The sequence below is a fragment of the Stegodyphus dumicola genome, chromosome 12 (genome assembly GCF_044657685.1).
Source record: "Stegodyphus dumicola isolate Sdum_Otavi_A_Nest chromosome 12, ASM4465768v1".
Lineage (NCBI taxonomy): Eukaryota > Metazoa > Arthropoda > Arachnida > Araneae > Eresidae > Stegodyphus > Stegodyphus dumicola.
The window spans coordinates 30,140,426-30,212,514 of record NC_140779.1 but is presented as its reverse complement, the minus strand read 5'-3'; the positions used below and the strand labels follow the sequence as shown (position 1 = coordinate 30,212,514).

The 72,089-nt window shown below is 32.1% G+C and overlaps 2 protein-coding genes across 2 annotated transcripts in view; one reads left to right on the top strand and one right to left on the bottom strand.

The window, feature by feature from the left end:
- The window catches only part of LOC118189501 (transmembrane protein 205-like), a 21,809-nt gene extending 19,658 nt beyond the window's left edge, over positions 1 to 2,151 (top strand). The window contains exon 4 of the mRNA XM_035360120.2: positions 139 to 2,151. Coding sequence (XP_035216011.1) covers positions 139 to 432 — 294 coding nt within the window. The 3' untranslated portion in view covers positions 433 to 2,151. The remainder of the gene's footprint in view (positions 1 to 138) is intronic.
- Positions 2,152 to 16,692: 14,541 nt separating this feature from the next.
- Positions 16,693 to 43,916, bottom strand: LOC118189502 (3-hydroxyisobutyrate dehydrogenase, mitochondrial). Its single transcript, XM_035360122.2, has 7 exons — positions 43,757 to 43,916; positions 33,472 to 33,733; positions 29,891 to 30,012; positions 24,393 to 24,603; positions 22,754 to 22,910; positions 21,967 to 22,139; positions 16,693 to 16,868 (listed from the first exon to the last, which is right to left on the bottom strand). Exons 1-6 carry the CDS (start codon positions 43,854 to 43,856, stop codon positions 21,969 to 21,971), a joined length of 1,023 nt encoding a protein of 340 aa, XP_035216013.1. The 5' UTR covers positions 43,857 to 43,916; the 3' UTR covers positions 16,693 to 16,868; positions 21,967 to 21,968.
- Positions 43,917 to 72,089: the final 28,173 nt, after the last annotated feature.

Below are 72,089 nucleotides of genomic sequence, written 5' to 3'. Positions count from 1 at the left end.
TTATCTCGTAACATTCCATGAAGTTAATAATGTATTGCTCCACATATCCGACCTGAACATTACCATTTTACTTCAAATATATGCTAAAAATGTATGCATGTCAACATCAGTTCTAAGAATCAGTGTTTTTCATTACAGATGTGGACGCTGTTAGTCTGTTTCCTGAGTGAATTCGGAGCTAGATTATACATTGTTCCAAGTCTGATAGATGCTCTTGAAGAAAGGATGAACCTCGAAGAGAATGCAGGAGTAGGCATGGAAGTTGGCTACCACAATCCAGGACCTTTAGCTTACTGCCCTCATTACTCTCAGATTAATAAGAAGTTTAGAAAATACCACGCCATCTGCGCATGTGCTAATATCCTTTCCATGGGTTGCACCACATTGCATTTATATTTCCTTTCTACAAGGCTGAGATCAGCTTTAACATAGATTATTCCAGTACAGTTTGTTCATATCCTCATCTATTGACTACATCTGGATATTGTAGTGTTTATTTATGTGCAATACAAGTTTGGACATGATAAAATGCGTTTGAACCAACAAAGAAGAAACTGTACCAGAGACAGCAAGCGGCAGTTCAAAATAAGGTGAAGGTAAATGCTGCTTTGTGGACAAAAACGCAGAATTAGGCCAGTATCATTGCGAGTTCTAGCACAAACTGCTGCCTAAGCTTTATCCATTACATACTACTTCTGAAATACAGATCAGAACTCTGTTTGCGTCCAAGGAAAGAGAGATGTCTAAAGACTCGGATGAGAGATATGCAATCAAAGGGTTATTAGTAAACACTTTATACAAAGATTTATAAGTAAAAGAACTTCGTTTGCAGTTACCCAATACATATTCAAACAATATTGTGTTTACTAATAACCCTCTGAAGGAAGATGCCTTACAAAATCAATGAATGTGATAATGTAGCACAACATAATTTCTCACAACATAACTAGTAAGTATTATGTTATGTTATGAAAAAAGAATAATTTATAAAATCTACCTTATGAAAACTTTTCAGCTTTCAGCTACTGAAAAACTTAATTTTTACTAACACCAAATTAAATTCTTTGAATTCATAAAGTGTACAAAAGAAAAAAAAAATGTGAGACATAAATATGCTGAAAACAATGCAAACCTAATTATTATGTAATATTTCTTTTTGTATTCTTCCCATCCTAAGAACATTTCTCTACTTAGATTTTATTTACTAAAACTTAAGCAGAGAAACGTTTTATTAAAGCATTACAAGAAAATATATCGCATGATGCATATCAAAATAAAGTACATACTTTACATAACATATTAATGAAATCTATTTATGTATAAATTATTGTTATGGGGTTTTCTGATGCGCAGCAAAATGTATTTTATTGTACTTTAATTCTAACATAAAATTTAATAGCTGAAATTCTATCATAAACGTTTAGTCTTTCGTAAGAAAACGCAAGGCTAGTTTTATTAAAACTTAAAATTATTTCAGTAAAACAAATACCTTCATTATGTTAAAAAGAAGACAAGCAAAAAATGCATTTGACTATTTATTAAATAATCAATAAATTATACTTTTGAGGGCCAGCACATGTTTTATAAGCAAAAAGTACTTACTTCAATTTTTATAAAGTAAGTACTTGCTGTACTTAATACATTGCTCTAGGTCAAAATAAGAGCAAAATCCTTGATAATCTAAATTGGAAAACGTGTTTTAAAAATTCTACAATGCAAAATGTTAAAAATTAGATATTTAAGAAAAATGACACCCATATATATTAAAATCATGAAATAAACCATTGATTAAACATTTGTAAATTTATTATTCATAATGTATTATTATTTATTGTTCTTTCATTTTCATTCTTCTCTCATAATGTATTTATTAGAAAGGTCATTATAAATTTCACTCGATATTTAAAGTGAAACTTCATCCTTTTAGTATTATTCTCTGTGTATTGCATTTCAGTTTGTTCGTAAACTATTTTGTATTGTTTGTCTACAGTGTTCACATTTGACCTTTATTGCTCATTTTTAAGGATAATTTTAGAAAAAACTTCGGTGTGTATGATGAATGTTACTAAAATATTTCTTTCTACTGTAGTCCAGCTGTTTGATTTAAATATTTATTTTAATGTACTAAATAAAAAAGAACTTACATTTAAAGATTTGTTGCATTTTTCTGAGTTTTATTTTTGATCTGAGTCTTCATAACTAAAATGTATACGATTATTTCCCAACTAACAAAGATCCACAAGAATTCTACAGGGGTTCTGAATCAGATGGCTACTGAATAAACTAAAACATTTTACACTGCTTTTTAAAAAAATGTGATCATAATTTAGTTTAAATTTTACTTTAACAACCACTTCGCGCACTGCAGTTTATGATAGTAAAATAAATGGATTTATTTTAAAAAAATAAACTAATCTTAATTACCTGTTTTTATTTTAATAAAAATTTATTAGTTTTTTTTTTTTTTTTTTTTTTTTTTTTTTTTAATGCATTAGAGATATACAAAGTTTCGTATTTAGCATCTTACACATGATAAAAATTTCAGGAAATATTTTCAATTGGTTGGAATAAAAAGTAAATTCAGATAGGAAGCATGAAATCTTCCACCTTCTCTGCTGATATGCATTATAATCTTCACTCACTGAACAGAAAAAAATCGCAAAACATATAAGTTAAAAAATGGATACAAAAAAAGCAGGCCTGCAAAAGTATACTGTCTGTTGAAAAGAGCTTTGATAATCATAACAAGTGTAATCACCACACTAATGTACTCTGTAACCAATCCTTTAATATAAACTCTGCTGTTAACGTAAACTATGTTGGACTAACTCTAACAACGATGGTTCCCTCTAGTGGCTAGCCAGAGAAAAACTTTTCAGTAAACACCAAGCGATGAACCTGTTCGGTTGCATCAGACTCTTGCTCTGTAATAGTCTTAAAATTAAATGTGATGTTTGTGTATAACTTAAAGCTGTTAATAAATTATTTGGTTACACTATAAAGGTCTCTATTATGACCCCATCCAACATGAACCCCCCCCACACACACACACAACTCTGAGCTTGCAGTTACTGTAAATTTTATGAAGAAGTACATGAAACGAAAATTACAGTAAGACCCCGCTTAACGCGGGGGATCCGTTCCATCGAAGTAGAGCGTAATGCGAAACAGCGCTAAACGAGGCTATCTTAACATGTAACTAATGGAGTTAGGGGAAGATGGATAGAAAATTGGTTAGGTATTAAATTTAATAATGTTTTTTTTAATAAAAATAAAAACCAAACATTTATTTATTACAAAAATAAAAACAATATAAACGAATATACTTATAAAAACAAATAAAATTCTAAGCCAGTCAGATCATTCAGTCTATTCTGCGTTTCCAATTTTCTGCCCTTTTTTTTTTTTTTTTTCAAGAAGGCATTATGATAGATTGGCTTAATGGCATATTGCGTTCAATTTCGTCGTCAATCCATATAGACAGTCGTTTTTCCACTTCCTCTATAATGTTATTTCTAGAACGGGTAATTCTAGTTGCAGAACTTGACGTAGTTGCAGTTGCCCATGACAGTATTTTTTCTTTATTCTTAAGAATTGTCCTTATTGTTGAAGTTGCCAAATTCAATGCAGCACTAATTTGAGATTGACGCTCATCAGAATCTAATCTTCTAATCACTTGCATTTAAGTTTCCAGTGAAATGCTTTTTCTGGTTGCTTTCTTTTCTTGTTTTTTATTATCACCCATGATAAAAACTAAAGATCATAATATTTGTCACTGTATTAATCGTTATAGTATTATGTAAATTTATACTTACAATAATGTCAACAAATGTTTCAAATGATAAAAATGCTTCCGTACAGCACCTCACCGCACCAAACAAGAAACATAACTACAAAGTTTCGGATTATGTTATTTGGAAACCTACCGCTGCGCAAAATTTCGAGGAATCCCCGTAGTTCATGCTGCGAGGAATTTCGGGGAATCCCGAGGTTGAAATAAAAGAGCGCTAAACCGACACAGCGCTAAACGAAACAGCGTTAAGCGGGGTCTTACTGTATTTCAAAAATTTCGTGAAATCAAAAATATTGAAAAATGCTGATCTTAAGAAAATAAGATATTACTTCTAGAAAACTGTGCCTACAATGCTTCTAAGGAAAATCTAGCCTAAAGCTAAATCGTCAAAAATCACTTGGGGTAACATTATAATTCACTTCAAATTTCCAGTCACCTTAAACAGCGGTGGCCAACAAAGGCCCTTCGACTGCATGTAGCCCAGTGAAAGGTTAAAAGTGTTTATTATTTTTACAGCAATAATGAAAGGTAGACTCGTAGTTATGAAAAAAACGAGCTTACAGAATAATTTGCATCAGTTACTGAAATTCAAACAGTATATTTTAAGCGTAAATGTGCAGCACTAAACGCTATAAACTACTCGAATGTTCCAGAACTCATAATGATTGTTTTTAGCCCAAAGGGCATTACCACAGAAGGGCTATTAATTTCGTTTTGGCATTTTGCGTCGATTCACTTTCTGCGTTGGTTTACTTTTCAAACTTTTGCCACCAAACATTACAGCTCTGTACTATATTTAAAGAAATTAAATAATGAAAAATCTGCATGAATGTACGTATGTTTCTCACATTGTGAAAAAAACCGACGGTACCTAGACTCATCAAATTTTAAATAACGCAATCCTCCACTCGAAAATGCGCACCTTGGACGCCTGAATTTTGAATTTGTCTTATTTCATACTCATATATGTCTCTATTTCTTAGTTTGAAAAATTTAACGAATTTTTCATTAGCAAACCCAATTATTTCAAAGCGAGTGGTTGCAACACTATATGGGAAAAAAAAAAAAAAAAAATTATCTCCAGCGCGTCATATGCCTATCGGAAATTCTAAAGATATGATATAATATTCTAAAGATATGATTCTAAAGGTATGTTTTTAAATATTTTGTGATATTGCTGTTGAATTGAATTTTGTGTGGTTTATGCGCGAAGAACATGATATTTAATAAATAAAGGTAGTGCACAAACGTTAAAAAAAATGTCCCTTTGGGCATTAACATTAATAATGAAAAGACAAAAAAAAAAAAAAAAAATTAAAAAAAATCAGAAAACTTTCATATTTTACATAAGCACAAAGAGGCTTTCTTTTCATTTACACATGCATACACGTCTCAAGAGCATTTGGACTAACGCCCCTTTGGGCTAAAAATATTTAACATAAAACAGCATACCTTTAGAATTTCCAATAAACAGTCTCACGCGCTGGAGAAAAAAAATTTTATTCCGTACAGTGTGTTGCCACTACTGGCTTTGAAATAAGTTAAGTTTCTTTATCAAAAATTCATTAACCCTTTGCATTAATTTGCACCCCTTTCATTAACAGTGTGTCCGGTCTGGACACACCTAAATATTTCCTTCTGTGCGCACAGAAAAATTGAAGGAAAAATGATTTATAGGTTACTATAGGTTACTCTGAACCTTTATTATTTATAGTAGATGGCAATTCACCACAAACCAGTCCATATATTTTAACCATGTTTAGTTTTTTTAAGACCCTCATTTTTTAAAGAAATCTTCCAGATTTATTTAGGATATAAAAGGAATTATTTTAAAATAAATTTCTATGCTATTTTTTGGCTCCTTATTCTATATTAGTTTTAAATTTTTACCTTGAAATCTTGCCTAAAATCAAACGGCGAACCCTAGGTGTGCCCAGACACGGCTCGCCGATAATCTAGGACAACTGAGAGTCTGTATTCTTTGTTTCTCCACATCTGATCGGTCAGTACATTGACAACAATGCTCGTTTCAGCACTCTTTTCGAAGCTCTATTCAATCAGTGCGCCACTTTGGGCACACCCACAGAATTAAAACGATAAGCGCTATCTTCACAAAATTTTACTTGTGTACTCCTCTAGACCTAATAAGACTGCCTTTTTTTTTTTTTTTTTTTTTTTTTTTTTCAATTAAAACTCCAACTTTAAAAGGTAGCGTGCCGGAAAGGGTTAAAGTTAAAAAAAAAAAATTATGAACTAGATAATAAAACAAATTCGAAGTTCAAGATTCAGGCTTCCAGGTGCCCGTATTCGGTGGAAAACTACTTTATTCCAAATCTGCTCTAAATATCGTTGTTTTGTCACAGTACGAGAAACATACACTCATACAGATTCTTCATTATTTCTTTTAAATATATTACGAGCGATAATATTTGATGGTAACAATTTGAAAAATCATACAGCGGTTTATAGCGATTCGACGCAAAATGAAGTTTCGAGACTAATAACCTTTCTGGGCTAACGCCTCTTTGCGCTAAAACGTTTTGTAAAACCAACTTAATAAGGAAAGCGAACATAGTTATCATGAACTCAGAAAAGACTGAAAGAAAATCAGAAAAATATATGCTAACCTTAACGCTGCATGGGGAGTTCTAAAGGTATACTGCTTTTAAAGTTTTTGTAATGTTGCTGTTGATTTGTATAGGGCGTAAATGCGAAGAAAATTATGTTGAATAATAAAGCTAAAAAGGCAAAAATAAATGGATTCGTAGGTGTGAGTGTAACAACAAACTGGGATCTCAGCGTAAAAAAACTTAAAACCGTAACAAACACTTTGAGCGACCGTTTAAATCTGAAACCTTTCAGACTTCGCCCCTTCCCCACTTTTGTGGATAGGATTTTGACCTTCTCAAAACGAATCACATATTGAGAATTAAGAGTTCCAAATATTGAATAGTGTAACTTTTTTTAACTTTAGATATTAGCATGCAATAAAATATTTATGAATTTTTTTTAACGTGCAATGATAAGTATAGAATTTAGGTGTTAATGTTTCAGGTTAAAGTACAAACTGTAGCAGAATTCCATCTCAATTGCATCATAAATATCTTTCAATTCATGTCCCTTATTATAACTGTTGTAAGTTATTATTTTTCTGACAGACGATGCGGACAAGAACAAGAGAGAGACTATACGATGTTGGCAATCGTTCTCGTTCAAATTACTCCCATTCACTTGTCTTTTCCGTTATATGACTGTCTCTTCTCAAATTTATAAAGCCCTCCTGTTGTAAATGATGTATAATAATTTAATTTCAATTTAAAAAAAGCGTGAAAAAACTTTATTTAATACCCAAGATCATAATTGTAGTGTTTTTCATTTTCAGTTAAGCTTATTACATTTTTGAAGCTTTTATTTCCTTCAATATATCACTTCTACAGCTTAATTTTTGTAATATGAACAACTTTAATTTTAACCAATAAATAAATAATATAAACTGACACAAACAATTAAAGCGAGGAGAACGGCCAATAGTTGCTACCATCGTATAATTCCTTGGTATCCCTTTACTTTACTTTTGGATGAACACTCAGTGGTGCTGCCATCTATGGACATTATTTCAAATTACGACCGACAAATAGCATGCTATTCTCTTTCAACAAAGATACTGAGGTTTAAAAGAAATTACGAAGGAAATAATTATGTTAAGTATTCAAGCATATCAACAACACTTTGTTCTTTCCAAAAATTAAATTTTGAGTTATTGTGAATATTAGATTAAAACTCATCTAATTTAATTTCTTTAAACATACAATACGGGCGATAATATTTGGCGGCAACAATTTGAAAAGTGATACTGCGATTTATAGTGATTCGACGCAAAATGCCGTTTCGAGACCAACAGCCCATCTGAGCTTACGCCCCTTTGGGGTTTCTAGCACTTGGGTTTTGTAAAGCCATCTTAATAAGGAAACTGAACATTGATATGATGAACTCAGAAAAGATTGAAACTACTTTAATCTATCTCAAAATAAAATGTTTCAATGAATTTATAGTAAATATGCAACAAGTTCTGAATAGAACCTTTCTAAGTATAAAGATTCAAATTTACATCCGGAAATTTCGCTGCAAGCCGACTTGGAAAACATTGCTAAACATAATAACGGTGTTCACCGAAAACATCGTAAAGAGAAAACGTCGTTGCACAAAATATCATAGGGAAAAAACATCGCAGTTCTGACCATCGCGGTATAAAAACATCGTCGTCTCCGAAAATATAGAGAATGTTTCAAAACATCATTGTAGAAAATATCGTGGTAAAAAAATAAAGCACCAACATATCATTGCAGACATGTTTGTCAGGCTTTGAATGCAAATTAATTATCAAATTGTAAAAAAAAAAATTTTCACCTCTGCTCGGCTCAGATAGTTTGATCCCGCGAATAAACTGGCAGCATGACATTTTTGTGGTTTTTCTAATGTACAAAGCGCAAAAGAAAAGGAAAAAAAATCTGAAAGGTTTCAGATTTTAAATTACGTCCAAAGGGGCGTATTTTTTTTTAACGTTTTGTGTGTTACCTTTATTTATTAAATATCATGTTCTTTGCACATAAAATTCAGTTCAATAGCAATGTCACAAAATAATTTTAGCATCAGCATTATCTTAAAATTCCGATACACAAGTTCCGCGCGCAGGAGATAAAACGTTTTTTTTTTTTTTTTTTTTTTTTTTTTTTCCCCGTAGAGTGTTGCCATTGCTCGCTTTGAAATCCTTGACTTTCTTAATCAAAAATTCGTTAAAGTTTTACAAAATATGAAATCGATAATAAAACAAATTCCCAATTTTAAATTTGTGCTTCCACATGCCCATATTCGTAGGAGCATTACGTCATTCAAAATTCGATAGTTGTTTTATCGCAATGTACCCTTGCTTTATCACAATGCGAGACATACATTTATGCAGACTTTTCATTATTTAATTTCTTCAAATATAATGCAGGACTCTAACATTTGGTGGCAACAGTTTGAAAAGTGAAACGGACATTTTTAGTGATTCAACGCAAAATCGCAAAACGAAAAAAGTCCTTCAGGGACAAAGTCCCTTTGGACTAAAAAGAAGGGGGGACATTCTATATCTCCCGTTCTACTGGTCCGATTGACAAAATTCAAATTGCATTTTTTACGGTTCGAAAGCGCGACTTAGGATATGTATTAGATTTATATATAGCATTATTTAAACATAGGTATTTTGATAAAAAAGACTTTTTCTGAAATGACATGCCTTTTTTTTTTTTTTTTTTTTTTTTCATATTGAGATTTTCTACGACTCAAACTGTTCAAAACTGCCAAGTTTTGTAAAAATCGCACGAGTAGTTTTTAAAAAATTAGCTCTCAAAATTAAACTTATTTTATTCTTCCTTTCATTTCGAAATTTAGGTTCGATCAAAATAAAATTTGTCCATTTTTAATAATTTATTCTTTAAATAAGTATTTAAAAAATTTGTATAAATTTTTCGAATTTTACTTTTTATAAGCGATAATAATGCCAAATGTGGTTTACGCATTCTGTTAAAATTATTTGAAAGAATGGACGATTTTTTTTTTTTTTTTTTTTTTTTTTTTTTTCCTTGCTCGTCTGCAATGAATAAAAAGGAAAGGAAAATAGGTTGCTATATATTACGATGTTCGCCAAGTTAAATTTTTGAATTTCTCAGTAAATTTCGCACCAAATTTTACAAAATTTAATATTTAGGCATAATTTGAGTCGCAGAATCGAAACCTGAAAAAAAGTTGGCATGTCACTTCAGAAAAAGTCCGCTTTTGTGTCAAAATACCTATATTAGAACAATGCTATATAGAAATCTAATATATACCCTAAGTCGCCCTTACAAGACATGAAAACCGCAATTTGAATTTCGTCAATCGGAACAGTAGAACGGGAGATAAACTTTTCCTTTTTTTTGGTGCAGTGTACAATTTGTATAAGAGCCAGTTCCTGAGAAAGTCTTTCTTCCTAATACCTCTTGCATGCTTTGCCATAGTATAATAAATCCAATCGCCTAGGGAAATATTATGTAACTAACCCGACATATATCATCGTAACTAGGGAATCAACAGCCTAACAATCAGCTCCATGCTGTACATGAAAAAATTGAGGACACTTTAAGAAGATGAATGAACTGATCAAAACTAGATTTAATTTTTATTAAAAGAATTAACAAAGGTGAACGAAAATAATTTTATGATTTGATAATGAATTAAACAATTTTAATATAGGTAACGTCACGCAGTTACTCATTTTGCATTTTCTAATCTTTTTTAGTTTTATACCAGATGTTTAGAACTGCAATGTTTTGTACGACGGCATTTTCGCCTATAACCCTTAATAACTAAGTGAAAATTTGCAACATTAAATATTATTTTGTGCTCGGGAAAAAAATTTATCATTTAAACAAAATATGCAGTATTACGATACATAATATTATATGAAGATCTGCAATGAACATTTACAGCTCATTTCCATCTAAACACACTTTTTATGTTCTATAATTAAAACATAATATCAGTATTTCTTTCCTTTAAAAGGGCTATTTTTAATTTATAATTGAATTTACAAAGATACAAATTTTAAAGCAATCATATTTTAAGGTGTAAATGTTATTAAAACATTCACTGAAATCTAAGAGCATTTGGCAAAACAAATTGTAAATTAAACATTTTATTTTACTCTATAAACACAGCACTTAATTCCTCAATTAAATCACGCCCCTCCATTTAAATTCTTTACAGTTGTGTTCAGATTACACCCAAAAATACTTTTCTATGTACTTATTAATATAAACTGTAAGAAAGCCATTTTATTTTATACTACAGCATGCAGAGAAATTAATTACAAAAACGTGAAGTAGAGCTATCTTGTAGCATACTTTAGCACAGAAGCTACAGCCCACCAATTCTGAGACATAATATTTATGTTCTGTGTTTCACCTATTAAAAGTACTGATTTAAATTTTAAATAATTCTTTAAAAAATAACTTCTCTTTTAATGACTGAATGTGATGCTGCGCTATATTTTGTTTATTTCTTCATTATTCTGTAATCAGTTTCTATTTGGTGACATAAACAGTGATTTTTACAAATTAGATCTTTTCTGGATGCCCATTATCATAATCAGACGTTTCAAAGTAATGAAATTAAACCATTTCCTACAATCTGAGCTTTTTGATCATTCCTCAATTTTTAATCAGAGAATGCAGCAATCATTTTCATTCAACAAAGCATATTTACTCCACTACTAAGAAGTCTTAATATATATATATATAATCTGGAATAATCAATTCTCAGAAGTAAAGTATGCAAATTTCTCTTTGGACTATGTATAGTAAAACCTTATTTTGAACAACTACAGAAGCCTGTTATTTGCTGATGACTTATATAATAATCAACTGAAAAAGCTAATTTATTGAGAAGTCTGCTATTTGCTAATAAGCAAACTAATTTGTCCCTCAAGATATTACCATACAATATCTTTTATAAACCTTAAATTAAATCACTTGTTAAAGAATTTCCTCTTATTCGGCAAGTAATAAAGAAGCTAATGTATAGGGCTTTATTCTTTAAGCAAAATTTTGTTCTTTAAAGGAAACCACAACTTTTTTAACTGGTATGATTAGCTATTATCCATTTGAATCCCACTGCACGGATTTTATATCCAAAAATGTGACTGCACTGAATCATGATGAGCAACTGATGATAAAAGTTTCGAAACTGATGAAGTTTTAAATACTGAATTTTACCGATTTTTGGTCTTTGCGTCATTGCTTTTTGTTCCATGTAAACCATATATAGTTTGTTTCTAATTACCATTGTTTTCAATCAATATTATTTAATAATAAATATAATGTCTGCTTTTACATTTTTCTGCCTTTTTCACAAATTTTATCAGATGAAAATTGAGAAGGGAAAATTATATGAATAAATTAATTTCTGAAACATAAGGTTCAATAAGAACATAACAAATGAAAAGTATTGATGGAATAAATACTGGTAACTATTGCAATATCAATTTATTTAAAAAGAAACCTATATTCCAATAAGACTACCTAGTATATTTTTTCGTTTCTTACGGGTTCCAAGATTTGGAGTGATTAACGACAACACTTGATGAAGAATGAAAACGCAATTTATTAGCCAGTATTACTCAGGACAGCTCCAAAACCACAATTACAATTGTCGAAAAACTACAACAAACATGCTAAAACAATCAGCAACACAGTCTTTAGGCTATCACGCTATAACGACAAAGGCAGCGTCACAGGAAGGCACCAGAGTATGGCTCCCGACTCTTTAGCCGTTCTCGGAACTCAACGTATTCTCAAGACTCTTCATGCTACAAGTCACGATACCTCAACAATGCACACTGTCAATGCACCAACTCACAATACACTCAATGCTAGACTCTACTCCGCATACAGCAGGGTTTACATAGCTTTTAGCATGCCTTCGAGGACATTCTGGGCCAAACCAGTAAGAATTTATTCTAAAAAGTTCTGTAACCATCTATGGCATATCGCTGATTCTGTCACCAAATGGGCAATTTCACACCAAATCTGGCAACTCTAAGTCCACTTTGTGGGGAAGCTATCTTACTGTAGCTGGGCATTTCATAACACTGCCCCTTCCCAAGGACTGCACATCCTAGACACAACCTTGGTCAGGAGCCAAATTTGATACAAACAAAACATAATAAAACAAATAACATAACTAAAGAAACAAGTATTTGCACTATATACAAGTTATACACACAAATTAACCACATAATAATTTTAAATTATACAAATTAAAGTTCAGAATGAATTTCAATCTCAAGCTTTTCATTAAGTTATACCCGGGTTAAATACCTTTTCACTGCAGTTCTCAGACCTATTTCTGTTTTGCATATCACAGTCTGAAGATTCAGTCCTTTCAGACTTCTCATTTACAAGAAGATCTGAAACAGTTTGCTGACCACTCTGTAGCTTGTTCGCATCATGTATACAAAGGTACTTTCAGCATTTGGTACATTCTTATTTTGCTCTATTTCTAGAAAACCAGTTCCAACTTTTGCATCAGAGTTATGAATACAATCCAATTCTTTATGAACAGAAATACCCTGGTTTAAAATCAAGTTGGTGTCTGTACAACTTGTATTAGCAGACATACACTTAATTTGTGAAGTGGGTGAATTTTCTTGCAATACTGGAGCACTCTGTGTAAGCTGTAAACAGCTTATTCCATCTCTGCATCACATGCATTTTCAGATTTCAGATGGTTTCATACTTGCTAAGGGCAACTTCATAATTTCACTATCAGTTTTGATGAACTTAACAGTCACATTTTCACTTTCTTCCACTTCCATTATGAATCAAAAGCTTCTTTCGTTCTTTTTCTTTAATCCTGTTAGATGTTTCATCCATCCTTTCTTGATCTTTCTCAAACAGTTCATTAGCGACTTCCTTCATTTCTTTCTCTTTTAATTCTCCATATGCCACTACTGTCATTTTCACATCTTCCGTTCTGGCTTCAATTTTCTCTCTAAACTCCACAATGTTCCTTCGAATTTCCTTTTTCTTCATTTCCATCCACTGGAGTTACTCAAGCAGCTTTTCTTGGCTAGCTTTTACTTTTTCTTTAACTGAGTTTGACAGTGCTTTCCATCTCTTCTTGAAATACAGCAAATATAGTCATAAGCTGTCTTAATTGTTCTTCCATCACTCTTGTCACTGCCATTCACTCGCAAATCCGACTTCTGTCACCTGTTATTGTGTTTCTTACAGGTTTGTGGATTTGGAATGATTAACGACAACACTTGATGACGAATGAAAACATAATTTTTTAGCCAGTATCACTCAGGACAGCTCCCAAAACATGTTTAGTCTTCGAAAAACTACAACAAGCTAAAACAATCAGCAACACAGCCTTCAGGCTATAATGATGAAGACAGCTTCTTGGCAAAGCACCAGAGTAAAGCTACCGACTCGTTTCGGTTGTTTTTGGAACCTGATGCACTTGATGATACACTTGATAGTTTCAATGATGCACCAACTCATGATACACTTGATGACCAACTCGACACTAGATAGACTACAAGACACTCTCTACTTTACATACCAGCAGAGTTTATATAGCTTTTGGCCTGCCTTCGGAAACATTCTGGTCCAAACCAGTAAGAATTTGTGCTATTATTATATTCAATAGAAGGTTCTCCATCTGTCTATGACACATCACCAATTTTGTCGCCAAATGGGCAATTTTGTGCCAAATCTGGCAACCCTAAACCCACTTTGCACGGAAGCTGTCTTACCGCAGCTGGGCATTTTGTAACAATATTAACTTTACCAAATAGGATATCTTCATTTTAGCTGTGTCTCGAATCTTGCCCGCTCCTACTTCAGTCCACAGCTACTCATTATTATGACTCAAATCATTTAATGCTGCTAGATCTGCTGTCTATGTAGTCTGTTAGAACTTACAACTTACTCTTTGCCATTATCACCAGTGGTCATCATCTCCAACAATGCTCAGTCAGTTTTCCTATGTGCAATGATCTTCAGAACCATCATGATCATTAGAATCCCCATTTTCTTAAAAATCTGATCAAAGCCCATAAACTCAAAATCCATGAACAAATCAATCAGTAAGGTAAAAGCAATCACTACATAGCTGAATCTATTTTAAAAGCTAATTAATTAAAGTTCATCTTGAATTCCAACATTAGAGATATATTTATTGGATATATTATAAAATATATAATAATTTTATAATGTTTAAAAAATTAAAAGAATTATCACTGCACACAGAGGACAAAGCCAGGATAATGCAACTAATCCAAAAGTTGTCTAAACAAACCATGCCGAAAAAAAGCCTCTCCACACATCATACAGCATAATCTAGTCATTCCTTAAATTAATAGCATGTCTTCAGCAAAAGGATGTTAAAATATCAGAGGAAATATATAAAAGATGAAGTTAGACAAAGTCAATGTGAGTTGTTCACATAAACTGATGTTCTAATGTCTCTGAAATGTGGAATATATACAAATTGAAGAGTTATTACTTGATATATCCATTTCTCCTTATGAAATATATTTTATAAATTAGAACACTGACCACTTGCTGCACAGGAGAAAGGAAACAGCCAGTTTATTAATTATTACTAGTAAATCCCTTTATAATCTCTGTATTGATTTATAACCTAATATTGTGTTATTGTTTTTAGTTCAGTTAATAGTTCACTTAGTTTTGTTAGTTTTAATTAGTTTTGCTAGTACAGTAGAATTCCAGAAATCCGCAAAGCTTGGGACCAGAGGTTGTGGGGATTTTAGGATTTTGTAGATTTCAGGACAGAAAAGATAAAGCATAATATTCGGACTAAAGTGGAAAATGAATAAGGCCATATAAGATACATTTAATTAAATTATTATATACGTTATTGCAATAATTTATTATATACATTAAATTATTATTACATATATAAATTGATTATATTATTCATTGTATTATATACACACAGCATCAAGGTTTGCTGATTTCGCCTCATGCAAAGATTTCCGGTTTCGGATTCCGGTGTTAGAATCATTGTTGCTGTAAAATTTCAACAGCTTTTCTTTATTTTTCCGTATATCATACACAATCATGTCGCAATTCCATACCATTCTGCTATAAATCGACTAGTAGCACTTGCTTCCATCTTTTGCAGAATTTGCACTTTTTGCATTACCGTCAATGCAACATGTTTATGTTTTTCAACGTTGCAAGCAGTAAAATCCCGAGTGCGTTTCTTATCTGTCATTGTATTAAAAAGGGCTGAAATTTAAAATATTCTTAATTTATCCACAAAACATCAGAATAAAAAAAAGGCAGCACTAAACAATCTCGTGAAATGAAATAACAAAGCTCAGAAAATACAACAACGCGAATCATGAACTTGAACAAAGAGTTGAGTGAATCATCTGCTTTTTTACCTCGATGCAGATTAGAGGGGAAAACTATCTTATTTATCTTATTTTTTTAAAACTTTTTTATATCACTAATTTGGTATTTCCAATTTGACTCATTATTATTTGGTAATTATGACATCACTATTCGGTAAGTATTTGTCCCTTTGATATTTCGTACTCAATGTACTCAATGTCAATTCCGGAACCTATAAACTGAACGTTTATATTTTGAGAGGCAATGCACATTTCAGGAGTTGGCGGATTTCAGGTCGACGGATTTTTGGTATTTGACTGTAGTTTACCTGCACCCTGAGAGATAAACCCTGAGTGGCGTAACTGTATCTGCTCATGAGATTTTTTTTGTCATTTAGTATATATTATAATTTAAAATTTTTTGTTTTATTACTTTCTTTACTATTGAAATATCATCTTAATGAATGGAAGTTTATAAAAATGGACATTAAAATACATAATTATAAAAATTTAACTAGTAGAAGCTGTTTAAATACAGATCTTCATGAGCAGATCCGAAAAGCTCTGCCATTCATAGAGTTAAATACAAGTAACAGTTTTGCTGATTTAAACAACAGATATTTGACTGCAATGGAATAGTCAATTCCTACCTATTTAAATTTTCTTAAGAATGGGTCCTCAAAACAAAATGAAAAGTAACATTATGCTAATCTAAATGAAACATTTCATTACGGCCCTACTTATTCAAAAGTATAGTGGAAATTTACAAAACTGTAAGCTGGAGGACTACAAAATGTCAGTATAGTAGACACCATTTATGTTTAACAAAATAATAACATATAGCTTTAAACTGATAATTAAAAATACATACCTTAAATCTGAAACAATGCAGATAAAAGTATGTGTAATATGCTAAACTGAGACAAATTAAACATGCTAAGAGACAATAAAATAAACAAAATGTAAATTTTTATAGTAACTTATGATTACATTGTTTTATATAAATTGAATTTTAAGTATATACAAAATATATAAATTCAGATCACTATAAAGCTATGTACAATATTGATCTCCAACAAAGATAAAAGAAAATTTCGGCTGAATGTATCTTTAAAATCTCAGGTTCATCTAGAAGAAAAAAGATATATGTATATTATTATATTGGCATATATTAACAAAATCATGTAAAAATATGAAATATCTACAAAACAAGAAGAAAGTATGTTAATCTTTTAGTTGTAGATAATATGGAAACTACATTCAGTAATTCTGTTCAATTTCTACAGACTGTGTTGTCACCATGCTTCAGTTTTCTTTTAATGTATCAATATAGCTAGCTACAGAAAATTTTGTTTGCTTGTTGTAATTATTTTGACAAATTCAATCTGGAGAAGACCTCATTTGCCAATAATTTTACTTAATGTAATATTTAATTTGTAAAATAAAAATATTTTAACCCAATCCAGTTACAGAAATGTTTTCAAAATTTCCACTTTTATCATAATCTAAGACAGAGGATGAATATCCCATTGTGAAAAATGTATCAGTTTATATATTATTTGTAGATTAAGGATTAAAGAGCATTGATTTAAAAAATATATGCAGACATTTTCAACATTGCCTCCAACTTTCTATATTAATAAACAAAGTTATACGCATTTCTTAATTTTAAAAATAAAACATTTCTAAGAAACACACGAAGATCAGGGCTGTGGAGTTGGTAGGGAAAATGACCGCCTCCGACTCCTGGAATTTTAGACTTCGACTTACTCATATATATATATGTGTGTGTGTAAACATATACACATGGGTTACAGCTTATTTTTTTTAATATAAAAGAAGTAATAGATGCTACAGGAAAAAAAAAAAATTGATGGTATAGCAAATTATTTATATTAATTAACATTTATTACGAAATGGAAAAACTGGCATTAGTTATTTCTAAGAAACAGCATAGCTTCGGCAAGATCTTCTCTGTTGGAGGACCATAGATCGGATTTGATAAACTTCAGAGCCGAGAAGACCCTTTCCACACTCACTTGAATAGGAGGAAGAGCTGTTATTGACAGGGCTACTTTTTTTAACATTTCAGGATAGATTTTTATAAGTTAACAATCATATTCCTCTATTTCTTCAAAGGCCATGTAGAAATCTTATTTGTATTTTTTCATTTTCATATCTAAAGGCTCCTGGTTCTTTATTTTCATTCGCTTTGCCTCAGCCTTTCAATATTATCCAAAAATGTTTCTCAAAATCTAATTCATCACTGAAAGAGGATGATAGAGACTCGGTTGCAATGTCTGCAGTTTGACCATCCTGATTTGAATATTCCAGTTGTTCTGAAAATAATTTCATTCTTATTGTTCATAGATGGCTTTCTTTGCCTTCTTAATTTGTTCATTATTCAACGAAATTTGGTGTTTTGGATCTACATATATTGAACCCAGCAAGATCTCATTGTCTAGCAAATTAGTTTCTTTTTTCTTCACTGAAGAAATGATTCCTTAACCCTCCATTTCAGAAAGAACAAACATCATATTCTTCCATTTTTTGTGACTATATATGGTGTAGAAAGAAGATTTTCCAATTCTGAAAGATCAGTCCACAGTCTTTTAGTGAAATATTAGGGTTATCTACATCTAAAAAAGTTCTTAATTCTAACAACCTCTACATTATCAAATATGTACCTCCTCATCACGCTGCTTGATCAATAATTGCTCCTTGTCCTGCTTGCTTCCTAAAAATGGCATCAATTTTGGGAGTTCTTGCTGCTATTGCTGCTTACCTAAATTTACCAGTGAGATTTGTAACTAAATGAATCGGTTTAATCACTAATGGCAAATATCACATCCATCCTCCTCCCTTATATTTATTAATATGTCAATAAAATAAAAAATAACTATTTATTAATGTACATAATCCATAAATAAAAATAATAACTCAAGTTTGTCATTATTATTTTTTTTTTTTTTCAATTCACTTTAATTTCATTTCAAATTAGTCGGAGTCAACCTGTTTTTAGTGACTCCAGCTCCAACTACTTTTACCCCAAAATCTGCCCAACTCCAATTCCACCTCTCCATGACTCCAACTCTGATTCTGCAGCCCTGATGAAGATACAAATATGATCTACCACTACACAATTACAAAGACGGAAAAGTTTGACAACAATAACCAGTGTAATAATTGGGACTGCCTTTAAGAGCAAGATTTATATAGAAACAGAAACATTTATTGACAAAATTCAGTTCCAAACATTAATTTTGAAACATTTATGGGTGTTTTGTTTATCTTGCACACGTTTCCAAAAACTGTATCTCTCTCTCTAAAGAGATCTCTAAAAATCTCTAAAGAGAAGACTCCAAAATTTCACTGTGGTTAAAGATTAAAATATGGATAAGTATAATTTTAAGTCACCAACCTGGTCTTCTTGATTTTAAATAGCTTTCCTGTAAAAAATTAAATAAAATATCTTATTTGAAGTTGACTACATTAAAACAGAAAATGTACTGGCAGCCTTAATTTCAATTAGGAAATGGCAGAACATAATCATCATTCTAGTGACTGTATATTAATCACTGACTTAATACCATAGATTGAATAACAGATTATAATAATCACGTAAAAAAAAAGATTAGGTAAGAAAAATTATAAAATTAATTTTCAAAAAACATCCTAAAATTATTTCACATGTTTTTAGTGACAAATTTTGAGTGCTTGTTTTTTTTTTTTTTTCTTTCCCCCCCCCCCCATGTTTACATTACAAATGAGAAAAACAAGAAAAAAATTATAGCAGAAATTGTATTTCATTAGGAAACAATACTTTATTTATACAAAAAATTCTATTCAGCAATATTTAAAAATACAAATTTAAAAAATAAATCATAAAAAATGTGCGAATTACATTTGGATTAAGCCTAAATTTTGAATTCTGGAAAGAAGGAATCTGGAAGAAAGGAATCAAGTAAGTTAAAAAAAAAGAGAGAGAGAGAGAGAGAGAGAGCTATTCATAAATGTATATCATATTCAATTAACACTGAGGAAGTAAAATTTTGAGAGCTAATTTCTTAAAATCTCCTCATACGATTTTTACAAAATTGGGCTGTTTGACATAATTTGAGTCACAGAATTGAAATATGGTAAAAAATTTGCATGTCATTTCAAAAAAGTCCCAATTTTGTGTCAAAATACCTATATTAGAACAATGCTATATATAAATCTAATACATATACTAAGTCACGTTTTCAAGACATGAAAACGCAAGTTAAATTTCGTCCATTGGCCCAGTAAAATGGGAGATATAGAACTGTCCCCCCTTTTTTTGTGCAGTGTGCATGTTAATATGCCCCCATGATGAAAGTTTCACAAATAGCTAACATGCATTGCCCTAGAAAAAGTGGTTAGAGACTGACTATTGGTATGAAATTCAGGGTGCTAATTACTAATGTACAAGGATATTGCATCTTTTTCTCATCTTAACACAGGTCCAAAACCCTATGGTGCACCCTAGGCAATGTTCTCGATAATGAGACTGCTTAAAGATGATGGGTTTCATCATTATTGACAAATTGCTCCAGAGCAAGTGTCAGACCACTGGATTTAAAAAAATTACTATGCTAAAAAACTAAACTAAAAAGTATAATATATTAAAAAAAAAGGGTAACGAAAATTTATAATGCATATTTTACTTTTTAAAGACTGTCTTCATGACTATTTCATTCATTTCTTCCCTCTGCAGTGTATTTTTTTTTTTTTTTTCAGATTCATATAGTTTTTGCAAATGCTTTGTTTAAATTATGCTTATGCACACAGTGAGTTTAATGGCATCATCTCTACATATAATAAAAGAAAGAGTCTGTCTGTGTGTGTCTCTTCATTTGCACTGCGCGTAAGCTAATAGACTCACAGCTACGAAATTTGATACATAGGTGCATCTAGACAAGAGCCAGTGCACCTCGAAGCGATTTTTTCTAAATTCGAATTAGAATTTTTTTTATTTTATGTTTTGTGGTGAAATCACGTCATGTTGAGACATAATGGGCTATAGGAAAGCGAAATTTTACTCTACACACTCCATTTTCACATCGTCATGAAACAAAGGCACTTAGCTATTTTAGGAACTTAAAATAAATTCCGTGTTTCAATAAATCGATTAAATACGAATTTATTTAACAAAGTGAGCTTAACACTTTTCCAACGGGATTTTTTTCTAAAAAAGTTTATTTTTCTTTGGACACGTTAAACTTTCATCCTTGCGACTGTTTTTACAAAAAGTATTTTGGAAAAATGACAATATTTCGTATTTTAAAAAAAAAAAATTTTAAATGAAGCTTCCGAGTACACTTCTCACATCTTTAAAAATGTGATTTTGGCAACAATTTTCCTTTCTTATTGTTGTTGATAGATTTTTGATGAAATCGCATCATTTTGAATAGTTTCATTCTTTTAGAAATATGAGTTTGGCAACAACTTTTCATCATATATCTTATGTCACTGCTTTTAAGAGATTGGCATATTTCATTGTAATTTTTTTATATATATAATACATTTTCATTGATTTTTTTTGATAAAGTTGTTCTGCAGAGAAAAATTCTGAGTGGAATTTTTTGTTTTTTGAGTTTCTTTCATGTTATTTTTTGCTTATTTCACTCTTTGTAAGATATTGAAACGTTTTGCATGATTTTTTCCCTTCAACAGAAAGTTTGTTAATTTTATTATATGTAATACATTTTTAATTTTTTTTTTTTTTTTTTTTAAGTTCCTGCAGAGTAAAATTCTGCGCAGTTTTTAAATTTAACGTTTGGTGTTCCTTTCAGGCCTTCTTACAGTAAATTAAAAGCCAGATGAAGGCTGGCAGCGTAGCTGCTAGTGAAATAATAAAATAAGGGTTTTACATAAAAATAAGAAAGTCGCCAATGATACTGCAAAAGCACATGTTTATCTTTATTTCAGGAAAGAATATAAAAAATTCTCCATAATAATAATAAACAGAAATCAGGATCTTAAAAATGGGAGAAATTGCTTTGATTTGTAATATTCAAAAGCTGCAAAAGATCGAAAGGATAAGATGAAAATTTATAAAAGGAGATCCTTCATTTCTTCAAGTAAATTTTTCATGTTTTTAAATCTATATTCATAACTATTTTGAGATTACTGCTATAATAAGTTGTCATATTAAGTAATTCCATGTTACATTAATTTGTAACTAAGTTAAAATAGTACTTACCTTTACTTTTTTCCATTATATTTATGGCCTTCTTGCAGATACAAAAAGACAGAAGAAAAATCTTTTGTTGGGAAGCCACTGTTTATCATCATTCTATATATCTGATGAGCTGATGAACCAAGAGGGATAGGTGAATTAGTCTTTGTAGCAGCTATTTGAGCTAAACCCAAGTCCTTAACAAGGGGAGAAAAAAATATACGTATATATATGTATATATATAAAAAACAAAGTATTTCTATTTATGTAATGTAGTATTACATGATAATAAATAAGTAAAACTAATAAATCACCAAATAATGTTCATGTATTGTTAACTAATACATTAAATATATTATGTATTGAAAATATAAACTTTTTCCCTTTTTACTTTAAATCTTTTCAGCATGGAAATCTGCAGTTTGCTTGCTTTTGAAGAAGCTGTAAACCTTTCACAAGAAAATGGAATTTTGCCATTACAATGAATCACAAGAATAAAATCACGTTTTGTGAATTTATGTTCCTTATTCATTCCGACAATCTGCAATCATTTTGAACTTGCCTAACATATAAGTACCAAAAACATTATTTTGATTTCACAAAACACAATGATAGATTGGTTATAGAATACTTAAGGTCTTGATTACAAATCTGAGCTTCTAGAGTGAATTTAAAAAAAAAAAGTGATTAAAAAAATTTTTTATTCTAATGAAAACCTTGACAATCATTAAGCATACACACAAAAACTAAATTCAGTAAGATCAAGCAGCTTACACAAAATTTAAAGCTAGAATTTTATTGAAATATTTACTTTTGCCATTAATGCAGTGCCAAATCCACCTTGATATCCATTAGAAGCTGGAACATTATCCATAACACCAGGAACAGGATTGTATACTTCACTAGCCCAGCATCTTCCAGAACTCATATTTAATATTTTGCTCATCATTTCTGGTTCCAATCCAAGCCTTTAACGCAATGAAAATACACTGTTAAAGAATATAATGAGGATATAAAAGATGATATAAAAGGAATATAATGACAATAAGGCAAAACTTTTAAGGACTAAAATGAAAGAAAGCAAACAGTAAAACTAGACAATATAATGCTATTATATTCATCAGATACCAATATTTAGAATGCATGCTTAGAATGCCACATGAATTAAATAAGAGTCTAAATGCTTGCAGATAACGCCTCCTTAACCATTCTTCTTATTGTTTCTCACTACTCTACTAGCACTCAACAAAGTCTAAAAGAATGAAATGTTAAGAATGATTTGCCATTCAAAATTATAAATCTCAAACAATAAATGGAATGCATTGTAGTAGAGCTTAAACTGTACTGGAAATTAATGGAATACAGTTCTAGTACTTCTGAATTTATGACAGAAGTTGTATTTCCACCCTAAATAAGAAGAGCTCTGGCATTTCTTTTATGAAACTGAAGCCCAATTTAAGCAGAAAAATTTTTTTAATCATTCATAAATCCTGCTGATAGAACATGTGAAAAATAATCATTTCATTACAACAATGAAAGCTTTATAAAATTTCACCATTTTTAAAACTGCTTATAACGATGTCTTGCATGCAATCATGCTAGAAATTTCTTTTTAATTATTCCCTCTCAAAATTACTTAATTATCAAATACTTATTATATTTAATATAAAATAGGGGTTCCCAACCCTATGCCTGTGGGCACTATGGCACCACCGATCGTTTAACATATGTCCGCCGCTCTGCGATCACAATAAAAATATTTCAGTTTTCAATAACATTCTACATGAAAATTTTCTCAATTTTAATGACACAGAAATTGCATCCAACACAGATACCAGCACAAAGCAAAATGTGATGAATCACTTTTCGATCCAACTATAAATTCACCTTGAAAAAGTAAATGTTGCCCACTGTCCAACAGATATTCTAGAATGTTATCTTAGAGACAAAAAAGTTGGGGACCCCTCATATATACTGATGTGAATTCAAAAAATAATTTATAATAAATTATACAGTTAAAATCATAACTTTTCCAATATGGTTTTTATTTGAATTTGTCTAAAAATTATCTGTTTCTACAAGAAAATCTTAAGAAAGTTTTACATTTTTATAAATGTTCAAAGTAAAAGCTACTGTCAAAGCAAAAGCAAGTCCAGTGAGCTAACACTGTTCATTACATAAAAATATACTCAACAGACATAAGAGTACAAAAATCAAAATTTCTTTTTGTTGCTAACTTGAACGTAGAGAACACAGAAATAATTCTAAACAACTGATGTCTTTCGGTAACAAGAGTACTCTGCCACTTACATAAAATTTTAAATGCTTCACTATTATTAACATCTTTGCTTCATAAAACATTTATTTTGACAATATAAAAAGTTCACTTACAGCATTTTAATGAATTACAGATGAATAAAAATTATAGTAAAAAGAAATTTTACACATACCGAATGCCAAGATTCATAGCTTCGGCTGTTCCTATCATTGAAATAGCAAGTGCCATATTATTGCAAATTTTTGCTGCTTGTCCAGTACCAACATTGCCACAATGAACAACATTTTGACCCATACACAACAATAATTCTCTGATAGCCTCAAATTCTGTTTTTTTACCACCAACCAAGAAGGTTAATGTCCCATCTTTTGCGGCGTTGACACCTTTTTTTAAAGAAGAAAATAAAATTATTAATTTATAATTTGCAAAATAATATTTGACATTAAAAATAAACACACAAGAAAGAATGAAGTATGGATGACTATACTTAGACACACTCATCTATACTTCTATTTCACATCATATCGGTCTTACATATCAAATGTGGTAAAAATTGAAACGTATGCTTCCAAAACTTTTGTAAGATCTGAGGTATAATCAGTACCACTGTTCTGAAATTAATTTAAATTTCTTATGATATGAAAGTATGTTATCAGAACAACAAGTTTACAGCTTAAAAGATTTATGCATTATTACAATTTTAAAAACTTCTAATATTAATGCTGTGAACATATTTGCCAATATGTTAAACTGCAAAATATTTTATAAAGACAATAACATAAGAAATATTTAGCAGCCATAAGAAAGCCACAGAATACAAAAAGAGCAACAATAAATGACTAAAGTACAATAAATATATCAAATATGCCAAAGATAAAATAATCATTTTTTATGACAAGGTTTAATTATGGATTAACATTCACATATTCAACTTATTTTCTACAGGAAAATCAATTTCATCTACTTCCATCACTTAGGAAAATTAAAAACAACATATTCAACTATATTTCTCTAAAACAGATTAGGTATTTAGTGCTGTGATATAATTTTTGTAAGGCTTTTGCGAACAAATGTACAAGTGTTTAATTACACAAATACAGCAAACTATACCCATTTTTGACATACTATACAATGCTACCAGATTTAGAAAATTAATTAATTACAAAAACATTCAATATAACCTTACATCACAGGAAACTCAATTAACCATTTAGTGTCTTGTCCAAACATGATCAAATTTTCACTCCCTCCTTTGCCTGGGTTCTATAAACGTAGTATAATTTCTACATATATTTCTCTGTCTGGCCAGAACATTTTGCATTTTGTTTAATTTATAATGGTTATATTAACTAATTATATTATTAATAGTGCTAGCAGTTGAGTAATGATGGATTGCAAAGCACGTTTCTCTGGTTTATTGTTGCTTTTGTAAGCTAATACCATTCCATTCTATTAACCTTATAGACATGTTTGCTCTCAAAAATATTTTTAATTCTGCTATAATTACACTAGGACAAAAAGTTTAACTACTAAATGATATCAAAGCACACAGCTTATTGACAATTATTGAGATTTGAAATATGTACCATATTCTGAAATTTCTGTTAATGATTCTAGCAGTTGTGAAGATTCTCTATATCAGTAGTCTCAAATGGCATACGAGCCTCATGCATGATCTGAAAGGAGCTGATTGGCTGATTCTTTCTTCTTTCTTTCAACAAAAAGAGTGAATTTATAAATACAATGAAATATGTTTAACACGAACATGCTTAAGACGAAATATCGGTTAACACGAAATACAGTAGAATTCCAGAAATCCGCAAAGCTTGGAAACAGAGGTTGTGTGGATTTCAGGACAGAAAAGATAAAGCATAATATTCGGACTAATAGTGCAAAATGAATAAGGCGTATTAGATATGTTTAATTAAATTATTATATACATTATTGCAATAATTTATTATATGCATAAAATTATTATTACATATATAAATTAATTATATTATTCATTGTATTATATGTACACAGCATTGAGGTTTGCCGATTTCGCCTCGTGCAAAGATTTCCGGTTTCGGATTTCAGTGTTAGAATCATTGTTGCTGTAAAATTTCAACAGCTTTTCCTTATTTTTCCATATATCATGCACAATCACAACGCAATTCCATATCATTCTGCTATAAATCGAGGAGTAACACCTGCTTCCATCTTTTGCACTTTTTGTGTTACCATCAATGCAACATGTTTACGTTTTTCAACGTTGCAAGCAGGAAAATCATACAACGTGAATCGTGAACTTGAACAAAGAGTTGACTGAATCGTCTGCGTTTTTTACCTCGACGCAGATTAGAGGGAAAAAAAAACTTATCTTATTTTTTTAACATTTTTATGCCAATAATTTGGTATTTCCGTTTTGACTCATTATTATTCGGTAATTATGATGTCATTATTCAATAAATATTTTTTTCTTCGATATTTCGTACTCAGTGTTGCGGTTTCCGTAACCTATAAACTGAATGTTTATATTCTGAGAGGCAACGCGGATTTCAGGTCAGCGGATTTTCGGTATTTGACTGTAATACAATAGTCCCGACAAACTATCATGTATTTTCATGCATTTTTTTCCTGTTAACACAAAACGAAAATCGTTTAACATGAAAAGATTTCTCTTCCAGGAATGAACAAAATACTGAAAACATCAGCTGCGCAGGCGAGATTTAAGAGGGGAGTGAAATGTAAGAGAGATGGTTTCGCATGTTTCATAGAAAGGAGGTAACTTGGCTTTGAAGTACCCTTGGAATAGCCTGTAACATGAGCGAATTTTGTTTATCTATTTTCACCCTCCACTCCTATAAACGCCACACAAAACATCTCCCCTCTCATCAGTTGACTTTGGAATTCGGTGGTGAGTAAATCGCAATGTGTGTAAAAATCAGCAAGTTTGATCCGTGCCAAAAGAAATGGAGAAGGGGGATATTGAGACTGAGCCGATTCTTAATGAAATGTTTGAGAAAGTTTCTGTATTATTGGACTGTTCTAATTTATCATCAGAAGAATTTATTGCAGTAGATGATGATACTGTGTGTACAACCCCAATTATGGCCGACAAAGACAGTTTGGAGTTTGTTCAAAGCTTTAGATTTGGTGCTCTACCCCTACATTCATCTGTTCTCCCAAATTCGAGATCCTTCCATGTTACATAACACTGCTTGAAAAAAAGGTAACTAAAACTAAAATTAACCAATCATAGCTTAGAATACTTTCTGTACCTATCTAGCATAAATAGCTAATAACTGCATAGTCTCCCTATCTTTTGCCTCTTCGCCTGCCTGCTGACAAGAGTGTTGCTCTGCCTCTTCTAGCTATTAGTCATTATTTAATATTTAACTGCATATCTAAATTTATCGGGTGTATTTAGCACCTGATAATCTTCTAGCAGTTATGTGTTAAGAAATTCATCATTCAAGAATAAATGATATTTAACTATCAAGCTGGTCGTGCTTATTCTAAAATTCCATTTCTTTCCCTAACTGCTGCTCCACCAATTTCATGCCACTTTGCTTCTCAAATGCCTATGTCATTTCTTTTAAAGAACCAATGTCCATAGAAATTTATCATATTTAATTATGATTGAATAAGTGTCTGCTAAACTAATTGGATATATGTGAAAATAAAGATTGGTGATTTATAAAAAATGAGTCTCGTCTTCATTGTTATGCCTTAACCATCAGCTATGACGGATATCAAAAGCTGTTAAGAGTTCTAGTGTTTTCTTCTATGAATTAAATTAAGGCATATATATATATATACATATTTGTATGTAAATAATTATAAATTTCATTATTTCTTACTACAATGACATTTGATAGCATTTCAAGTAGTTTTAGTAACTTAAGTAGCTTTACTTAGTTTAGTTTCAACTAGATGTGCTTTTTACATCTGTTAAACAACATTACAAGTATTTTTGAAGGTAGATATTTTGAAATTAATATGCATGTTTCATTAGTTATAAGCAAAAAATTTACAAGTAATGGAATCCTAATTGTCAAAATTCACTGTTTATATTCAGAAAATATAGGCCAAAAAATTATTTTTTAACTATTTAAAAATCAATTTTCTAAACTTACATAATTATTTTCACATTGTACTGAAGTAATGACAGCTATCTGGGTTTTTAATTCTCTCGCTTTATTCTTTACGGTTTCAGTTCTATGGATGCTAAACTGATCCAAAACCAAAAGAGAGGGTTTTCTTAAGAGTCCACCAGGTCACCTTGCCTATACGTTCTGTAACCACAGTTTCATTCCAGCTTCGTCCATCCAGCCTTTCGGGTGAACATGGACAATTACACCTGTTGGAAGTTTTTCTTTCGAATGAGTTTTTCTTTTGAATATGAAAAACAGCGGTAGTTTAGTGCCATCAGGACAACATGTTAGAACTACCGTATATCAGGTTTTTTCATGACCTGTGGTTTTTATGGTTATTGATTTAGACCCTTTAATACTCACAGTCTTGTTGGATGGTAGATCTAATGTGAGTGGAATTTCATCCATATTTCCTATTTGACCGAGCTCAAAAGAAGTTCTCTTGCGTGCATTTATAACAAACCTATGAAATGCTAGTATTTTTTTCTTCATAATCTGCTGGCATTTTCTGTGCAATAGTTGTTTTTGTGTACATTGATAAGCCTTGCCTTTTCATGAACCTGTAGCACCAGCCCTCAGACTCTGAAAAGTTCTGATTCCCATGTTTTTCTGCAAATCCTTTGGCCTTAGTGATTTTCATTTTGGTTGAAACACTTATCCCAGATTTCCTCCTATCTATCACCCACATTTTTACGGCATTTTCAAGTTCAGGCCAAGATGGAGCTGGGCATCGAAGGTTATGTTTTTGTTTTTTTAGCAGTCTTCAGTTGATGTTCCTGCAGTTGCCAAGTACGTATCATTTTTTCGGTAGGTGGTGGACTGAAATGCCTTGCTGCTGCTCTGTTTCCATGCACTTTGGCGTAGTTTAACACTCCTAGTTTATACTGAATTGTATAGCTTAATCTCTTGTTTCCTGTAGTCATATTTTCCAGGGTATTTTTTTTAAACAAATAGTTTTAAGTACCGATACCGACATGTTTATACAGAGTAGCACCAATACCAACACGTGTGTCGGCTGAGTCAAAGAAAGTCTATATAAAGAAGGAAAGGCTCCATAGACGTAATGTGACCGTCGAACCTGTTCGAACTTCAACATCAGCTTCGAGCTTTGGCGCTTTTTGGCGATAGATATTTCATGCATGCGCATTATAATTATGGCGGATGTATAAAAAGTTATGTGTGTCTAGACCTTTATCTGGGCTAAAAATAGCATTCAGTATTGAAAGTTAACCTGTGTCTTTCACGTATAAGACGAAATTTTTTAGACCAAATATAGGAAAAAAAGTGCATCTTATATGCCATCAAATACAGTACTTACACAGAAATATGTTTCTAACACATCTCAATCTACAAAAAGTTAAATGATAGAAAACCCTGATTCATCAGCCACAGTTACAAACATGTATTCATTTCTATATAGTAATACCTATGCTGTAATTCACACTGCCCAGAAGAGGAAAGTTTATTTAAATCACAACATTGTTTGCTTCCAAACATATTAACAATAATTAAAAATGAAAAAAAAAATTACCTCCAGAAACTGGAGCATCAAGGTAAACAGCACTTCTTTTCTCAGCCATGAGCGCTAAATCTTTTGTAACAGCAGGATCTATTGTACTACTATCAATTAAAAGAGTACCAGGTTTAACACGTCTGCAATTAAAGAAAATATATATATAGCTTGCAATTTAATATACATATTAAACTGCAAAACAGACATGAGAAAATTAAAAGCAAAAAAAAAAAAAAAAAAAAAAAAAAAAATTTTTCCCCCTTTTATGAAAGTAATGATTTTAAATTATTCACGCAATAAACTTATACTTTAATTACTTTCAATTATCCAACAATTCAAGAAAGATAAATTTAATAAGATAAGAAATCTGACAGCAACATGCTTTAGTACTGCAGCTTAACTTGCATTAAATAAATTCAAATGCAACAAATAAAATACCACAGTTTTAACTTACTCAAGTACTTTAACACAGTTTTTCAACTAACTACAGACATAACTTTTATGTGCACAGTTACTTCCATATTTTTAACCTTTTAACTGTCATGCCCGAGATCACTGGTGTTCGAAAATGTCATGCTTTTTTCAGGCTTTAATAATTGTAAATGGATATTCCCATAATGATTTGTGAGCGCAAGATGTAAAGAAGGATAATTTTTACTTTCATATTTTTTATTAAATATTAAATTTTTGCTGAGAAAATAAGAAGAAAACTTAAGCATAGAAAATTAATGCAACTTATAGCACTTAATAGAATTTTAAATCGACATAGTTAACTAACAAAGACCATTAATAAATCATTTTTATAAAGATTTTACAGGTAATTTTTCATAAAAAGTATAATCTATTAAGTTGCATTTAATTTCCTATGCTTAAGTTTCCTTCTTATTTTTTCAGCAAAAATTTATTAGTTAATAAAAAAATGTGAAAGTAAAAATTATCCTTCCTTACATCACTTGCGCTCACAAATCATTATGGGAATATCCATTTACAGTTATTAAAGCCTGAAAAAAGCATGTCTACGATGTTATCGTCATGCGATGATTTGTAGATACTTTATTTTTTACCACGATATTTTCGACGGCGATGTTTTTAAACTGCGAAGTTTTTGAACTGCTTTATTTTCGACGACGATGTTTTGTACCACAATGTTTTCTCCCACGATGTTTTGTAGCACGATTTGTTTTTGCCTTGCGTTGTTTTCTCCGCGACGTTTTCCTCCGCGATGTTTTCGTCTGTAACCCTTCAACCAAAGATGAAAAATGTGTGTTTGATGAGTGTTTGACGAAACATTTGATTTTTGCAATTAAAAAATTTGATAATTTGTATACCCAAATCATCAAAATAACTTGAGAGTTAAAGGGTTAATGTTACACATATTTTATTTTATTTGTTTCTAATGAATGAAGATAGAAAGCAATCATTAATTGTGCATAAAACATTATTTCTGATGATTAACAATATTTTAACAATTTCAAAATTAAATCTTTTCGTTCACTTACACTTTCACAAAATTTATAAGTATTATAAATAGTTTGGTATTCACCTGCTTTTAGCTATTTGTATAGAATGAAATTACAGAAAAAAAAAAGCTTTTAAGCAGTCTTTCTGCTTTTACTTTTGCAAAGATAAAACCTAACTTAACACTTATTTCAAATGTAATTTACTTGAAAAGAAAATGCACATTTTACTCTATCATAGCTAAAACCATATTGATGTATGAATATTCATCAAGCATTAGAGCAAATTTTTAGCCTTTTAGAAAGGGAAAGAATAATTTTATAATAGCTGTTCATAATACACAATATGTATCATGGCCAAAAATAATATAGTGTAATAACATATATCATAGTCCTCTACTTCCTGCACTAAGATTTACATGATAATTAATGAAAGCCTGTTATGTATTCCATACAAAAAATAAAACAAACTTGGGGGAGGGACATTAATTTATAACTGCTTGAATTATGCTGTCTAAATAAAATATCTAAGAACCATATCTTAAGGTTAAAAGACAAGGAAATCATAAAAGTATAATGGCATTCAAGGGAATATTTTATCAGAAATAATGCAGTTTATGATGAAGCTCACAGCATAACTATTAATGCAAAACAGTAGTAATAGTTCCTAGAAACATATTTCTTATAGAACTAATTTAAATGGCAGGTTTCTACCTGTTCTTTTCAAAATTTTTTCACAATATTTAAGTTTTGTTTGAATGCTGCATTAAATCAAGACATTCTTGCCTTTTATTGATGCTTTTCAGTTAATGGGATGCCACTTGATACCAAACACAAATGTTGATGCAAAATCTATTTGAAAAAGAAATGGCAACTGTAATGATATATACAGCTTCATGTAATGAATGGCTATTTTATTAAATCCAAAAGGAATATAAAAACAATTCCCAAATTTGAAAGCATGTAATTATTCTATTTGACAATCATACAGTGATTCATTCGTAATTGCAGCTGACAGATTTCTATTAATACAAATGTTTGACACCAGTACAGAAAGACAATAGCTGTAAGAGGGAGAAAAATTCAAATCTAATTAGACAGAGCAAATGTTTTGAAAATCTTTCTCCACACAATAGATTTTTTATTGCAGTATTGCTTCAGTGCTTCCTTCATTTTGTAGTTTTTCTGACCAGTGTTTTCCATTATGGATAATATTACCTTGGAATTATTTAAATTGTGACTGTTCATAATTTGGCAATGGACAAATTATATAATCTATATTAATTATTTCTTTAAAAAAAGAATCAGCGATTCAATTAAAGAAAAACTTAAAATCTTGGAGGGAAAATTACTGGATCTATGTTCATTCTGTCTGCCAATTGACAAAGACATCATTACATAGCTATTTAAATAGCTAAATTTTACATAGCTAAATGAAATAAGCAAGTAACCACATTTCACACCGTAGTGCACAATTCAGATAGTACCCCATTAACCCAAGAGTAACCTTTTATTCTATGCAGGACAACCTAAAGTAAATTTAAACAATTATTAAAAAGCTAAAAATAAAATGGAAGTAAAGCCTATGAGAGTTCATACAGCTTTATTTTCTTAATAACGTACTAGAAGAGAAATCTGGTGCATTTAATACAAAAGCTAAAAATAAAATGAAAGTAAAGTTTATGACAGTTCTTACAGCTTTATTTTCTTAACAATATACTACAAGAGAAATCTAGTGTATTTAATAGTCCTGTAAACAGGTAACAATTTTATACTGCCTATGAAATGGAATACAGAAATGGGTTTTCAAAATAAATGCATTCATCACAAGAAAATAGAGGGAATACTTTAAGAGAAATTAAATTTAGCAATACTTTTAGAATAATTTTAAAACTTATTTTAATCTTAAACAATGGTTATTCAGATACTGATTTGAGGAACTATTGAAATTTCCACATATGCCTGTTTATATTCAAAGGGATAAAATGTTTCGGATGCCTTATGATTATAAATAAATTTGTGAGGAATGGCTGGATTTTTTCTGATAGGTTATGGAACATTGATAAAATATACTCCATATTTCCATGCAAGAGGAAGTTATGTGAGAAATTTGGAACAGTCACAGTTTCTGTCAATACTTACTCAAAAATACCATTTTCACCAGCATACACTTCTTGCACATGTGGACTTGAAGGTAACATAGTTATTACTCGATCACACCTTTCAGCCATATCTGCTGGATGCTGTGCAATCAATGCTCCACTATCGACAAGCTGTGTCATGGCTTCTGGATGTACATCGTAAACTATGATACAATGACCTTTTTGTAATAAATTCCTAGCCATAAAAGCACCCATGTTTCCTAGGCCAATAAAACCGACAGGAGCTTGAGACACTGATCGATCTATAAAAAATTTAACAAACATTAAAAGAAATAATTTGTAATGAAGTAACTAGAATAAAAACTACATAAGTATTAAGTATTCCTACGCATTTTGCACTCATTTATATAAGATTTCTAAAAGTAAAGTAAAAAGACAAAAATTCTTCATTTAGTTTACTGACAACCACATTAAAATTTAATGTGCAATTTTTCTTAATATTCTTAGTTTGTTATTGCTTGGCATAAATTTATAATAAATTAAATTTAACTCAAGCTATAATGTGAAACAAAAGGTTTATGCAGTTGTAATTCAATTAGTAGTCTGCTATCATTACACTTTATTATCAATATTCTAGATAAAGAAATGCTATTAAATAAACAATACTTGTCTTCTTAAGCATAAACATATGATAATTTATTTTCTTCTTTTAGATCTCTCATTAAAAGTGAGGTATGATAAAGTAGCAATTATTTATTTCTGCTTTTCAACTTCATCCTCACTGAATTTGAGTTAATTTTGGAACTTTTCCGAAAAAGCCGTACAATGGATTTTCAGTATAATATTGGAGCATTTTCGATTATTTCCTTCCAAATGCTTTTGGTTCCATACTAGGTGGAAAGTGATAATCAGGAACAGCAGTAAAGATCATAATTGCTCTTTATTTCATAAATTATGGTTTCAATTGTATAATTGTTTTAATTGTATAATTTCTGCATGCCATCTTACCAGATTTAAATTGATGATCTATAATCCGGAAAAACTCCTAATCCGGATTCGCCGAAGTCCCAACAAGTCCGGATTACGGACTTTGTACTGTAAAATTTCAACAAATTGAAATGTAGAATTAAATATTCATTTTTGTCAATAACTCAAATTTTAGATTAAATGAATTTTCGTGTCCTTCCCTAGATTTTGGCTTGTGTAAGTTCAACTGCATTATAGAAGAAGAGTTATATGTTTGTATTTTACATAAAGATACACAACACAGTCAAAAGACTTTAATCCAGATGTCCATGATACGAAATGATCTACAATCCTGACCTCAAAGCTACAAACTTTCTGCACATGCGTCAACGCATAATGCTTTGACGCATGCGCATAATACCTTTATGCATGCGCATATGCATTTGCATTTAATGTATAATGGACGGTATAAACTAAGCTAAAATTATCTATTTCAGTTAATGTTGCAGATTGCGTTGTTTCTTAATCTTCTAATTGGATCCGGCTTATTATTTTTTGCAGATTGTTAGAGCAATAAGCTTGAACTTTTGATTATGTCAAAAAGAATTTCCGATTCTGGAGCTGCCAAAGGATCTACAAAGAGAAAGCATGTTTTGATGTCCATCAAACAAATAGTGGAATTGCTGCAAAAAATGGATAAAGGCATATCCTTTGTTTTTCTAACCATTCCAAAATCTGTTTATCAATTTCACGCTGCTGTGCGGGGTGGGGGGACATCGCTGGGTGCAATGAACTGGAAGTTGATCTGTCAGCACTATCCTCATCTTCAGAGCAGATATTTTTATTTTATTCAGCTTATAATTCCTTACTAAATGTAATATTTCATCTCGATGTACTCCGTCTTTGATATGATTTAAATCAAATTCCTCGTCATTATAAATATCACGAATACACATCAAATAGTTACATCAAAATACATCATTTCTGGTTGCAATTTTCTAATTTCGACTATGCGTAATGTATGCTTTATGCATGTGCGCATTGAAAGAAATGTTTAATAAAGTAAACAAATAAATATCAAGCTTTTTTTTGGTAAATTTTGATACCTTTTAGATCATAATTGCTCTTTATTTCATAAATTACGGTTTCATATTTTTAATTTTATAATTTCTGCATGCCATCTTACTAGATTTAAATTGATGATCTATAATCCGGAGAAACCGAAGTCCCGACGAGTCCGGATTAAATACTTTTCACTGCATAAATATTTTATTCTGCTTCCCTTCCATAAAATTTTAATACATCATCTTGTAACTGCCAACCTCTTTGGAACGCTGCCAAGCTAAGATAAATATTCTAACTGTGACACTGAATTTTTTTCATAAAACCTATATGAATAGGAGAATAATAGATAATGCTTTGCAGTCCTATGATCAATGTAATCGGTAACAATAATAAGTACACATTGCAAAGGATTGATAAATGCATTTTTTAGCACAGTTTCCTAACCTAAGTCTTAAATAATTTTGTTTACAAAATTTATCTACAATTTTATATCACATATAATAAAAGCACTTGCTTAATAACAAAACTGGGTACTTAAATAACAAAACTGAACAATCGAATTGCACTGTGAAAAAGCAGAAATCTTAAGAAATTTATCAGGAGCACCCCATGCTTTAATTATTTGTGCTAAAACATTGTAGATGAATTTTGAAAAAAGAATTATTCAATCTCTTGTTCCCATTTAATTATAAGATAAATTATTTTTTTTTCATATTAGTTCATGATTAATTTCATAAGATTTAAATAAAAAAAGATTTTATGAATTAAATAATTGTAATTTTAAAACTCCTGCTTTTGCCATTAGTTTCATTTTATTTATATATGCATGTTGCCATCAGAGAAGGATGTTTGTAAATGTATAGTGTCTGAGCGGCACAAGAGCACAATAAATATGTGGTGAGCTGAAAGTCCTCTTGAGAGGTTGGCGGTTGGGAATGAAGGGTGGGTTGTATGGTGCTCAAGGCTATTGCCATCGACAGGTGCGATCTTGCACTGCTTGCCATTATGAATTTCATGGGCTTGTTCTGATTTTATTGTCAGACAAGCGAGATAAATCATAACAACATAAATTATTAAGGTCAAACACACAAATGAAGATCTGCATGATAGGAGTTCTTTTACAACAGTGGTACATCTAACTGCCATATCACAGGCCTAGGATCGAATCCCATTCAATGATGCTAACAGATGGCGACCAAAGCTAAATGAAGTGTATGAGATAGAGCAATACTGTGAAGCAATTGAGTTTTCTATTTCAGCTCGTTCAAAATAGCTTTCCCGAATACATTTTTTGCCTCAACAAGTCTTGAAGAAAAGTTACTTTTCTTACATATTTTTACATTAGCATTCGTTAATTACTGTTATATAGCTCAGCCTACAAAATAAACGCACAAAAGTTTGAGCCTTTAAAATTCTTAAATCTTCTTCAATGGCCAGACAGCCCAGGATGCCTTCCTCAGAATCGAATTCCAAGCTCTTTTATCCCTGGCCATGGACAACCAATTGGTTATTTTTAAAATTCTTAAGTCTGTTTCCAAACAGTACAGCCACCTAAGTTTAGGTCTCCCTCTTTTTCGGGTACCGAATGGTCTGGACGAGAAGATCTTTTTAATTACTCGATTTTCATCCATTCTGCACAGGTGTCCTGCCCATTTAATTCTCTGAATCCTTATATATTTTACTATATCTATTTCTTTAAAGGATTTATAGAGTTCAGAATTACCGTAAATTCGCGCGTATAGTCCGCGGACTATCTGTGTTTAAAATGCGAATTTTTGAAGCTGCGGACTATCCACCAGTGCGGATAATACGCTGGTTGTTCACGGTTAAAATCGTTGGAAAAAAACACGCTGTCGTGAACTGCCGATGATCAAATATAAAAAAAGCGCGAGATTCCAAGAAAACATTCGTATGTATCGTATCAATAGTAAACCATAGAGCATAGTGCAGAACGAATGAGTAGTAGCAAGTAGAGCTCCTAAAATCCAGGCTGGTGCATCAAGCGATGCCGGGATATAAGCCAAAGAAAGTCTTGTATGAACACTCACTTAGCGCAACCAGAGTCTTGTATCCCAGTATCCTTCGCACTGCTTTAGCGCAACTGCCAGGAGGGGGAAAAGTAATTGATGTGTCAGCTCGGTTTTTAGGAGCCATAGTAGCAAGTACCTGGAGTACAAAAAAAAAAAAAAAAGCGTGATTCGTTTACTCGGTGGTTTGGCAACACCGAGTGAGTGGAGTCGAAGGTCACATTTCATTACCACTTATGACGAGTATAGCACGTTGCACAGTATTTTGTCTTTCATCTTCGATAATGTTGATGAAACATCGCCCGGAAAAAGATGGAAATAGAGAAGCGGGCCGTTATTGGTTTAATCCTAGTATTCGGTGCACACGGGATTTGGCTACTTTTGGCGACTTTATGATGAGCAGTAAAAACGGGCGAGTCATTTAAAAAAAAAATATATAGTTTAACATAGTATATACTACATATATAGTATATATACTATGTATATACACACATAGTATATAATGCATAGTATATATATAGACGTTCTTTGGATCATTTTTGGTGTTGGCAATAATTTTCAAAGTCGCGCCAAGGCTGCACCGTATACTAGGATTTTACCCCGTTATTTTGAAGTGGACGAGAAAGCGGTGAGAAATTGGCGCAAACAAAGGATGTGTTTAAAAAGCATGGGAATATTGCCGTATTAAAAAAACGTAATTTCGGACGTATAGTCCACGGACTATCCGGTGGTGCGAACTATCTGACGATTTTTGAAATTTTTTTTATATAAAATCTTGCATGCGGACTATACGTGCGAAATTACGGTAGTTCATCTTCTCCAGATATTGTTGCATTTTTTGCCACCAAAAATACTTCTCAAAATTTTTCTTTCAAAGACAAAAATTATACTTTCAGCTTTTTCTGTTATTGCCCAGATCTCAGTTGAGTATGGAAGAATGGGTATGATTAATCTTTTGTAAATTAAAATCTTTGTTTTTCTGCTAGTGAAGTTAGAATTCAAGTATTTTTTGAGACCGAAAAAACATCGGTTAGCATCTGTGACTCTACTACGGATCTCAGGCATTAAGTCATTGAGAGTATTAACTTTTGATACTAAATATTTAAATTTGCTAACAGTTTCAAATTTGTACAGTACAAAGTCCGTAATCTGACTTCGGCGATTCCGGATTAGGGGTTTTTCTGGATTAAAGATCATCAATTTAAATCTAGTAAGATGGCATGTAGAAATTATACAATTAAAAATATGAAACCGTAATTTATGAAATAAAGAGCAATTATGATCTAAAGGGTATCAAAATTTACATAAAAAAAAGCTTATTTGTTTACTTTATTAAAAATTTCTTTCAATGTAAGTTGTTTAAGTTGCTTTGTTTCTTGTGCTAATACTTTCTCTTTAATTCTATAAACAGACATAATTTCTTGTTCAGTTACAAAGTTCCACTGTTCAAGTCCTGTAATTGCTGTGTCAAGAATACCGACTAACTTGTCAATCGAAATTTTTTCGTTTTTAATAACCTCTCTTTCACTTTCTTCACTATCGGAAGCGGTATTTTCTAGATCTAGAACCATACTACAAATTTCGCCGCCCGTTAATTCATTGATGATTGGGGCATTGTCGTCGCAATGAAAAGCTTCTGTTATATCATCTTCATTTATTACCGCTTCTCCGCATTTCTTTACAAAATCCAATAACTCGAAAATTTCACCTTTAGTTTTTCAATGTCCGAAAACCTTCAAATTTGCAGCTATCATCTTCATCGTCCTCACCACGAAATATAGCATCTGGCCATAAATTATGCCAAGCATTTTTTAACGTATCTGAAAACAAATCCTCCCAACGCGCATACAAAAAAGCATACAACGTAAAGCATACAAAAAAAAAAAAAAAAAAATTGTGGCTTTGAGGTCCAGATTATCGATCATTCCAGATAATAGATGTCCGGATTACGGACTTTGTACTGTAATTCCCCAATTTCAAAATAGGGGCTGCTGTTATTACCACATGGCATGTACAGTCAAAAGTCTTTAATCCGGATGTCCATAATCCAGAATGATCTATAATCCGGACCTCAAAGCTACAAACTTTCTGCGCATGCGCATAATACATTTATGAATGCGCGTTTAATGTATAATGGACGGTATAAGCTAAGCTAAAATTATCTATTTTAGTTAATGTTGCAGATTGCGTTATTCCTTAATCTTCAAATTGAATCCACCTTATTATTTTTTGCAGACTGTTAGAGCAATTTTATAAAAGTAAGCTTAAACTTTCGATTAAGTCAAAAAGAATTTCCGATCTGGAGCTACCAAAGGATCCACAAAGTGAAAGCATGTTTAGATGTCCATCAAACAAAAAGTGGAATTGCTGCAAAAAATAGATAAAGGCATATCCTTTCATTCTCTAACCATTCCGAAATATGTTTATCACTTTCACGCTGCTGTGCGGGGGGACAACGCAGCGCGCAATGAACTGGAAGTTGATCTGTCAGCACTATCCTTATCTTCAGGGCAGATGTTTTTATTTTATTCGGCTTACAATTCCTTACTAAATATAGTAATTCTTCTCGATGTACTCCATCTTTGATATGATTTAAATAAAATTCCTCATCATTATTAATATCCCGAATTCACATCAAGTAGTTTTCTGGTTGCAATTTTCTAATTTCGACTATGCATAATGTAGTCTTTACACATGCGCGCGTTGAAAGAAATGCTTAATAAAGTAAAAAAAAAAGTAAATATTAAGCTTTTTTTTTTTTTTTTTTTTTTTTGTAAATTTTGAGACCCTTCAGATCATAATTGGTCTTTATTTCATAAATTACGGTTTCATATTTTTAATTTTATAATTTCTGCATGCCATCTTACCAGATTTAAACTGATGATCTATAAACCAGAAAAACCGATAATCCGGAATCGCCGAAGTCCCGACTAGTCCGGATTAAAGACTTTTGACTGTATTTAGTTTTAATTTGGTTGATTGCTAGATGCATTTTGTTGGCTGCAGCCTCTAGAGATGTAAAAGCCTCTCCAAAAGACTCGGGAGTGCGTGCGACTATGTCACTATCGTTAGCAAATGCAAAAATCTGAACAATCGTCTTAAAGATAGTTCTACGAGTATTAAGTTGGAGTCTTTTATGATTTTTTGGAGGGCATGGTTAAAAAGCAAGCAGGCCAGCGCACCGCCCTGTCTGAGCACATTTGAAACAACAATAGGCTCAGAAAGATTATTCTGGATTTTAACCCTAAGTTTTGTCTCAGTAAGAGTTAAGTGACCAAATTTATAAGTTTTTCAGGTACTGCAAATTCTCTCATAGCTTCAATTAAATATTTTCTGTTTACTGAATCGTAAGCAGTCTTAAAATCAACAAAAAGGTGGTGCATGTCATATTCATTAGTTTTTTCCTAATAATGTCATTCATTAATAATGTTACTTAATAATGTCATTATTAGTTAAACTAATAGTCACATTAATAATGTCACTATTAGTTTGTTCCCACTAAACTAATAATGTCATATTCATTAGTTTTTTCCAAAATTTGCCTAATGTTAGATTTGTTCTGCTGTAGATCTTCCTTTGCGGAAACCACATTGGTAATTACCTGCAATATTTTCTGTATAAGTTAGTAGTCTACTAAAAGTATATTGGAAAATAGAAAACACAAAGGAGACTGATTCCCCTGTAGTTGGTACATTCCAAAATGTCTCCATTTTAGTGTATAGGTCAAATGATGCTCAATTTCCAATCTTCAGGTAAAACTTCTTGGTTCCAAACTGATTCAATGAGGTGGTGTATTTCCTCAATGTTTTGACCTGCAGCACTTTTAATAAGTTTTGAAGTAAACGAGTCAGGACCTTGTTATTTTTGAGCTTTTTAATTCCTTCTCTAACTTCTGCCAAAGATGGTGGTAGGACACTACGGTGTTTACAGAGGTAGTTGAAAATTCTTAAATATAAACAGATGTCATCATTAATTCCTTCAGAAAGAGTGTATCATACATACATCAGCAGCTAGTCCTCTTACGAGATGGCATGCCACTTAGCACAACTCACCTTGGAGACGATGTGTTGTACCAGTGCATCACCCGGCTGCTAGTGATGTTTGGGACTGATGGCTATATGACACACCCATCTACAGAGGCTTTTTAGTTCAGCAACATGTTTTCACAAAGGGGTTAAAGCTATATTTAACAACAATTTATTCTGTTTGTTGAATAGACACCAAAAACCTTAAAAGAAACATTTAGCACAAAAAACACAGAAATTAGTCACATTGTAAAAGATATCATTTGATTTCAGATTTATAAAAATCTTATTTTTATAAAAATATATTGTTACTCTTAAAATACATACAATATGCTCATATACCCAAAATTAAGGTTATGAAAACTGTTTCTGACAACAGCAAAGAAATTAATTTGAATAATTGTATTGAGAAGAATTCTCAAAATTTAATGGCCATCTTCTGAAAATAACATGCCTGCATATACAAAAAAAAGTTCTTAAAAGTATGTATAACTGAGCTTTACGCAGGTAATTGTTCTAAAGAAAGATTCAAAGCATTTCTGACAGACTGACACAGGTCAACTTTCTTCAAGATATTCTACCTATTAAGCAGAATATTTTTGCTCTATGAGTAAAAGCTAAAATTAGGTTTTTCTACAAAAGAAACATCTTTTTTATTTTTCCAAGTTTTAAAATGATTTGCTTTTTTTCTATATGAAAAAACTTACTGCAAACAAATTTTTGAAAAAATAAAGAAAAAAGTTTGCTTTTTAAGATCAGCTAAGTTGTTATTTAAATATGGTAAAGCACAGAAGGGCTATCAGGGAAAGGAAATGATTGCTTTGTAGAGGACTTCTGAAGAGAAAATGGCTCATATTCAAATAATAGTACATTGAGGACCCCACAAACATCAACCATCACTTGGATTTGAAGTTGAGTCAATTTACCAGTATCTAGCAGTTTTAATAATTTGGCATTAGCGAGGTTTTAAAGACTACCTATGCGACAGTCTTTTGATACATTCTCAAATTGATTACTACATATAATTGACAGTAATTTTTTACATAAAGATAACTCTTTAACTGAATTAAAAAATGAGAAAATGCATTGAAGAATAAAAGAATATACAGTAAATCTACTTAACCACCCAGTCGGTATAGTTGTTAGTGACCCTGACTGCCATAGCAATTAGGCCCTGGTCCAAATCTCGGAGAAGGCACCATTGCAACTGTTCATCCCTTCATAGGAGGCCACCTATTTAGTGCTTCCATAATGAAATGGCCACCACTTCTAGCCCTTGTAGTGGCATAAGGTTAAAGGCTATTAAATAAATTCCCAGCCATTTAAAAAAAAAAAACCTGCTTCCCAGACAAAATTATTTCACATGCTAGAATTTCAATCTCTAAACTGCATCACGCATAATGCAAATATTACTGAATTTTCTTTACATAATCTTTTAACGTTTGTAGTTTGCTATAATTAAGTACCTCATGTACTTAATTATAATCAATAAATGAATTTGTTACTTGGAAAGCTTAACAAAAATTTGCAAACTTGTTTATGACAAAAAAAAAGGAAGGGGGCCTTAAAGACAATACAAAACGGCCATTTAAAAAAAAAAAAAAAAAAACACTACATTTTGAACTAATCTACACCATCCTTTTGCTAATAAACCGGTAGGAGATTGATATAATTGCAACATTGCTTGTGTAACTTTACTCGGATAACTTTCCAAGCTATCTCTGTTTCTACAACAGCTGAAACAGCTGCCTACCACTAAATTATTTCCGTAATGTACGAACTCGGAAAGAAGGGAAATTGAAAGGAATGCTGAACTACCTGCAGAAAACAAATTTTTATTATATATCTGCAATCAGTATACTGAAACACTAACGACTAATCACTTATGCTTAGTTTTATAAAGCCTTCACAATGAAACTGCATGGTAAATGACACTTCCGTTGCCTTCCACATATAATGAACAACAAGACTGATTCAAGCATGATCAGATTAAGAGATCGTGAAAATTATTTAATTATATTACTGCATTTAATAGTTATACTAAAAATACCTTTTACTACTAATATCTCGGTACTAAACAAATACTATACAGCACATAATTATGCTAGGTTTCCAAGCTACTATTATGTAATTGCGTTGGATATAAATACACAGACATCAGAAACTATGTAAAGTGTACACAATCAAGCTCATAATAATATGCTTCGCAAAATTTTCGTACGAGTCATTACTATGTTCGTACCTATTATTCTCGTTGAATTTTTTAACCTACTGATTCCAGATAAAACAGAGCGACGAGCATTTCTACTAGCTAAAGACACTATACCGACGAACGCAGCCATGCTTCCTTGATGGATGGTTAGCGCTTTACAGTGCTGCCACAAAGTATCAGCTCCAAAAGGGAAACCAACTTCGCTGATGAGTCAAAATTTCATTCTGCGGACACTGCGAAAATATCGCAGATAACAAATAAGAAAGTTAGAGAGTTTTCACTAATAAAAAAATTAAAAAAAAACGCAGCGAGTTTTAATAGATCAATATGCCTATTGGCTCCTGACTCCAAATTAATCGTTATAATTAGAACTCCGTTTCTTTAAATAACTTTAATCCACACTTATTTAAAAATAATCTTTATTAAAGATCTTACGAACTAGATAAAAAAAAATTTTTACAGCAACTAAAACTGAATAATATTTCCGTTGTCATTCCAAAAACAACAAAACAAATAAAACGATATTAACCATTATTTAAAATTTATGTATAAGTCCAAGCCACAACATGCCCTTTCATTCAATCAGTTCAATCAAGTACCGTTTTAAAACTTCCGAAAAAACTGTCTAGCAAGGAATGAGCAGAAAAACTTCCAATACAGTAAAATCTGTTATATCCGGCAGCCAATCATAATAACGGCACTTTTGAAAATCTAGGCTTACATTTAAAATTTAGATCCATGAGATAAAATGTTGTGTAACAGACTAGTAATCTGAAGACTTAAATGTTGAAAATGTTTATATTAGATTTCTGCAGCTAAACGTTTTAAATCTTATCGAACTATTGAATCGAGGAAATATCCAGCATAATAAAGATAAACAATCGATCTCTTTTTGTATGTCTATGTTTGAACTTTGAAAGTAACGTGAACGATTTCCATAAACAGTTCCCTCTGAAGAAAGCCATATTTATTCTGTCTCTTTCCCGAAAAAACGTCGCTGTCGATGTAAATTGGGGCCTATGATCATTGTAGTACATAACGAATCTCGTGAGTTCCCTTGGTTTTAAAATATGTTCGGTGCACGTCAGGGGCGTAGCTAGAGGGGGCATCTGTCCCCGAGCGCAGAATCCAAGGGGCGCCAAACTGATGTTACGACATTTTAGAATTAAATGTTTTCCATCCTTGGCAAGCAGTAGAGGGCGAGAAATCTTCAATTGTCCCTGGGCGCTGAAAACCCTAGCTACGACTCTGGTGCACGTGTTAGACATCTAGGATTTGCTTATATATTTGGAGAAGATTAGAGTTAATCAAAAGAAGGTGTAGGCTTGGATGGCTGTAAACAATTCTGTTCTCATCTTACTCTTGAAGATATCGACGAAATATTCGGATATGCGCTAGAAAAGGAGAAAGTTGAAGAGGAAAATGGAAATAAAGGTGATATACAGAGTAAGAAAATTACGGGGAAGAAAACTGATGAAGAATTGTAAACTTTCATAAGATTTCCCGAAAATGATTTATCTGCATACAAACATGATGTTATGAGGCTTCACTGTACACACAGCGAGTATTTAAAATTACGTTTCCAATCTTATAATCAAGCAGACATTTGAAGTTGTATGCCATCATATTAGAATATTCGTAATTTTTCTGTGATAACAAATATGGCAATTTTTAAATTTTGTTTACGATTTTCAATATTATTTATTTAATTCTAAACGACAGATGAATAAACAAGACTTCGCAAGATACAATTTCTCCAGTTTGCTTCACAAAACATGAATAATTAAGTTCTAGGAATATATATTCAGTGATCTGGAATCGGCGCTGTCAGGTTGCTAAATACTAAAGTGGTTTCTATTGTATTTCGAATACATCGATTTGTCAAAAGCAAACAAGATTCGCTGTGCTTTCGTATTACATTCAAAGGGCTGGATGGAATTAACCCGGAGTAAAATCGACATGGCATAGAAGTGGAACCGACAACTGCACAGAATCGATACCAGAACATCACCGTTGCATGCCTTGGACAAACTAGATCAACATTATTAACTAGAAATAACTCAAAATAGTGTAATAATGCTTAAAAGGATTGATGCGTATTTGTTACCTTTACAGAGACGTCAATAAATTTTATGCCATATTTATTAATTACATTTTAATGTAAGTTTAAATATTCTGCTTGCTTAAAATTACCCATATGCATCTCTCATCACCCACATATTAGGCTTGAAATAGCAAAAGCCTCCACAAGACAGACCTTTCAAAGTCACACAAATAACTCATCATTTTGGCCTTCCAAGTTAAGCCATTTTCGTCTAAAGCACAGAACCTGCTAGTAAGGTACATACAAATTTTACCAAAACCTCAGGCGTCGTGCTACTTTTTTTTTCAATCAATATTGTGAGATAATAACGCTTAATGAAAAATGTAACTGAAATGCAAAAATGATTGTATGCAGTATTTTTGACATATTTTTGTTTGGTCATAATTTGATTTGACCCATATTACTGGGGTTCATTATTTCTGAAAAAGTCGGCTTAATTGTTAGTGTAAGTCTATTCTCAGGCAGGCAAAATCCGGTGGAGGAGAAACCAACAAAACTATACAATTAAAAAGGTAGAGATTGTAGCGAAATGCTCATCCTCTGGTAGCGAATCACTGACACAAAAATAGCGCTAAGGAACAGCAGCGCTATTGAATAAAACGGTTGGTTTGTTGTAGTAAGTGTTATCGTGTACTGTGAAGTGGAATTAATGGGAATGGCGTGTGCAAACAAGAAAGACAATACAAACTGTTGTGGGCCTCATTGTGCTTCAAAAGGTTCTAAAAACCTGGAATTAATTTTCCATAAATTTTCGAATGTAAAGAGTAGACTAAGAAAATCTTGCTTTGGATCGAACGTTCTTGTTAGCCGAAGAGACGAATGGATAAGGCTGCTTCGTATCGGAAAATCTATTTCATCACGAATGTGTGTATGTTCTAATCACTTCACGTATAGCGATTATAATTTGCTACGTAAGTATTTCCTGTTTATTACTTTAACATCCCAAGTTGCGTTTTAGAAGTTTATAAATGTTTTCATTCGGAAGGTTATAAATTTCATCTGTGAAATATTAATGTCAGCTTTAAAGGTCATATTGCTTTTAACTCGTTTTGTTAATGACTTTTTTCGACTTTCATGAACGATATATGAAGAACATATCATAGGCATTCTGTTGAAAATTTGAAAATTTTGTGAGGCTGACTGAGGATTACAGTCGTATTCTAAATTAAATATACAGCCATGCAATCTGCATCATTAAAAGGTAAGATTAAGATTTTTAAGACTGTTCAATGATGTTTTATTGCCTTAAATATTATATACAAAATCTGTGTAAAAAATAAATGTTTGAAATATGTAAGAAGCACAGTTATGTAATATCTCTGACCACTTTGTTATTGGATTTAAGTCAAATTATCCATTTTTATGACAAATTGAATAATATATAAAATCGCAGCATGTAAAAAATACTTATTTTAATTAGTTAAAAATATATAATCAATACAAATACTGATACTAGATGACATGAATTTTATATCATGACGGTTATTTGCTTGTTTAATGAACAGAAACGCAATAGTTGAGTGAAAAATTTAACGCGTTTGACTAATTCAAAATTATTAAATCTTACTTACTCATGGCAGAATAACATAACAGAAACACAATGTTTGCAAGATTCACCTGCTCCAGCTTTGCAGCTGCAATGAAATGATTTAATTTTTCATCTGCTTTCATTCTATAACGATTTCTGCATCTTTTCTGGCCTCAATACCGTAAATTTTCAATTGTTTGAAGCCAAAAATTGCTTCTTCTTTTATACAACTACTAGAACTGGTACCTTGTATAAAGTCCAAAATTGTTGAAATCTGCATTTTTTTTATCCATTATAATACCAGGCCTTCAACAGCAGCTAACTCAGTACAAACAACTCAGGTTCAGGTCTATTAGCAGTTGCAGACGAATTTGAAACGCCATCTATCGGTCGTTACAATCGCCAATAGCAGGTGGCAAGGGAATTAGGAAATAGGTTTGAAGCCAGCTCTGCTTCTGGAAACTTCTACTGTACTTAGTACAATAAATTAATTAGTATTTCACTACTGACTACAGCAGAATCTAGAGTTCATAGATATTTAATTCTTGATATTAAAAAAAATAAACAAGCTTAGTTTTTATTTATTAGTCACGATGTAAATTTATTGTGCTGTCCTGTTGCTGTTGAAACAATGTGCGAAGTTTCCGTTTCGCAGAATTCAGTTTGCAATTTTACTTTTGTATATTCAGTGGAATATTGCAAAGTATGCGGAGAGACGCAGGAGTTTGATTATTGTTCGGTTAAGATTATTTATTTCAGTTATGATTAATTAAGTTTATTTTTTGTAAATTTGTTTTCTACCTCGCTACTCATCTCGACATTAGTGGTCCGGACGTTATATAAACAGTCTCCTAACGAATTGTATTTTTAAGGTTGTTAGAAAGAGGAGCAGCGTGTATGAAGAAGCGCCTTTGCATGTGTCGCGTAGTTCCTTATTTGTCCTGAGTTCGGGAGGGGGCCGTGTGCAGTTCTGCGTGTCGCCATTGTTGCGATCATGTTGTGGTATGCTCGCTTGGTGTTGCTTGGTAAGAACTGCTTATTCATGTCGCCATTTATTAGCAGCAACGAGGAGTGCAGCAGCCCACGAGTTTCACATGCCCTTGAAGATGATAATCGATCTTGAGTCTGTGGTCCCCATCTAATCGATGAGGTTCGATCTTGGGTCTGGGGCCTATTATACCGCTGTTGCAAAAGAAGTTCCGTGCGACAGATTCTGATATTCTAACTGCTTTGTAATGATTAGCTCCTGAGATTTCCACAGAGTTTTCTGATATCTGTAACCAGAGAGCCGAGTCTTTAAGTGCGAAGTATTCACGAACCATAGCTCAGATCCCCTAAGGAGGTGAAGGATTAGATTTTGAATAGTTCTTTTTCCTAGGCTTGAGAATCGCCTTATTGGGATCTAAGGTCTTGAGGTAGGGCGTTTGCGCCTATCATATCTATACTACGCTGGGCTGAGAGGAAATAAAAATGTGATGTCCCATAATTGTTTTGACTGGCAGATAGTAGTAAGTAGAATTAATGCGATTGTTTCGCAGTATACCAGCTCATACGTTAATGAAAAATGATATATCCTTATAAGAATTGCACGATTTGCTGCATTACATTCATGTCCATTAAAGGGTGCTAAAAATACTGCAATAACAAGGAATTCAATTTTCTTTTCTTGAATATCTTCATCTTCTAAAGAGTAATCCTAGCACAAACGGAGACACTTATTTATGCTATTTAGTTTCTCTATATAATGTTAAATATGATGAGGTTTACTTTGCTGGAGCAACAAATTCTTGAGGCTCAGATGATTAGCGTCAGAGCAATAGCAAATAGTTGCAAACAGGGCTTAATTTCTAAAAGTAGAAGTGCCAGAGTCCTATGAAAGACCATCACGAAAGAGGAACAAAAGTAAATAAAGAAGAAAATGACTATTAAAATCATTTATAATTTAAAAATTAAATAGTTAATGAGTATCAAATTAATTAACAATTATTTAACTTGTAATTATTGTTTAATTTATTATTATTTATTAAAATAATTAAAGTAATTAAATAATTAAAATTAAATAAAATGTCAAGAGATAAATTAAAATTTAATAAGCGACTTTTTATAAAATTTTATTGCTAAAAATAAAATTTTCTAGATCAAATTTCTATTAAAATAATTATTCCGCTACATAAAAAAGTGCCGGAGTCTTCTTATTTAGGGCTCCGGTGCGCTCCGGCTAGAATAAGAATATATCCCTAAAACTAGAAGAACCGACGCAATTCAAGCTCTGGCTACAAACCTGATTTCAGTACAAAAACTAACAAAAGAAGGTAGCGGAAATACCTTGCAGTAGTACAATATACATTGCTGCTTATTTTTATGCAAATTTGATAATCTTCAAATTTCTATATGTTTCTCTTATTGCCTTTGAAGGCTGCAAAAACTTCTGTGCTTATATTTTGGTAAATTTTAAATGAAAAGAAATATTTCAGATCTGCCTATTTTATCAAAATAAATCGTAATTTAAACTAGTATTTACATGTTTTTGCTGCATTCGGAATGTATTTAAATTTAAAAAAAAAAAAAAAAAATCTGTTGGCAAACTATATGAAATTGGCATGTTCACTAGTTTACTCATACTATTGTAGATCTCTAAAAATATTTATTAGTCCAAAGGGACTTGAGTCCCGAAACTATTTATTCTTTTTGGCATTTTGCGTCGGACGGATAAATGTCGGTTCACTTTTCAAACTGTTGCCATAAAATGTTAGAGTCCTGCATTATATTTGAAGAAATTAAATAATGAAAATCTGCGTAAATGTATGTATATTTCTCACATTGTCATAAAATAACGGTACATAGAGTCATCGAATTTTGAATAACGTAATCCTCCAACGAATATGAGCATGTGGAAGACCAAATTTGAAATTTGAAATTTGTTTTATGATCGATTTCCTATTTTTTAAAACTTTGACGAATTTTTAATTAACAAACTCAAGGATTTCAAAGCGAGCAATGGCAACGTTGTGCAGAAAAAACATTTTTATCTCCAGCGCGTGAGTCTCTGTATCGGAAATTCTAAAGATATGCTCGTTTTAAAACTATTTTGCGATATTGCTGTTGCACTGGATCTTATGGTTTAAGTGCGAGGAACATGATATTTAATAAAGAAAGGTAACACACAAAATGTTAAAAAACGCCCCTTTGGACGTAATTTAAAATCTGAAACATTTCAGATTTTTTATTTTTTTATTATTTATTTATTTATTTTTTTTTTTTTTTTTATATTTATTGGGAAAAAATATCCGATTAAAAAGGAATTGAGGACAGAAACTCGCGTACTACAGTCTTTCTTTTTTCCCTCTATGCAATGTAGGTGCACCAGTCTTGCTGGGAAGCACGTAACGAAATGGTTCAAGTCACTAATCATTTTAATCTTCTGCTGTTCTATATGCTTCTAGTAAGAGACTGAAAACTTAATTAAAACTTCAGAGGGTTACATGATTTTGCTTTTGAGCCCCTCATGTTTATATTCCTTTCTTTATTCAAGTAAGCACATTACTTTAAAAATTTTTTTTGCGTACTAATTTTTCAAAGAATAGAGAATTTGCAGTCAACCTCCTCTTTCATTAGCTTTCTAATTTTAGATTTAGAGCAACCTGTTACTACAGGTATTTCTTAAGATATTTTGTTTTACACACTGTAACTGACTTTTTCTTCCAATTTTTGCTTTCCTTTATATATTAATTTAATTTTATTTTGTACTCTCTTTTTAAAAAATATTGCTCTATTATCTATGGAATTATATTATCTATTATCTATGCTCTATTAATCTATGGAAGTGTTAGCGGCTAGCTAGCGTTTATGTGCAGTTTTGGATTCAGCGTAAGCCTGTCAATATTAGTAATTTTAAACATTTGCCTAATAGTAGCTCATTTCTAGAGGCACTTTACATATGAAAAATTGTACAGAAATGTAAATGTGCTCGGTCTCAGTTTGAAAATGAATTCTGTTAGTAATGAAATAATTATGTTTAGATGCTAAATATTCATGAGTTGATTTAACGACTGAAATTAGATGGAATCTAACATATTTTCAAGTTCCATGTAAGATTGCAGTAATGTTATGTTTACAGAAAATAATTTTATTTATATTTTAAAACTGATCATTTTGTGTCTATAATAATTATATTTATAATTTATATTTTAATATGTAATAATATATAAGTGATAATTTATATTTTAATACATTATAAATGTATAGTTAAGAACTTAAGAACTTGCAAATACAAAATGTTCTATAGCATCAATCTTTTTAATGACAGTTTTAAATAGTAGCATTTCGAATTTATAAAAAACCTTCGCATTTTGTTCTGCATTCTAGTAACAATATAATTTTCCCATGCTGTTTTCAAGATAAGAAACGAAAGAAACTTATTTAGGTTAAAGTGAAAAAACATAGAGTAAATAAATAGTATTAAATTCGTCTGCAGCGCTGGTAGAAGGAATAGATTTTCTTTAAATATGTGTGTTATGTTACGTAAGGCGTTACGTTCGAACAATGGCTAGCTCAGAAGGGATTCGTAAGTCATCTACCCGATGAATTAACAGCTATCTTGTCATAAATGGAGTACTTCATTTAAACTTAAGCAAAAAGCTTTATTTACACATAAAGACAAGTTAAAAGAATATGAAATATTTATCTAGCTACAATATCTATCTAGCCACATCATGCAAACATCGTTCTTAGCTAACTAAACCGGAACTGTTCGTTTTCCTCTGGCGTCCCATGACGTCAGTCTCTATCTGGCTTTTGATTCGTTGGCTTAGTGATGCCATTCCCAACATCCTCCCCCCTTTGAGTTGCTGGATAGCTACTCAAAATATTCAAGTCTATCAAGTTCAGTCTAAGTGACATCTTAACAGTTTTACCAGCTCGTGTTTTTATAGTCTTAGAACTGTCACATACATCAGAAACATCAGTGGGGTCCGGAGATCGGGGTGACCCAGAAATTTCTGAATGATGAGAGGTATTCATGTCGTCTCCACAATGAGAATCTGAAGACTTTACAGCAGATTGATGTTTTTGAGGATCACTTGGATGACATGAACCTGACAAATCATCATCTTGGATTTCTAGGGGAAACACTCGTTGTATCGGACGTACTAAATTGTTAGTTTGCGTTCTTAATCTAACTGTTCTCACTTTACCGTCCTTTCCTGGAATCAGTTCCGTAACCCTGGCTAAAGGCCAATTCAATCTCTTTTTGATATCATCTCCTATCAACACAACGTCATTCACTCGAATATTTGGAAAGTGTGAATTTTGCTGTCGTTTCTGAATAAGTAGTCCTAAATATTCCTTTCGAAAACGTACTCGGAGATCTTCCATTAATTTTGCACGAAATCTGATTCTTTTCCTGAGATGATTGGTGTCTACTGTGTCTATATCAGTTACATCTAAATTGGATCTATCGGTCAGAAACATGGCAGGTGTAAGTGAAACTAAGTCTTCTGTATCTTCGGATAAATATGTCAAGGGTCGCGAATTTACTACCCTTTCACATTCGCACATAACTGTTTCCAGTTCTTCATAGGTAAGAACAGCTCTGCCCAATGTTCTCCTAAGAAGTTCTTTGACTACTCGAACAAGTCTTTCCCACCATCCGCCCCACCAGGCAGCAGTGGGGGGAATGAATTTCCATTCGATCTTCTGTATTTCTGTTTGTCGAGTTATTTTACTCCAATCAATTTCTAAAAAATTATTATAAGCTCCCCTAAAGTTTGTACCGTTGTCTGTATAAACCACTCTAGGTCTTCCTCTTCTAGCAACAAAACGTCTAAATGATAACAAAAAAGCATCAGTGGAAAGCGACGTTATTAACTCTAAATGAATTGCTCTATAAAGAGCACACGTGTAGAGAACCATCCATACTTTGTCCCCACGTTTTACAAATAGGGGACCTGCTAAGTCAATACCAACTACTTCGAAAGCTGCAGCATTTTCCACTCTATCAGCAGGTAAGGAAACTGGTTCAGTGATGAGAGATTTAGTTTTGTATCGTCGACATTTAATACAGTCCTTCAGAACACTACGTATCGCTCTTCTTCCTCTTGTAATCCAGTACTTTTCACGCAATATGCTTAGTAATATCTGGGTTCCAGCATGACAGTTTTCTCGGTGAAAATATTCAATCAGTCTTTGAGTAAAGATACATTTATCAGGAAGAAGAATAGGTGAAATGAAGAAAGGCTTATCTATGCGTTCAGTAATTCGAGTTTTAACTCTGATAATTCCGTTCGCATCTTTGAAAACACACAAGTTCCGAAAAGAGGTTTCACTAGGAAAAAATTGAGCTTGCACATTACGAATAAGCAGAATTTCAGCATTTTCAATCTCCTGCGTTAGAAGTTCTCCCCCCGTCTAGTATCATGATGCGATCTTACATTACTGATAAATCTCAATATCCATGCAACCATTCTAACTATTGAATGGAAATTTGAGAATTTAATGGCATACCACGGGACTCTCTCTTCCAACAAATTAATATTACATAACCTAACCTTTCTCCTTTCAAGTGTTATTTCGGGTGTTTCCGTTATCAATATTTCGGTGTCAGGCCAGTTGTCTCTTGCTTGCAACAACCATGCCGGGCCTTTCCACCAGCAGGATTCTAACAATTTCTTAGGGGAACACCCTCGCGAAATCAGATCAGCGGGATTCATTTTCCCTGGCACATGTCGCCATTCATTATTAGGAAACAGATTACTTATTTCTTTTACTCTGTTCGAGACAAAAACTGTCCAATCACCACGTTCTTTTAACCAGTATAAAGCTACCCTAGAGTCGCTCCAAAATATTGTTTTAATCTCATGGGCATTTAAAGCCTGCTTCACTGAATATGCCAACCTGGCACCAATGCAGCAAGCCATTAACTCTAACCTAGGGATCGTTACTTTCTTCAAAGGTGCAACTCTGGTTTTTGCTCTAACAAAGTAAATTTTTACCCCTTGAGAGGTTCTCGTTCTAAAAAAAATACAGGTGGCATATGCCTCTTTGCACGCATCTACGAAAACATGCATCTCAGTGGAATCATTTATTTCAACATAACGTGAGATTTCGATATCTCTTAATGCATCTATTTCTCTAAACCATCTTTTAAAAGACATTTGAATACTATCTGGTAAGGGAGTATCCCACTTTAGATTTAAATTCCACGTTTCCTGCAGTAAAAGCTTAGGTGGTAAGATTGCAGGACTCAACAGACCTATTGGATCAAATATTTTGTGAACTGTAGCTAAAATGATTCTCTTAGTAAAATTCTGATCTTCACTTACAAGATTAAAGTTTAAATTACACTTAAGAGTGTCCTTATCAAGATCCCACAAAATTCCCAATACTTTCGTGACACCAGTACTATTAAAAACATACTTACATTTTACATTACTCTCCCAGTTTCTTAAATTAAAGCAACCCCGTGACAAAATATCTTTTGCATTTACAATAAAATCTTCCTGCTCCTCAATATTTGCAACACCAGAAACACAATTATCTACGTAAAAAGAATGTTTCAGTTTTTGTGCTATAGCATCAAATTCAGATGGTACATTATCTAATAAATGTGTAATTGAGGCTGCCAATAAAAATGGACTCGACTTTAACCCAAATACTACTCTGCGATGTCTGTAAACAATCTGTTCACTCTCGGACGGATAAAAAAACCGCAAGAAATCTCTATGTTGAGGGGCTATACTTAGCATCAGAAATGCTTTCTCAATATCTGAAGATAATCCTATTGGATGAATTCGAAACCTATCAAGTATCTCTGGAATTATTTCTAGTAAGTTCGGACCCTTATACAAAAGGTCATTCAAAGAGCATTTACCACTTTCTCGGGCTGACGCGTCAAAGACAGGTCTGATTTTTGTAGTGGTACTGTCCTTAATTACTGGCCGATGAGGTAAAAAATGTCCCGTCTCAGCATTATCAGTTACCTTTTCAATTATATTCAATTTCTCCCATTCCCGGAAAATCGTAGTATATTCTTCTAAAAATGCTTTATCTTGTGCTCGCTGGCACATCCTTTTATGCCGCTTCCAAGTTAAATCTTTATTTGTCGGCAAATCGGCCACATCAGATTTAAAAGGTAAACAAAGTTCATATCTACCGTCTGAAAGAATTTTCACATTATTTTTAAACTCTTCCAAAACTCTAGAATGTTCTAAATTCTTTCTATTATTTTCAATGGGATCTGAAATACCTATGGATTCTAAAGACCACAAATCTTTTATCGAATAATTACTAACATACAACGAAATTGCATTCAAAACAGTATCATCATTTCTATCTCCAAATGACTCATACTTCCCAGTTAACACATGTCCCAAACAAGTGTCAATCAAAAATAACCCTGACTCCAACCGAACAGATTTATTAGTAAATAAACTGCCCACAATATCTGCTCCCAAAAGCAGATCAATCTCACGATCAGAAGAACCCAAATCAGACAAACTGACGCCTCTATCTTTCAGTTCATTAATAATTTTACTATCGTTCACTTTTGGCACTGTGCCACAAATTTTGCTCTCGGAAAGTGCTTCGATTTGAAAGGAGAAAGTTTCATCTAATGCCGAAATCAACAAATTATAAACATCGTGAATCTGCGTTCGCGTTTCTCTTTCACCGAATAACGAATGCTTCAATTTAATTTGCCTTAATGGTTTTAAATTTAAATTCTCTACTAATTTTTTACTGACAAACGAATGCTGAGAACCTGTATCCAGTAATGTGCGTACTTTAAGCTCAACATTCTTAAATTTAATTTTAACTATTAGAGTCATTAAATAAACATTTTCTATTTTACAGTTATTAGTTAATGTACTGGTTTCAGTTACGTCCCTTTTAGACTTTTCATTTGCGCTTTTTTCTTGGCGATCGGGACACATTAAAGAATGGTGATGTTTATTACAGTACATGCAAGAATTTTTTACTCGACATGTTTTAAAAGTGTGTCCAAATCTGAAACATCCAAAACAGGCCCCTTTTTTAATTAATACATTTTTCTTAGCTTCTAATGTCATATTTCTAGCAGAAAAACATTCTTTAGTTGGGTGCCGTTTTTCACAAAAGAGACAGTTAAAATTGCGCTTACCTGGGCTCTCAGAATTTGATGTACTTACTAACGCAGCTGCGGTGGCGATATCTAAATTTTTATTTAGTGTATCCTTTTCTTAGAAATATGATTAGAACCAAACCCAGTGCGGGCTAACACGACCATCTCTTCTCCTTTCACTTCTTGTAGGCATCGGTCATCAGACTGAGGTGCTTCTTTTAAATTTCTGTTTCTCTCACAAGCAATTAATACTTCTTCAGGCAGGCAGGATTCAACTAAAGGCGTTAAGAAATCACCATACTTCTCTTGCGTTCTTCCAAGACTTTCTAAAGCTCTAATCTTGGTTTCTAAATCATCGTAGAGAGTGGGAAGATCCGTCTTCACACGTCCACTGCTTGCATTACGCATAACCATGCTTAGAAGATCTCTGACGTATATCTGCACAAGTAAGTCTTCTCTTCCAAACCTCTCTCGAAGCTGGGCGATTGCTTTCGGGTAATTCGACGCCGTTGCCGGAAAGCTCTCCACTACCCGTGCGGCTTTGGACTGAGGAACAACTGCTTGCAGGAGGTACTGGAATTTATCTTCATCTGGAATCGTCGGATCTTCATGGATCTTCGAAAACTGGCTCCAAAACGTCAAAAATTCTTTTGCTTCGCCGTTGAATTTCTTTAGTTCGATCTTCGGCAGTTTAAATTTGCGCTTCTCTGGTAATTCAGTAAGTAAAGGATTCTTCGACAGCTTTTCGATTTGAGAACACAGTTCAAAATATTTATCTCTATAAGGCTCAGACGAAATAAAATCTTCTTCATATAGCTTTTCAGCTTCTTTAGATTGTAGAATTAGCGACGTTACTTCCTTTTGGCAAATTTCAAGTCGATTAAACTTGTCTCTAAGCTGTTGTTCCAGAATCGAAAGTAGCTTCAAATCAAGAATATCTGATTTCAGTTCTGCATCAATTTTGTTTGCACATGTGGTAAAGGAAGTTCTTAGACATTTTCTTTCGGTTTTCAGCTGTGTAAGCTCCATTTTCAATTTATTTTAGCTGTTATCGCGCCCCACGTCTTGGCGCCACAATGTTATATTACGTAAGGCGTTACGTTCGAACAATGGCTAGCTCAGAAGGGATTCGTAAGTCATCTACCCGATGAATTAACAGCTATCTTGTCATAAATGGAGTACTTCATTTAAATTTAAGCAAAAAGCTTTATTTACACATAAAGACAAGTTAAAAGAATATGAAATATTTATCTAGCTACAATATCTATCTAGCCACATCATGCAAACATCGTTCTTAGCTAACTAAACCGGAACTGTTCGTTTTCCTCTGGCGTCCCATGACGTCAGTCTCTATCTGGCTTTTGATTCGTTGGCTTAGTGATGCCATTCCCAACAATGTGTAATTTTTTTTGGTTAACAAACGAATTACACAACATTGGCTTATACAACGAATATATAACAAAACACATTACTGAGCATTTTGCAAACGATATTTATTGTGAAAAATTTTTGGGTGAAATTAAAAAGGTAAAAGAACCTGAAAGCTTTCAGATTTTATATTACGCCCAAAGGGGTATTTTTTAAAAGTTGTGTGTTACCTTTATTTATTAAATATCATGTTCTTCACACTTAAATCATAAAATTCAGTTTAGGAAGACACGTCTGATGGGCTTTTTAATCAGTTAACTAATCCACTAAGTGTTCATATTTTTTTAGTATTTTTTTTTTGCTACGAGAAGTGTTACAAGAATCACGCCATATCAAAGTAGATGCTGAATTTCTTTTTTAATCTAATAGAAAAATGCTTATTTTCCGATTTTATAAGTTTATTCATCAGTCTTTCTGTTTGAGACATTTTAGCATATTCAGCAGAATACCTTGAGGTGCTCAAGTTATCAGATAAAAATTTGCTAACCCAACCAACGTTAAGAGATGAAACTGTTTAGTCACTGGCGCCATCTCGTGACGATTACTGAAGTACAACTCCACTGCATGAGCTATCAATACTGTACGTAGATCTGAGATTTCTAAAGTTTACATTTTTATAAGTAAACTATTATGATCCCTTAAATGAAATTCCTTTTACTTTAATCGTTCAGAGATTTCCTGTAATTTACTCTAATACTTTTAAGAAAGTATGTATTTAAATAATCCCGTAATTTTTGGACTTCGAAAGTTCTGTTCGGCAATTTTTCTTGTTTACAGTTTAGCGCAATATTTAAAATGCAAAATTGCGTGACGTCTTCCTGAATAAAAAATAAACTCTTCCTAATAATTTTGATTACTTTCTTCTTGGTTATTTTGTTACTATTATTTTATCTTTTGTGAGTTACTTTAATTAAATGTAATTAACATTAAGTGTAATAGCATTAATTTATGATCTGAAATCTTTCCTTTGCTCTTTAACTAGTTATAACTAGAATCACAGTTGTTAGTTAAAAAAAAAAAAACTTTTAATAACATGCAAATTTATGAAAAAGCAATATGAATGTTTTATCTGTCGAATCAGAGAGTACATGGTCGTTAAAAATATCTATATAGATAAGTAAAGAAATACCTCATACGTTCAGTTTCGTTTTTTTAAACTTGAAATATCTGTGACGTGCAGTGTGACAGCATAAAAAGCAACTTATGCAATTATTTTCATGAAATAATAGAAAGGGATTAAAATTTTGAGAGAGATTTATTTGGCTTTTACGTTACAACCAATTCATTTAATATCAACTCATTTGCCTAAATGGGGCCCATCAGCGGCCGAGCGGTAAAGACGCTAAACACTGGTAGTTCAGTCCGAGGTTCGAATCCCGCGAACGGGGGCTGGCTGCATGGGCGTTTTCGTGTTTTTCCTCATGTGTAACGTGTATACTAGCCAGTTTCCCTTAGAAAGTCCTCCACGAAGGCATCCCTCCCTTTAGGCAGATAGCCCTCGTGTGCTTTGCTAAAATTAAATAATCCAATCCAATCCAATCCATTTGCTTAAATGAGTTGGATTTATTTGATTATGGCAAAGCACTCGATAGCTATCTGCCTAAAGGGAGGGATGCTTTCGTGGAGGAATTTCTAAGGGCACTGGCTCGTATATATGTTACACATGGGAGGGAAAACACGAAAACGTCCATGCAGCCAGCCCGTTAAAGGGATTCGAAAGTCAGGCCGAACTACCAGTGTTCCGAGACTTTTACCGCTCGGTTGCTGGTGGGCCTTCTGCCTAAATCAGAGTCATTTGATATCAAACTAAACAGACATCATAAATCGTCTGGGAGATTTACTTTATTATGATTCGTAAGGTCGGCAGAATCGTAAAGAAATCGCTTATTGCATTAAGATCACAGTTAAGTTCATTTAATCTATAAGTTATACTGGTGTTCTTTCTTAAAAGTACATTTTGATTCATTCGTCATTTATATACTTTTGGAGCGACTACATAAAATATGCAAAGAAATACACGGAGAAAAACTAAAAGTTTGACGATTTCAGAATAAAATATTTATAAAAAAAGAAAATCTGAAAGCTTTCAGAATTTATATTACGCCCTATGGGGCGTTTTTCTTAACGTTTTGTGTGTTACCTTTACTTATTGAACATCATGTTAAAACTTACTTAAACCAGATAAAATTCAACAAGCAATATCACAAAATATTTTAAAACAGCATATCTTTACAATTTCCGATAGACAGTCTCGCACACTGGAGATTAAAAAATGTTTTTTTTTTTTTTTTCCCGCTTTTGCTCCCTTTGAAATCGTTGAGTTTGTTAATCAAAAATTCTTTAAAGTTTTACAAAATTTGAAATAGATAATAAAACAAATTCGAAATTCAAAATTTGGGGCCCATGTTTGGTTGTAGGACTACGTTATTCAAAATTTGATGGCTCTAGGTATCATTGGTTTTTTACAGTGCGAGAAACATTCATGCAGATTCTTTGTTATTTAGTTTCTTTAAATATAAAAAATGGCGATAATATTTGGTGGTGGCAACAGTCTGAAAAGTGAACCAACGTAGAAAGTGAAACGACGCAAAATGACGTTTTGAAACTAATAGTCCTTTGTGTCTAACGACCCTTTGGGATAATAATAAATTAATTTTACTTTAAAATCAGTTATGTAGTCTAAAGAACACCAGACTCTCATCTTTAGACCTTCTTTTTACCGAATACCCCAAAAATTCAGAGATTTTATCTTTAGAATTTTAGAATTATTTTAGAATTATTTCTCATGCAGATTTATGGAATAGCTTGGTAGATTAGAAAGTACATCACGAATAAATTACAATTTTAAAATATGTATTGGTGCAATCCACTGCTTAATCCTCTTTTATTAGATTTGTAATACATTTATTAATTTTAAAATGCACGCTTATCGTAGGCATCTGTTTTATTGAGCGAAAAGTCTGTTCCCATATTCAAATAAAAATAATGAAATTTCTTAGTAATTCTTAATAATATTTTCCTGGAAGTGGACAGACGATGAAGACATAGATAGACTTTTGTAATATCTGAGTTTACGTAAAACACTCTCTGCAATCTTATCGCGTGTCCTTTGTTTTTCCTTTTTTATCATAAATAATTACTAACCGTAAAATCACAACAGCTTAACAAAGAATTGACTTAACTATTTTAGGATGCAATGCTTTTTTGCTATCAAACCACGCTGCAAGTAAGGAAATATTCTGGGAAGTATACATTGCAGAATGTCACATAAATAGTGTCGACTGACACGGTAAACAGACACGCGTCGTTTTGAGGCACCTTCTTCAGCAAACGCTGATTTGAGAAAGGGGGAGGGTGAAACCTGAAAGATTTTTAGATTTCAAATAACGTCCAAAAAGATGTTGTTTAAACAATTTGTCTGTTATCTTTATTTATTAAATATTACGTCCTTCGGAATTAAACCGTAAAATTCAGTTCAAGAGCAATATCGCAAAATAGTTTTATTGAGCATATCTTTAGAATTTCCGATACAGAGTTTCGCGCGTTGGAGATAAAAATGTTTTTTCTGTAGAACGTTGCCATTGCTCTCTTTGAAATCTTTGAGTTTTTTAATCAAAAATTCGTTAAAGTTTTACAAAATATGAAATCCATAATAAACAAATTCCAAATTTCAAATTTGGGCTTCCACATGCCCATATTTGCAGTAGGATTACGTCATTCAAAATTCGATGGTTCTAGGTACTATTGTTTCATCACAATGCGAGAAATACACATATATTTATGCAGAATTTTCATTATTTAATTTCTTCAAAAATAATGCAGGACTCTAACATTTGGTGGCAACAGATTGAAAAGTTAAACGGACATTTATAGTGAACCAACGAAAAATCGTGAAACGAAAACAATAGTCCTTCAGAGACAAAGCCCCTTTGGACTAAAAAAAGAAAAGGAAAGGGGGAGGAAATCTAAAAGTTTTCAGATTTTAAGTTATGTCCAAAGGGGCGTTTTTTCAGCGTTTTGTTTGTTACCCATAACTTATTAAATACCATATTCTACATACTCAAACCATAAAATTCAGTTCAACAGCAATGTCTCTAAATAATTTTAAAATGATGAGCATTTCTTTAAATATAATACAGGGCGATATTTGGTGGCAACAATTAGAAAAGTGATTCGCCGTTTATAGTTTTCAACGCAAAATGCCAAAACGAAATTAATAGTCTTTCAGGGCAAATTGCTCCTTTGGACTAAAAAAAAGTCTGGAAGTTTTCAGATTTTATATTATGCTCGAAGCGGCATTTTTTTTAACGTTTCGTGCGTTACCTTAATTTTAAATATCATGTTCTTCGCACTTAAAATTTAATTCAACAGCAATATCGCAAAATAAGTTTAAAATGATGATATTTTTAGAATTTCCGATGCACAGCCTCGCGTACTGGAGATATTTTTTTTCCGTACAGTGTTCTCATTGCTCGCTTTGAAATCGTTGAGTTTGTTAATGAAAAATTCGTTAAAATTTAACAAAATATGAAATAGATACTAAAACAAATTCCAAATTTTAAATTTTGGCTTCCAGATGCCCATATTCGGGTGGAAACGTACGTTATTCAAAGTTGTATGATTCTGAGTCGTTTTATCACAAAGCGAGAAACATACATACATTCATGCAGATCCTTCATTATTTAATTTTTTTAAACATAGTACAGTGCTGTACTATTTGGTGGCAACAGTTTGAAAAATGAACAAACATTTAAAGTTTTCAAGGCAAAATTCCAAAACGCAATTAATAGTCATTTTAGGCTAATTCCTTTTGGGCTAATAAATAAATTTTAGTAATAGCGTTAAGTGTGGATGCATAATATGTACATTGTTTAAAATACTTTCATTTTAATAACATTTATCCAAAACTAGAGCCTTCTTTTCTCATTTGTTATATTTGTACAGAACTAACATAGGCACTAGAAAAACCGAGACACATTTGGGGTTTGCGTTACAGGGAGTGCTTTACGATGTGATGTTGGGATGCCTTGCTTAGGATATACGGCATCTTAGTAAGAAAGCGTTACGATGATTTTCAAGATGCTTTGAGTGATGCGGAATAAAGATATTTCCGTTACTGAGTAATATATAACGGAAAATGAATCGAAACGATCTCACATAGAATAGTAGCAACAAAGAAGAATAAGTATATTGCGATATATATATATATATAATACAGGGCTGTAATATTTGGTGGCAACAGTTTGAAAAATATACAAACATTTAAAGTTTTCAAGGCAAAATTCCAAAACGAAATTAATAGTCATTTTGAGCTAACGCCCTTTGGGCTAATAAATGCATTTTAGTACAGTATAATACAGTATAGGGCAGTTTAATACAGTTAATACAGTTAGTTTAATACATTTAAGTGCAGTATTTTCGTATATATATATATATATATATACAAAGGAAGAAAGGAGAATAAACTTAAAAAGATCTGTGCGGTCAAGAATTTTGCGCATTGAGCTGCAAAATTTGCAAACAAGGTAAAAAGGAAATTCTTCATGCTATTGCTTAAAAGCAAATGTGATACTGTGGTTCCTGTGTAAAACACTATGTAAGAATAATTTGTATTACAAAAAGTTTAAATACAAGAAGTATGAAATACTTAACAAGAAAACTGACAAATAAAAAGTGAATGTAAAACTCAAATCAAATTTAAAAGTTAAAAAATGTCGATGAAAGTTTAAGAAATCCTAAAACATTTTAAAATAAACGCAAAAATGATTTAAAACACAAGCAAAATTACTAAGAAGCGGTAAATGGTAAATTAGCCTAATTCGAATCTCATTACAGATTTATCAAGGGAAATGCACAATGAGTTTCGAATCCAGCTAATTCCATAACATATATATATAGAGATTATTTAATTATGGCAAAGCACACGAGGGCTATCTGCCTAAAGGTAGGGATGCCTTCGTGGAGAACTTTCTAAGAGAAACTGGCTCGTAAATTCTAAGGGAAACTGGCTCGTATATATATATATATATATATTATATATATGTTGTATGATCTTAAATCCATTTAATGCGAATACAAGTTATTATTACTTGCGCAATTGCTGCAAAGTTAGTTAATAATAATTTATTTCCTAAACAGTATTGATTAATTGATTATATTATCTCCTAAGTTTAATTAAAGTAAAATTATTTTAAAAGTGTGCATCCATACTGGTAAGTTATATTTTGAAAGATGTTTTGAAGTAATTTGAAACCAAAGTGTTAATAATGTTTTAACGGGGACTGGAGTTAAATCATCACGAAGAATAATATTTCAATTGTAAAAGGAAAAATTAAAACATGTAATCATTGTCATTGATCGGAAATTAGTTGACTTTTCAAGGGGAACAAACCAACTCCCGTTCAATGAACAATAATTGATAAAAATACGTAAATACGAAAGTGTTTCGTCTTTACTCGAGTTATAAGTTAAAGCCAAACCGGCAATTCTAGTCAGGCCAAATATTTCCGCGAATAGTAGGAATTATGAACCAATGCTGATACTCAAAGAACTTATTCTCATGAAGCATTTTAGTCAATTCAATTTGGAGTAAAAATCAATTACTGTAGAGAAATCCCGTAAAACTCGAGTAATCGTCCCCGACACTTTCATTTTTATGCATTTGAGTACTATATTATTTGTAGAAATTAAACATTGGAAATTGTCATTATGAAATCGAATTCAAAGTAAAGTTGAAATAAACATAGAAGATTATAAAAAAGATAAATAATGCAAACTTTGTAAAAACAAATCAAAGAAAATATAAAAATAATATAAAAATAATATAGAAAATAATATAAATAAGATCAGTGAATGTACATGAAGATATAAAGGCCAGAAAGGTATTAAGTAACTTACATTCTTTCTAGTGGGGGAGTTGGCAAAGTGTTCTCTTCGTGTCTAACTCAGAAGTGTAGGGTGTCCGAAAATTCTTAGCGGCAGTAGGGGCTTTGAATAATATCAGTCGGTAAGACTTGGGTGAAGTAATTTATGGTAGTGGGTGGGACCTGGAATTCTTGAGGGATGTATTTTGTGGAGTTCTTATCTGAGAGAGACCGTCTGTTAAGACTTTTTTGAAAATACTAGTGAATGGAAATTAATTAATTTCTGGCTAATCGTCGTGTCGCAATGATTAAGAATTTAAGAAAGGAAAAATGCATTTTCGCTGTCCAAGAGCTAATAGACAGTCTAAAGGCAGGAAATAGGCCCATTTTTTTAGTAACAGTATATGTCTGAAGACAATTAGCTTTTTACAATATATACAATTGAGTAATTACACTATATACAAATCTTTCAACTGACAGTCATCCAACTTATACCGCCTTCTCAGGTATTCCTAAACTTGAGAATTTATTCCTAAACCTGAGAAGGCGGTATAAGTTGGATGACTGTCAGTTGCATGATTTGTATATAGTGTAATTACTCAATTGTATATATTGTAAAAAGCTAATTGTCTTCAGACATATACTGTTACTATACTGTTACTAAAAAAATGGGCCTATTTCCTGCCTTTAGACTGTCTATTAGCTCTTGGACAGCGAAAATGCCTTTTTCCTTTCTTAAATTCTTAATCATTGCGACACGACAATTAGCCAGAAATTAATTAATTTCCATTCACTAGTATTTTCAAAAAAAAAAAAAAATCTTAACAGACGGTCTCTCTCAGATAAGAACTCCACAAAATACATCCCTCAAGAATTCCAAGTCCCACCCACTACCATAAATTACTTCACCCAAGTCTTACCGACTGATATTATTCAAAGCCCCTACTGCCGCTAAGAATTTTCGGACACCCTACACTTCTGAGTCAGACACGAAGAGAACACTTTGCCAACTCCCCCACTAGAAAGAATGTAAGTTACTTAATACCTTTCTGGCCTTTATATCTTCATGTACATTCACTGATCTTATTTATATTATTTTCTATATTATTTTTATATTATTTTTATATTTTCTTTGATTTGTTTTTACAAAGTTTGCATTATTTATCTTTTTTATAATCTTCTATGTTTATTTCAACTTTACTTTGAATTCGATTTCATAATGACAATTTCCAATGTTTAATTTCTACAAATAATATAGTACTCAAATGCATAAAAATGAAAGTGTCGGGGACGATTACTCGAGTTTTACGGGATTTCTCTACAGTAATTGATTTTTACTCCAAATTGAATTGACTAAAATGCTTCATGAGAATAAGTTCTTTGAGTATCAGCATTGGTTCATAATTCCTACTATTCGCGGAAATATTTGGCCTGACTAGAATTGCCGGTTTGGCTTTAACTTATAACTCGAGTAAAGACGAAACACTTTCGTATTTACGTATTTTTATCAATTATTGTTCATTGAACGGGAGTTGGTTTGTTCCCCTTGAAAAGTCAACTAATTTCCGATCAATGACAATGATTACATGTTTTAATTTTTCCTTTTACAATTGAAATATTATTCTTCGTGATGATTTAACTCTAGTCCCCGTTAAAACATTATTAACACTTTGGTTTCAAATTACTTCAAAACATCTTTCAAAATATAACTTACCAGTATGGATGCACACTTTTAAAATAATTCTACTTTAATTAAACTTAGGAGATAATATAATCAATTAATCAACACTGTTTAGGAAATAAATTATATATATATATGATTTAAAGGATATGTAGTCATTCATTTTTTTAAAAATGTAATACGCATGTTTTTCAACAACAAATGACACTTATGTTCAAAGCTTAAATTAATTAAAACGTATATAAGATGTAGTCCACTGATTCAATAAATGATAAAAAAAATTAACAATATCTGAAAAAATAGAAAGATGAACTAATTATTTCATGTGAAAGTAATTCCTTTTTTAAATTTGTTTATTTATTTATTTTTTGTTGATTCTAAATCTAACTCCTCGTGTTCCACAAAGCATACAACAAGGCTTACACAAGTAAGTTATTGAAGTAACAAAATAAATAAACAGATGTACAATAGCACTGAGAAGGAGGTAAATAAAATAAAACAATAATATAAAAAAGTTTGAAAGGTCTCAGATTTTAATTGTCTCCCAGAAGGACCCGTAATCTGAATACCAGAGAAAACATTAATGTTAGTGCGACATGGGGCACTCTAAATATACAGCAAGACGAAAGTCCTCTCGAGAGGTTGATGGTAGGCGAAGAGAAATTAGACACTATTCTTTCCATGTGATATGTTCTAAAAAATTTTCCGAGAATGTTACAGTAGAGATTTTTGTTTGCTTTGTGTGATTACGGCAAAACCTCGACGGTTATCTACTTAAGGGTAGGGATACCTTCGTGGAAGACTTTCTAAGGGTAACTTGCTTGTATACACGTTATACATGCGGAAAAACAGGAAAACGCCCATGCACCCAGTCCATTCGCTGGTTTCGAACCTCGGACCGAACTACCAGTGTTCAGCGACTTCGCTGGTGGGTTTTTACAGTAGAGAAACAGGGCTTGTTTTGTTTTGCAACTTATTGCGGGTTTAAAGAAGTGCGTAAAAAAGTAGTGCTATAAGGTACTTCTCCCGCCTTTTTAGCATGCCTTCGTAGTATAGTGGTCTGCACGATGGGCGGGTATTCGCGGTTCGATTCCCGGCGAAGGCGTTGCTCATTTTTTATCACTCTTGCTTCGAAATAACCTAATAGCTCTACAGTGCTTTCAAAGGAGCAAGTTAAGTGTACCTAGATGCTAATATTTTAAAAGCTAATTTTAAGAAATATAATTAGATTCTGCAAGCACCCGAAAAATCTTGCGAGCGGAACTACGGTCTTTTTCGGATAGATACATTGACTCAACATACTACGCGGCGGAATTGGTTTATCTCAAACTGTTTCTAGTGTTACAATAACTAAATTAGATGTGCATGCTAGATAAGTTACTGAAATAGACATTGAAACAAGGACCGGACATTACATTTAGCACGAGTTTTAAATCACAAGTCACACAACGTTTCTCACGGTCAGTGTAACATCTATTTTTGTACAACAACGTAATGATAAATATCAAGAGCACGCAAATCCTCGCATTTGTTTATCACATCTGCGAAGAATCTGTGGCAGCGACAGTGCGTCAAGCTGTGGAATCCTCGGCCTTGACCTAGAAAAATAAATCGGCCAGTGATGGGCAGGCGAATACCTCGAATTATTTCTCATTCCTAGCGTAGGATTTAAAATGAGCGTTCATCCGTAGAGAAACGTTTGTAAATGAAAGGAATATCAATGAGAAATAGAGGTATAAAAAATAAAGATATACGCTTATTATTGTGTCAACGGGTACAGTTTCAAGATCATGATAACTTGTCGAAGATCCATAGTGAAGAGGTTTTTAGTTACGGATGGTGAATTCAAAAAATCTGATGTGTACACCACATGACTTCCTTGTACGGAATATTAAATTATACGCATTTTTTCTTGCATTTTATTTAAACTTATTAGATTGAATTAAACCTACTTCGCCGACAGCGCATAAACCACAATAGAATAAATGCATTCTTTAAAATTCACTTTGTTTACCATAGCGACACTCTGGCGCTAGGTTTACTTAACAGTATTATATTTCATTCATATTATAACTCAGAATGCACAAAATGTATATCATTTAAAGAATTATTTAATCGTTGCCACATGTTCCATTCAAATACTATAATAAAGCTAGAACTATGTATAAAAGAAATTAAGCAGACAAAACAAAACAGAAACAGTTTTTCACAGACGATTGAGTATTTCTCATTTAATTAATTCAGTTCTCACTTCGCGAAAAGGCAGAAATACATAAAAACTCAAAATATCTATATTAAAAATTACGATGTAAATCTCAAACGCTTATTTCCTCGAAAAAATTCCAGAAAGGATTAAGCATGATTTAATTGGCAATAATAAATGAATGCGTTATCATTGTTGTTGCGAAGCTAAGTTTCTCTAGATTGGCAACAAATCCACTAGTCTCCTGTTTCAAATGTAAACATCCAAGGAGGTTAGAATACATGGAGATGGCGTCTCTGCTGTCGCAATACGAGGAGAGTGAAGCCGGGGAAAGCAATTAAGCCACGCCTCGTGAGGGCAAGAAAACGCTTCCCTTACTATGTGAAGTGAGGTTAAACGTCAGCTTGTTTGAAGTTTTGAGTGTGTTTTCTGATTTCTTATGTGAAGACGTGAGAGGGTTATAAGGTAATGAATGGTTACATTGAAATAATGTCTACATTTCGGATTTCATTTTCATATAAAAGAATGTTTTTTTAACATGCATAAATAAGTAGAATAATTGAAATGTGCGTTTGAAAAGCCGTCAGCAAAAAGAGTTTGAGTATTTTCTCGGTGTGACGTGCGCGAAGAAACATCTATAATTCTCAGATTTTTCTTCAATTAATGGTTTGAGTATTATACTCGTAATTAACTGAGTTGTAAAAGCAAAACGGTAAGTAAACAAGGGAAGGGGGAGTGGTCAGCTCATCGTGGAAAAGAAAACGCGTTATTTTAAAGGTGTGATCATATTACATTACAAGTCATATTTTATGTATTTAATTTTATTTTCTGTTCAAGTAAATATTTAATAACAGGATTTAATTTGGGGTGAAATTTGTGGGAGTTTTAAAAATAACAATGCAGAATTTAAATATTATTTTTTATCATTGTTCATGCAAATTAATATTTTTCAAAACGTAAGTAGTATTTCTAACATGGAAAATTGAGAATTATACCTGTATATATTTAGAATAACTAAAATATAATCAATTAATGGTTTGAGTATTTATTTATTTATTTTCACAATACCTTTATTGCTAGCATTCATTAATGACAGCATGTAATTACATAATGCATTTCTCATTTAACTCATTTTAATGGAATCAGTCCCTTTGTACTGTATTTTTTTAATGGAATCAGTCCCTTTGTACTGTATTTTCCCTCTGCATATCCTGATAATCATTAGAATTGATACAATTATCAGCACTTGCAGCCGTTTCCTTGGATATGTTTTAAACATGCACAGCAAATTTTTATCTAACTTTGAGCAAAGTATAATTAAATAAATGATAGTATATATGTTAAAAGAATATTTACCTGTGAAATGTAATACCGGATCCTGCTATTCTTCTATTTGTACAGCCGAAAGCGACGCAGGAATTTACCGTTTTGGCAGGAATAAAAATTGCTTCTCGGAACAATATTGCAGCCGTCTACAAGATGATAGAAAATGTAGAAATAAAATGAAATGGCGGGAAAAAGTGAAGGAAAAAGCGCGCGAAGAATCCACGGTCTTTAATTTACGAAACTGGGTGTGGCTAGGTTCTGCCTCATTGGCTGAAGAGCTCGTCAATCTTTCTAAAGCCACGACTACTAAGGGCATGCTTTCCCCCACTTTTTCGCTTCACTTGGACTGGCGCAGGGCATCTCCATGTATTCTAACCTCCTTGTAAACATCAATGGCCGCCATTAAAAACAGGCTTAGCGGCAATTAAACAACTTTAAAATTGCTGATAATTCTAAAACTATTGCACACAGATTTACTAAAGGCATAAAATCCTTGACCGGAAGATAAAAACAACATAATTCAATAATTTTTAAAGCAAAAAATGTACAATTTACAAACATAAGAGTAAAGAAACTGAGATCACTGAGCCGGGTAATAGAGTGGATATATATATAAATATAGTTATATACGTTTGGTGCGGCCGATCGCAACCAAAATACGAGGTGCACATCTACATGTTATAGCAGTCCTATATACAAAATTTCAACGTTCTGAGGCTACTCGTTTTTGAGTTATGCGAGATACGTACGTACGTACATACGTTCGTACAGACGCCACGAAAAATTCTCTTCAGATTTAATTTTAAAGCAGTTTTATATTTTTTTCGAAGGAAAAGAGTATTTTATTCTGTCCTTACGTACAGATATCACGCAAAAACATCGTTAAATTGCATTCGATGGCGGTCAAAATGGATATTTTCGTTGAAATATGCTGCCTGAAACTTTTCGCGATTACAATACTTCCTTTTTACTTCGTACAAGGAAGTAAAAATGAGACGCCAAAGCCTGAAGATATGTTTATCATACTGATACTGCCCACGTTGCTATCAAATTCTAATAAATGCCTTTAGTACCTAGCGATTTGAAGGTTGCTGTAATTCACACACATAATGTTTTTTTTAATCATACTCACAAGCTACGTATAATGATACCATTTTCACAAATGTATTATAAGGTATTTTCTCACTCCTCTCTGCATACTTTCGTCTCGTTGGAAGCATACTCGACTCGTATTCGAGAGGTCCAGGGTTGGAGTTACGTCTCCTGCTTCCAAAATAAATAAATAAGTAATAAATAAAAAAATCTGAAATCTTTCAGGTTTTATATTACGCCCTGAGGGGCGCTTTTTAAACGTATTGTGTATTACCTTTATTCATTAAATATCATGTTCTTCGCACTTTAACCATGAAACTCAATTCAACAGCAATATCACACAATAATTAAGAAAGAGCATATCTTTAGAATTTCCGATTTTCTCGCGCGCTGGAAATAAAAATGATTTCCCCCCCCCTCATACAGTGCAGTCATTGCTCGCTTTGAAATCTTTGAGTTTCTTAATCAAAAACTCATTAAATGCTTAAAAGGGGAGTCATCAACCTTTACACATTCAAAAAATCGATTTTTATTTTTTTTTCATATTTAGAAACTGAAAACATTTCTGAGTCTGTTAAAACAAACGGCGTTACGATATTCGAATTAGAACCTTAAAAATTCTGAGATAAATATTGCCATATCGGGCATTTAAATCGTCACCTGACGTTTGTTTACAATTGTACGCAAAACTTTATAATTGTACGCAAAACGCGCAGCTGCTTACGAATGTTCACTCGTAGATTGCTTTAATTTTTACTGTTAACATCATGTATTTTGGTAAAATTGAATTTGTCGGACACATTCAGAAAAATGGAGTTGTAACATTCGAGTGGAAAAGAAAATTAGGCTCGAACAACTCGGTATAAGAAGCAGAGCTTCTAGCTATCAGTGCTGCAATTAGATATGCGAACACATGTCAACAGGAGAAATTCTCCATACTCAGAGATTCGGCATCAAGTCTGGCGGCTATCGCAACTCAAAACAGCCGGAGTCCTTTGGTATACAGAATTCAGAAACAGCTTCTGACAATGCCTATTTCGCAAA

Excerpts from the sequence above, each read along its gene's own strand:
- LOC118189502 (XM_035360122.2), bottom strand. The coding sequence starts at position 43,856 with ATGGCTGCGTTCGTCGGTATAGTGTCTTTAGCTAGTAGAAATGCTCGT. Across the intron at positions 30,013-33,471 it reads GGTGAAAATGGTATTTTTGA|ACGTGTTAAACCTGGTACTC; the intron begins GTAAGTATTGAC and ends CTTTAATTGCAG. Across the intron at positions 22,140-22,753 it reads GCACTGCATTAATGGCAAAA|GACTTGGGTTTAGCTCAAAT; the intron begins GTAAATATTTCA and ends CCCCTTGTTAAG.